General features: G+C 41.0%; 3 protein-coding genes across 3 annotated transcripts; 2 read left to right on the top strand and 1 right to left on the bottom strand.

Annotated features, from left to right (window-relative positions):
* The first annotated feature begins 6775 nt into the window (after positions 1-6775).
* On the top strand, positions 6776-8846 carry LOC121781602 (dynamin-related protein 4C-like). The gene has a single exon (XM_042179328.1). It carries the CDS (start codon positions 6795-6797, stop codon positions 8844-8846), a length of 2052 nt encoding a protein of 683 aa, XP_042035262.1. The 5' UTR covers positions 6776-6794.
* A 3456-nt stretch (positions 8847-12302) lies between these two features.
* Positions 12303-14602, top strand: LOC121781601 (protein FAR1-RELATED SEQUENCE 11-like). Its single transcript, XM_042179326.1, has 4 exons — positions 12303-12754; positions 13186-13381; positions 13678-14011; positions 14262-14602. Exons 1-4 carry the CDS (start codon positions 12303-12305, stop codon positions 14600-14602), a joined length of 1323 nt encoding a protein of 440 aa, XP_042035260.1.
* Positions 14603-24055: 9453 nt separating this feature from the next.
* On the bottom strand, positions 24056-26291 carry LOC121782524 (dynamin-related protein 4C-like). Its single transcript, XM_042180397.1, has one exon. The coding sequence runs from the start codon at positions 26208-26210 to the stop codon at positions 24231-24233; it is 1980 nt and encodes a 659-aa protein (XP_042036331.1). The 5' UTR covers positions 26211-26291; the 3' UTR covers positions 24056-24230.
* Between the last annotated feature and the right edge of the window lie 41040 nt (positions 26292-67331).

Genomic DNA, 67331 nt, shown 5'->3' with positions numbered 1-67331 from the left:
GAAATTGTCTGTGTGTAGTGTTATTTATAAATGAATGTGGGAAAAAAAGAAAAAAAAATCCAAAAAAAGCGGTAAAAAAACGGTCGGATAAAGGTCAATTTTTATTATTATTCAGATTTAAAAAAAATTAAAAATAGCCAAAATCGGCGCCCACTCTCATAGCCGGCGAGTGGGCGTCACGCCTCAACCGCTGTTCGCCACGTGGCCGACGCACGTGGCGAGACAGCCCGCGTCCCACCCCTTCCCCCGAGCTAAGCAACGAGACGGAGCACCTGTAGCGGCGTTTCGCTGCGGGCTCGTCTCGCCGGGACGAGACCGAGCCTGCAGCGAGACGCCGTTGCGGATGCTCTAATATATGTCGTAATGTATCATTATTCAAATCTACGTATTCTTCTTCATCTCCCTTAACTCCACCCCTCTCTATGTAAAACATATAAAACACAATTTTAAATTCGGATTTGTAAAATATTAAGAATTGAATAGGATGGAAAAACCTCCATTGAAGGAGGACGGAGATTTTACAGAAATCCTAGATGTAAGAGGAAAGAGAAAAGAGTATCTTTAATGACTACATTTTTATTAATTGGTGACTACAAAATACAATGAGGTCATCTGCATCCCTGTTTCTTATCCGTCTATTAACTGTCTCATCTCTTCACTATTCATGGGCCTCATTGTACTTTTCACCCCATCTCTTAACTAAGAGACAACACCTGCATCTCTCCATCTCTTGATCTTCTCTTAACCATCTCACCCCTTCACTATTCATTCAATTTCATTTTTTATTTTTATTTCCAACAAATTCAATTAATAAAAACACACTTCATTAAATAAAATAAAATTACAACTTAAAATTTTAAAAAAACAAAAAAAACACATAATTAAAATCCTAAAAAAAATTAAACATACATAATTTAAAATCGCCCGGTTACGATGGATGTAAATCCGAGATCACCTTTGAGGCGCCGCGGCTTCCTCCTCCTCACTACGTCGATATTCTTCTAGCGATTCTTCCATTATTCGACGCATTTGCTCAAATGGATCCATGAATGGATTAATTTGGGAGAAGAATAATGTTTTGAAATGAAGAATGTAGAGTGTTTAAGCGAGAATAGAGAGTTTTTTATGGTGGATTAATTTGTGGGAATGATTTGATATTTATAGAAGTGATTGGGGGCTTAAAAAATACAAAAAAAAATAAAAAAATTTGTAAAAAACGGCTAGTATAATTTTAGGATTTTTTTATTTTTTGAATTTTTCCTGAATTTTTAAAAAAATGGAAAAAAATATTTTCAACGGAAATAAACAACGCCCACTCGCATTTTTTTTTATTTTTTTATTTTTTCCTGAATTTTTAAAATAACAAAAAAAACATTTTCAAAGGAAATAAACGACGCCCACTCGCTTTTTTTTTATTTTTCGAATTTTTCCTGAATTTAAAAAAAAAAACATTTTCAACGGAAATAAACGACACCCACTCGCGGGCCGGCGAGTGGGCGTCACGGACGAACCAGAGCTCGCCACATGGCCAACGTGCGTGGCGAGCTGTCTCGCGCTCTGCCTCTTCGCGGCGAGACAAGGGACGGGCTGGGGGTGAGATGGGAGCCCGCATCACTGTCTCAATGCGGGTGCTCTGAAATGCTTTATATAGGCAGAAAACTAAATGCCTAAACAAACTAATTAATCCTAAACAATACATTTTGATTTTCCAATTCTAAATAGGATTTCTTCACACGGCATAGATATGGGAAGGGGCTTGGCAAACGCTGGCTTCGTCGCTGAGGCTAGGCATGCATATGGGTCGGAAATCGCCGGTTTCGGTTCATGAACCGGTGGTTCACGGTTCATCATCTCTATGAACCGGAACCGGCCCGCCAAGGGTCCCGGCGGTTCCGGTTCCGGCTCAAAAAACCGCCGGTTCACGAGGCGATTCAAAACCGCCGGTTTTTGGCCTGAATCACCGGTACCGGGCCGGTTCGTAATTTTGTTTTTGCATTTTTATTTGTTGCAATAAAAACACGATGAAAGTTGCAATTTTATTGAGATTACAAGTTACAACAATTACAAATCACAAAAAACTTGAAGTCTTGAAGTCTTAAACAAAAATTTAAATAGAACGAGATTACTGGTCTACAACGAAGCTAATTACAAATTACAAAAAAGACTAAAAGTTCTGAACAATAAATTTATAAGTATATATACTTTTATTCGGTGAAGGAGATCTTTCTAAAACCAATTAAACGCTTGTTCGAAGTCCAACTATTATCCACAAAGTGAACCGTAATTCCCATGTATGAATGCCGGTTAAAACAATAACGTGATAATTCAACTCTTTTCTCTATACATCTAAGAAAATGTTCACTTTGTGTCCCAAGTTTAGTAAATAACGTGATAATTCAACTCTTTTCTCCATACATTGTCAAACGATAGATCGTTGAACGGTCCTTCGACCTACTCTTTTGATAGCTACTTTCAAACCACTTTTCATAGTAACCTCAAATTTTTTTTTCTTCATAAACATTAAAAGGAAAATGCTTCATTGCAGCCCATCTAGTCATAACGTCAGCAAAAATTTTTTGATCATATTTAAAATGAGGCGTACCTGACGAACCTGGGCCACCGGGTTGGAAGTTTTAGTTGGGTTTGGGTAGAGGTAGTGTCACATTCTACCGGATGTTTTGTCACCAAATGACGACGGAGGGTGCCATATCCCCCACCACTCGCAAATTTGTAGACTTTATCACAATACTTACAGTATGCATGAAACGTCGATGCCTCTTCTTGAGAGTGCAGATCATGAGGACTTGAAATCACCACCGGGACCTTCTTGTAGTGTTTAACAAAAATATCAGATTTCAAAGCTTTTGTAGTGTTAGTGGGTGGAGGGGGAGGAGGCATGTCCTCATTTCCGCCGGTGCTAGACGGAATACGAAAATGAGATCTATCATCATTGTTGTCCGAGTTCGACGATATAGACACGTCGTACCCGTCATCTTATTGGGAACCACTGCCCCCGCCCCCACTTTGATACATTTGAGCGAGTAACATGTCGGTCCTATGATCTTCTTCTATCTATAAATATTATATAAGTTGAAGTTTATTTAGGAACACAAAAAAATTTAAAAACTCAATCTTATGAAATTATGAATTGTAAAAATAATTTTATTTTTTAGAACTTACTTGCATGCGTTCAGCTGCCACTCGGGAAACCTCTTCCATAACTTCTCGATGACTAGGTTGCCTTGATTTTGAGGGACGACTACTTTGATCCTGGGCAATTCCTTTGCCCCGATCACCACGTCCCGGTCCACCACGAGAAGAAGACATAGTACAAAATGAAAGTAGTATGGAATATGGAGTATTGAATAAATAATAAATTACGAACACAACAACAAATATAGTAGTAAGTAGTAACTAGTAAACAACTTGAGCAATTAGAGAGAATGGAGAGAGAATAGAGAAATTAAGATTGAGAGAAGGAAATCATTTTTAACACAAGAATGGGGTAAGTAAAAATGATGGGGAAGTAGGGTATTTATTGGAGTAAAATTGGAAAGAAAAAAAATTCAAATTTCAAATTCGGCCGGTTTACTGCCTGAACTGGGGTTCAGTCCATGGTTTCTAACGGAAACCGGTGGTTCCTGATCGGTTTTCAGGCCTATACACTGTCACCTATGCTCTACCACCTGAAAAAGCACCTGAACCGTCGGAAACCGGCAGTTTACGTCAGAAACCGCCGATTTTCGTCAGAAACCTCCGGTTTTTCTGCACACCTAGCCTGAAACCCTACACCATAGCCAGAATCCCACCGTTGAAACCGTTGAACCGCCGGTTACGGTTCGCGATATTCCCGAACCTGAACCGGCCCGCTTGAACCGCCGAACCGCAAGCCGGTTCGAACATTCGGTGCCAGTTCCGGTTTATGAACCGGCGGTTCCGAACCGCCGGTTAATCAGCGATCCGGTTCGGTTTGTGCATGTCTAGCTGAGGCCTTCGAAATTGCGAAGCGAAGCACCCACAATGGGGCGCCCGGTTCATGAACGACATGATTGAAGAAGTGTGGACCCGTAACCGCCGTCGCTGAGTTTGCGTATTTTTTTAATTCGTATTGTAATGTATTAATTTTTATAAATGAAATGAAGTTTTTTTCTCAATTTTTGTAATTATTTAAATATTCAAATAAAAGAAAATGCATATGCCGCCTTAGGGCGCCCCATTACAAGTGAGAGGGTAGGAGGATAAAAATGATGATGTGGCGGTACATAGGGCGCGCGTAAGGACGCACATTGCTAAGAGCATCTGTAACCCTTGGGGCCGGGCCGCAAATTGCGAGTCCCGGCCCGTCCCATGCATTACACGGAAGGGCGGCACGGCTCAGGCCCGTCCCGGTGACGCGTGACCGGCCTGGGGAGCGTCCCGAGTCCCGGCCCGGGACGGGGTTGCACGGAGATGGGCCGCAAGTCCCGCGTCCCGGCCCAGCGTTGCACGGTGACGGGCCGGGCCGCAACCAAATTTTTTTTTTTTTATATTTTAAATTCGAAATTTTTATATTTTAAATTCGAAATTTTTGTCAACTACGTTGTCACCGAGCCGCCCGTGCAGGGCCTTCCTCACGACATCCGCAATGTCATGGCTCGTTCAGCTGCGATGCGCCAAGAGGAACAACACACTCGCCTCCAAGCCGATCTAATCGAAGAAATTTGGACTCGCAACAACGTTTTCCAGCATTGACGTTATGTTTTCATGTATTTTATTTTCAGTTTGAAAATTTATATGTTGTAATTTTGCAGTATTCGATGAAATTAAATTTTCCGTGTTATAAATTTACAGCGTTTTTTATTTTACTTTCAAAATAGGTTGGAGTTGTGAATAGTGTCATTTATTAGTTGCGGCCCGGGACGCAACCTGCAGGGTTACAGCAGTTGGGGCCTGGGCCGCAACTGTAGAGGAATGATGACATAGAGGGGACTTGGGGCCGGAAATGGGGACGGGGTTACTGATGCCCTAATGCTCTTAGATGTGATGTGATGTGATGTAATTGTACTAATTTTCAAAATTAGTTTGGACAAATAAAATGACTTCCTGCCTTCCGATGCATGAGTCAGAAAATCAGGTGACTCTTCATGGGAATGGATCCCCTGCTTTAACACAGCAGGGGCTGCTGTGGAACTAAACGCAACTAATTACACTCAAAACGCAGCCTCCCTTCTATTTAAAAGCATGAATATTGATAAAACTGCTGCAACTTACAGCACAATGGTGCTTTGTAATTTTCATAATATAATATATATATATTTATTGTATTGAATATAATAATATTATCATTATTTGTATTTTTGAATTGAAAAGGTGCTGCTGTGTGGGCCACAAATAGTGTATCATTAATTCATTATGTTTTTTATGTTACGATTTTTTTTAATAAATGGAGTAGTATAGTTATTTTATCAATATTCATGCTTTTAAATAGAAGGGAGGCTACGTTTTCAGTGTAATTAGCTGCGTTTAGTTCCACAGCAGCCCCTGCTGTATTTTTAACACAGCAGGGGATCCATTCCCGACTCTTCATCTCACCTAATGATCATACTAGCCTATATCTATACGACTATACATATTCTAATATTGAGATACTCCTACTTCATAATTACTCCCTCCGTCCCATTAAATATGCAATATTTGCTTTTCGGCACATGATTTTATGCAGTGTTGTTTTGTGAGTTAATGAAGAGAGAGTAAAGTAAGAGAGAAGAAAAAGTAGAGTGAATATTGTTTCCATTTTTAGAAACGTTTAATTTTTAATGAGACAGACTAAAAAGAAAAATGTTTAATTTCTAATGGGACAGAGGGAGTATCTATTTGCATGGTGAATTAATTAGTTTGTAAGTTTACAAGTAATGTGAAGTTATTCACTTAAATACAGTATTTTATTATGTATATTCGTTCTTACGTGTTGAAGTGAGGACAATCATATAAAAATAGAATAAATATTTATTTTACGTTTTATACCTTGTTTTGATTTTATTGATTGTTTGATTGCTTGGACTTGTTGAATCATGAATCAATAACCTTGCTCATTCACTTATATTATGGGTCCCATTTTTAAAATATTGGTACGAGCATCTCCAACCATTTAAAATATACTAAAATCTATTTTAGTGTAAATGTCATATCAAATATATTCCTTTTGTCCTCAAAGAATATGTACTTTGGGGTCGGCACAAGTTTTAATATAAAATTGGTGAAGTAAGGAGATGTAGAGAGAGAAAGTAAATAAATTATTATTAGATGAGAATGGATCCCACCTTATTAGAGAGAAAAATTTTCCCAAAATTAGAAAATGCATATTTTTATGGGAATGACTAAAAAGAAAAGAATGCATATTGTTGAGGGACAGAGGGAGTATGATTTTACTAACACTATTCAAACTAAACCCAAACCTAAAAGAATATTCTCAAATTTAAAATTTTATTTTATTTTAACATAAACCTAAAAATGTAGTAATATAGGAGTATTTTTTACTTAAAAACTAAAAATAAAATTAGTTTTAAAGTACGACTAGACTTAATTACGTAACCCATTATAGATTTTAGTTTCTCCACTACCTAAATACTCCTCCACTATCTAAATAACCGCTTCCCACTTTTCCCATTAGCATGTAATTACCACCCCACTAATCTGCCTCACTCAATCACAAACAAACCCTATTAAATGAAGAGTTTCCTACTCTCAATCATATCATACTTACATAACATCGGCGACCATATACACACAATACACTTGCCTTTCTCATAAAAAAAATGGTACGCAAAGGTCCTTTCAAAGCGAGTTTGATGGAAACAAAGTCTCGTACCTCCACAGCCGAATTTCATCAGAGCCTGTCTCTGGTGAGCGTCTCTCGAGATGTTGTCGGATCATCATCACCCACTGCCGCCCCTCTGGTGTCGTCCTACAACGACAAGATCCGGCCACTCCTCGACGCCGTGGACCGCCTCCGCAACCTGAAAATCATGCAGGAGGGCATCCAGCTCCCCACCATCGTCGTCGTCGGCGACCAGTCCTCCGGCAAGTCCAGCGTCCTCGAGTCCCTCGCCGGCATCCGCCTCCCCCGAGGCGACGGCATCTGCACCCGCGTCCCCCTAATCATGAGCTTGAAAAATCACACAAGCCCCGAGCCTCAGCTCTTCCTAGAATTCAACGGCAAAACCGTTGAAACAGATGAAGAAAATATCGTCAATGAGATAAACTTTGCAACTGAAGAGATTGCCGGAAAAGGGAAGGGCATCTCCAACACCCCATTGACGCTCGTAGTCAAGAAGAAAGGCGTCCCCGATCTCACCATGATCGATCTCCCCGGGATAACTAGGGTCCCGGTGAAAGGCCAGCCGGAGGATATCTCTGAACAGATCTCCAACATCATCATGAATTACATAACGCCGGATGAGAGTATCATTTTAAATGTGCTATCAGCCGGCGTCGATTTCCCGACGTGCGAATCGATCAAGATGTCGCAGAGCGTGGACAAGACGGGGCAGAGGACCCTCGCCGTCGTGACAAAAGCTGATAAAAATCCGGAGGGGCTGCTGGAGAAGATCGTGGCAGACGACGTCAACATCGGCCTTGGATACGTCTGCGTCATCAACCGCGTCGGCGACGAGTCCTACGAAGAAGCCCGGGATAAAGAGGAGAGGATGTTTCAAACAAATCCCATGCTTGCCAGAATTGACAAGTCAATTGTTGGAATTCCGGCTTTGGCTGCACGGCTGACATCGATTCAGGCCAACATTATCGTCAAATGCTTGCCTGACATAGTGCGCAAAATCAACGAGAAGCTCTCTGGCAATGTGGAGGAACTGAACAAAATGCCTAAGCACATGAGCTCAGTAGGTGAGGCGATGACGGCGTTCATGAACACTCTAGGTTGTGCGAGGGAATCCCTGAGGAAGGTTCTGTTGCGGGGAGAGTTTGATGAGTATCCTGCTGATGATGATATGCACGCTACCGCTCGATTAGCGGAGATGATGAATAAGTTCTCGGAGGAGCTCCGGTCTGCGAAAACCGACGACGGGAGTGAGAATTTTCTGGTTGATGAAATGAAAGTGTTGGAGGAAAGCCGGTCAGTGGGGTTGCCGAATTTCATCCCTAAATCGGCTTTCCGAAGTTTGTTGGCGAAGAAGGTGAAGGGGGTGTCGGGTACGCCGTTTGATTGTGCGGAGAGTATGTGGAGTTATATACAGAATGTAGTTGTCGTAGTTCTGGTGCAGCACTATGACAACTACAAGCAGCTGATATGCTGCACGAGGCGGGCCGTGCAGAATCTGATATGGAGGAAGAAGCAGTATTCGGAGGAGTACATATGCGATCTGGTGGAGATGGAGAAGCTATCGGATTACACATGCAATGATGAGTACACGGCCTTGTGGAACAAGCTGATGGAGGAGCAGGCCAGGTTTATGGAGAGGATTCGCGACAAGTGTAAGGAGGCGAAGGTGAGCAGGTTCGGGGATGTTAATGTTGAGCATCTCTGGAATGAGAATGAGGAGGTGGTTCAGGCAGCGTATGATCTGAAGATGAGGATGGTGTCGTACTGGGAGGTGGTGACGCGGAGAATGGTTGATAATGTGGTGTTGCACTTGCTGTTTAGTATACAGAAGCTTGTGAATAAGGAGATGGAGAAGGAGATAATCGATGAGGTGATGGGGCCGCAAGGGAATGGGCTCAAAAGGATGTTGGAGGAGGCGCCGTCACTGTCGGAGAAGAGGAGCAAGTTGCATAGCAGCATTGCCTTGCTCAAGCAGAGTAAGGATATTGTGGCAACCATGATGGATAACATTTCTGCCCAACTTCACTAGCTCTGCTTATTTAGCCTCGTTTCAGCTCTAGGTATGGCTTTATATATGGAGTATGTTTTTTCAGATGTTTGAATCATTTACATTATTAAATACATGGTTTTAGCTAAATTAAAATAGTACACAAATACTCCGTCAAATTGAAAACAATCAGCACAATATATATATATATATATATATATATATAATAGTGGAGCGTTATTCTCCTTTTCACATCTTAGATCCTTTTTCCTTCTTAATATTACGCGTTAGATCTAAGGCATCAACGGATCAGATTGATTCTATAAAATTGGTTCCGTGTTGCATTATAGAAGGTGGTTGTATGCATTACAGGGTTATTATTGACATTTGACGGAAAAGTAATTGCCACATTTTGGTATCTGCGAATAATGCACCACATGGTCACGAGTAATGCATATAATTGACTATATAATGCACAATATGTGAACTGCAATGCATACGAATAAGACGTACCATGTTATGATGTTTGGACACACGTTTCTTGTTTCCCCTAAGGGTTTAATAAGCTTAGGGGCTAGGGTATAGTACGTAGACACGTATGTAATCTTCACATGGTAACGAGTAATGGATATAATTGACTTTATAATGCACAATTTGTGAACTGCAATGCATACGAACAAGATGTGCTGTGTTATGATGTTTGACACACGTTTCTTGTTTCCCCTAAGGGTTTAATAAGCTTAGGGGCTAGGGTATAGTACGTACGCATTAATAACAAATTTTAAAACGATACGAATAATTCACCAAATTGTCACGAGTAATGGATGTTATTAACTATATAATGCACAATATGTGAACTGCAATGCATACGAATAAGATGTACCATGTTATGATGTTTGACACACGTTTCTTGTTTCCCCTAAGGGTTTAATAAGCTTAGGGGCTAGGGTATAGTACGTAGACATTACTAACAAATTGTTGTTATTGGAATATACGTATGTGCATTATTTGGTTTAGGTAGTGCATTATGTAGCGGTTAATTGTCATTATCTCAGTATATTATGCATTATTAGAGGTATTGTGTATATGGGTAATCAACGGATTGAAGATTACATACGTGCATTTAGTAATGTCTACGTACTATACCCTAGCCCCTAAGCTTATTAAACCCTTAGGGGAAACAAGAAACGTGTGTCAAACATCATAACATGGTACATCTTATTCGTATGCATTGCAGTTCACATATTGTGCATTATATAGTTAATAACATCCATTACTCGTGACAATTTGGTGAATTATTCGTATCGTTTTATAATTTGTTAATAATGCGTACGTACTATACCCTAGCCCCTAAGCTTATTAAAGCCTTAGGGGAAACAAGAAACGTGTGTCAAACATCATAACACAGCACATCTTGTTCGTATGCATTGCAGTTCACAAATTGTGCATTATATAGTCAATTATATCCATTACTCGTTACCATGTGAAGATTACATACATGTCTACGTACTATACCCTAGCCCCTAAGCTTATTAAACCCTTAGGAAAAATAAAAAACGTGTGTCAAACATCATAACACAACACATCTTGTTCGTATGCATTGCAGTTCACATATTGTGCATTATATGTGCAATTATATGCATTACTCGTGACCATGTGGTGCATTATTCGTAGCGGTTTCCAGCCATTATTAGATTACTATTGTACCCTCATAATGCACAAAATAGGACAAATAATGCAACACGGGATTAATTACCCAATGTTGATCTTGACCGTCCATTTCTCTAATCTAATGGCTGATATTAAGAAGGAAAAAGGAGGAAATATAGGAAAAGGAAATGAATACATCCCTATATATATATATATAGTAGTGATCAATGTATAACTAATCTTAAGTGTATAACTAGAGAACAAATCTCAGCCACACATCTTAATGGAACAAATATTATTTATTTTAATTATAGAAAATATGCTGAGGGTAATTTTGGAAATTGCCTTCTTAATTTAAATCTGGATCAAAACATGCAAATCTGCGATCAAATTACTCCATAATCTGCGATCTTTTCTTTCCTTCCAAACCTGCGATCCGATTTTTTCCAAATTTCGTTCCAAATCTTATTACTTCATTCAAATCGCGATTGAATTCAATTCGACGCGATTCAATTCGTTATTCAATCCATTCATCGCGATTCAAATCAATCATCATGATTCAAATCAATGGATTCAATTATGAGGTCGGACGAAGATTATTTCGATTCCGATTCATCATCTTCGGGCGAGGAAGCTGAGACTTCTAAAGGTAATCATTATTCGTTCAATTCTATAACAATTACTTCACTCTTGTTCAATTCTATAACAATTCCTACTATTTATTAATATACAATATTTTCGTGTATTGTGATTATGAAAACCGTAGTTTTTGTGATTAGATTTATAGTTGTTTCACTGATGTTAAGTGATTATGAAAATCGTATGATCTTTGTATTATGTTTACATGGTTAGATTTACAGTTGTTTTGCAAATAAGAGTGAAGTGAAATCAGAATAAGAGTGATGTGTTTTGTGAACAAGAGTGATGTGTTTTATGAACAAGAGTGATGTGTTTTGTGAACATGAGTGATGTGTTTTGTGAACAAGAGTGATGCCCTCAGAATAAGAGTGATGTGTTTACATCACTCTTATTCTGATTTTACTTCACTCTTGTTCACAAAACACTTCACTCTTGTTCAGAAAACACTTCACTCTTGTTCACAAAACACATCACTCTTATTCTGATTTTACTTCACTCTTGTTCACAAAACACATCACTCTTATTCTGATTTTACTTCACTCTTGTTCAGAAAACACTTCACTCTTGTTCACAAAACACATCACTCTTATTCTGATTTTACTTCACTCTTGTTCACAAAATACTTCACTCTTGTTCAGAAAACACTTCACTCTTGTTCACAAAACACATCACTCTTATTCTGATTTTACTTCACTCTTATTTGCAAAACACATCACTCTTATTCTGATTTTACTTCACTCTTGTTCACAAAACACTTCACTCTTGTTCACAAAACACATCACTCTTATTCTGAACAAGAGTGATGTGTTTTGTAAACAAGAGTGAAGTAAAATCAGAATAAGAGTGATGTGTATTGTGAACAAGAGTGAAGTCTTTTTCTGAAAAAGAGTGCAGTAATCTCATTATTAGAGTGCTGTGTTTTTTACAGTGGTTTGCGTACCAAAATGCCCAGATGAATTGAAACCAAAAATTGGACAAATTTTCATGACCCTTGATCGTGCATTGGACTTCTACAACAATTATGCTCGATATGTTGGATTTGACACCTGTAAAAAGGGATCGAAAAAGGAAAAAGATGTCACTACTTGGATTTACGTGGTGTGTAGCCGAGAAGGTACAAAGTAAAGAAACAGTGAACAATCTGAGGTGAAACGAAAGCGTTCTTCTATTAAGTGCTATTGTAATGCTAAAGTGTCTTGGAAGTATATTATGGGTCTTGGTTATGTTATACAAAGTTTCGTTGAAGAACATAATCACGAGATGGTTGAGGAACACCATAAGCGTTTTATGAATTTGAACAGTAATTTGGATTTAGTCCATCAGAAATTCATCCTCGATTGTGCTAATGCAAATATTGGTCCAACTTTAAGTTTTAGCTTACTTAAAGAAGTGCTTGGTGGATTAGATTATGTAGGGTGTACTGTTTTAGAAGTGCGCAACTATAGACATGACCTTAGAGCATATGTGGAAGGAGCTGATGCACAAATGTTATTGAATGAGTTGCGAAGGAAGAAGGAGTTGTGTAGTGCATTTACATATGAGTATGAGGTCAACTCAAAGGATAGGATGACACGATTGTTTTGGTGTGATCCTACTGCCAGAAGAAACTACCATTTGTATGGAGATATTGTTTCGTTTGATACGACATACTCAACAAACAGGTATGTGCACAGTAATTACTCTTTTGTTAAATTGTTTTCTGAAATCATAACATGAGTGATGTGTTTCTGAAAAAGAGTGAAGTGTTTTGTGAACAAGAGTGAAGTGTTTTCTTAACAAGAGTAATGTGTTTTGTGAAAAAGAGTGATGTATATTTCTGCATGCTTATATTGATGTGTTTTCTGAAATCATAACAAGAGTGAAGTGTTTTGTGAAAAAGAGTTAAGTATTGTCTGAACAAGAGTGACGTGTTTTGTGAAAAAGAGTGATGTATTTTTCTGCATGCTTATATTGATGTGTTTTCTGAAATCATAACAAGAGTGAAATTGTATTGTGAAAAAGAGTGAAGTATTGTCTGAACAAAAGTGACGTATTTTGTGAAAAAGAGTGATGTGTTTTCTGCATGCTTATAGTGAATTGTTTTTCATTTCAGATACTGTATGATATTTGCTCCTTTTACGGGCAAGGATAATCATGGTCGCCCTGTAACATTTGCTGCTGGCCTTTTGTCCAAGGAAAATGCCAACTCCTTTTCATGGTTATTTAACCAATTTGTAAAGTGTATGGGTGTGGCTCCCAAACTCATTGTAACCGACCAAGACTTAGGAATGAAAGTTGCTGTTGAGGAGGTCCTTGTCAATACAAGACACCGGTGGTGTATGTGGCACGTTATGAATAAAGTTGCCCAAAGAACATGCTTGGTAGTGAACAATTAAAGAAGGAATTGAATGCATGTGTATGGTCAGAGTTGATAGAACCTGATGCATTTGAGGAAACTTGGCATGCTATAATGGAAAGATATGGGCTGACCAATAATGTCTGGTTTTCATCAATGTTTGCATCCAGAAAATTTTGGGTTCCAGCCTTTTTCCGTGATTTTCCGATGAGTTCGTTGATAAAGACAACTTCTATATCTGAATCACAGAATAACTTCTTCAAAAGGTACTCAAAGTCTCGGGCTAACCTTATGCAATTTTATATGAACTATAATCATGCTCTGGAGACTCAAAGAAGTAATAGTGCAAAGCTTGAATACTATGATTCAACAAAAGTACCTATTTTGCAAACAGGATTGGAAATCGAGAAACATGCATCGACGATATATAGTGGTAGTGCTTATACTGAAATTCAAGAAGAGATAGTATATGCATGTTTCTCTTTGTCTTGTGCAACTCTAGGAGTGTCTACCAATACAGATATTGAAGTATATGACATAAAGGACAAGGATTCAAACTCATGGACAGTAACTTACTCCATTGGTGATGACACCTATTTGTGTGGATGCAAAAAATTTGAAAGACTTGGTCTATTGTGCAGCCATATATTTTGTGTGTTGAAACATAATTTTGTTAAGTTGATACCCGAGAAGTTGCATGGAGGAAGATGGTTGAAGTCACAGTTTGTGAAGCCTATTCCATGGAGGTTTTTGTGATGATCAAGAAATACACCTTGCTGTGGACAAGAAGAAGATTGCATTTAAAAACTTGTATGGATTATTCATTGAAACAGCACAAAGCATTGAAGGGAACATTGATCAAATCAATGCATTCGCTGCAATTATTGAAGAAGGTAGGAAGCAGCTTCTTGGCGAAGATGTTGTTCTGTCTTCCACACAGAAGAGAGCAATGATTGAGAACTTCTATGGCTCACATGTCCCGAACAATATTGAAGTTCATCCTCCTGAGGTTGTTAGTACAAAGGGAAGTGGAAGCAGGAAGAAATCGAAGAGGGAGTCAGCAATAAAGTTAGCAATGAAACCAGGACGAAAGTGTGGAAACTGTCATGAGATTGGACACCATGATTCTAGGAACTGCAAAAAGGTTAATGAGAAGTCAAATCAGTGGCAATGAGGATTTGTATAGAAATAGTTCACATTTTAGTATTTTTAGAGTACTAATGATTCATTTTATTACACTTTTGAGTGAATTTTATCTCAATGCGAATTTTTAGAGTACTAATGCTCAAGTGCCAGTAAGTTCATCACTCTTGTTCACAGAACGCATCACTGTTATTCTGATTTTACTTCACTCTTGTTCACAAAACACATCACTCTTACTTTGATTTTACTTCACTCTTGTTCACAAAACACATCACTCTTACTCTGAATTTACTTCACTCTTGTTCACAAAACACATCACTCTTACTTTGATTTTACTTCACTCTTGTTCATTGAACACCTCACTCTTACTCTGATTTTACTTCACTCTTGTTCACAAACGCATCACTCTTACTGTCATTTTACTTTAGTCTTGTTCACAAACGCATCACTCTTACTGTCATTTTACTTCACTCTTGTTCACAGAACGCATCACTGTTATTCTGATTTTACTTCACTCTTGTTCACAAAACACATCACTCTTACTCTGATTTTACTTCACTCTTGTTCACAAAACACATCACTCTTACTTTGATTTTACTTCACTCTTGTTCATTGAACACCTCACTCTTACTCTGATTTTACTTCACTCTTGTTCACAAACGCATCACTCTTACTGTCATTTTACTTTAGTCTTGTTCACAAACGCATCACTCTTACTGTCATTTTACTTCACTCTTGTTCACAAAACACATCACTCCTACTCTGATTTTACTTCACTTGTGTTCACAAAACACATCACTCTTATTCTGATTTTGTTTCACTCTTGTTCACAAAACACATCACTCTTATTCTGATTTTACTTCACTCTTCTTCACGAAACACTTCACTCTTATTCTGATTTTACTTCACTCTTCTTCACGAAACACATCATTTAGTGGTTTACAAAACACAACAGTGAATTAAATAGTAAACAAGATATTAATGTAAAATAAGTACTTGTTAATTCACTGATGAAGTTTTCTACAATAGTTCATGAACGCTTGAAGTTTACAATCATTTTTTCCACATCTATGTTATTGGTTTTCCCATATTTTTCATAATGCTTTGATGTTACTGACAACATATTCAGTGACTGATGGTTTTTTTCCGACAATAATAATGCGCTGCAATACTTTGCTCTCAGTCTTTGGAGTATTCCTTTGCTTCTTGTAGTTAATCCACACTTTCAATCTTGTTCGCGCTCACCATGATAACATTCCAAATGTCGCATAAAAAAAACTCCGCAATCTTCTACATTTGATGTTGTTCTCCAAGGCATTTTGAGGTATGCCACCATATTTTACTGTTATGTCCACATCGTCAGCATTCTTTGAATTGTCAATCAGCACTATACTGTAAGTACTAAATCTGAAGCATATGGTATAGTAATGTTCCGCAGCACAAATTGGAAAGAACACCTACATAGATAATAATAATAATTTCAGAATAAAAACAACTAGAGAATATAATAAAGAATCAATTGTGTTCAGTATTTACCAAATCTACGTCGGCCCATTTGAAATACGGAATTTGTTCAACCTCAGATTGTAAATTGTCACAGAATCTATCAATTATGGTCATGAGGTCGACCCCATCAGGCCGGTGAACAACTGTATACAGCTGAAAAATCAGACAAGTTAAATCTGGATTGAAATAATTCACTTTGTTTTACTTCACCCTTGTTCACAAAACACATCACTCTTACTCTGAATTTACTTCACTCTTGTTCACAAAACACATCACTCTTACTTTGATTTTACTTCACTCTTGTTCACAAAACACATCACTCTTACTCTGAATTTACTTCACTCTTGTTCACAAAACACATCACTCTTACTTTGATTTTACTTCACTCTTGTTCACAAAACACTTCACTCGTAAATCTAACCATGTAAACATAATACAAAGGCCATACGGTTTTCATAATCACTTAAAATCAGTGAAACAACTATAAATCTTACCACAGAAACTGCGGTTTTCATAATCAAAATACTGTTCAAAATTTATTCTATTCTTACCGTTGGGTATGTTGTGAAAAAGAGGCGCCTCGATGAAGATAAGGACCTGTATTCTTCCATGTTATTTAAATAAGAAGCCCATGCACTTATCACACCCACTTCTATTAGCGTATGTGGCAACAGTGAACAAAATTTTCTTTTTGTTACCATTATAACATCATCATCATACACTATAGTGTCCCTGTTCAAACATGTGTGTGTGTTAGCACATCTTTTGTATGTTTTTTTTCTAAATCAGAACTATAATATAAATCTTACTCATTTAATTCATTTGTTGTCATAATCCACAAAAAGACTTGTGACTCTTTCAAGGTAAACTTGGTTTTAGCCTTAACCACTCTTTCATGGAATGGAGATTTCAATGCAGCTGATATTATCTTCTCAGCTTTTGAACGTATCTCCATTTGTTCAATCCTAGCAGTTACCTGTCAGGGCAAGAATGATATGAAAACATCACTATATAAGACATATAGTTCACTTGATGTTTGCTAAAAGTGTTGGTGAATGGATGAGATATATCATTGTTTAACACTTACAATGTCTGGATTGTAAACTACTATTTCGGTTGAAGGATTTTTGCCAGATACATTTAACTCTGATTGAACACAATCATCATCAGCATATATCTCCATGCATGCTTCTATTGCAGATGCAATTTGGGCATCCACAATGTCGTCCAATTTTCATAATAAGAAATGAAAACACATCACTATCAACACGATTTTTACTTCACACTTGTTTACAAAACACATCACTCTTATTGAGATTTCACTTCACTCTTGTTCACAAAACACTTCACTCTTGTTCACAAAACACATCACTTTTGTTCAGAAATCACTTCACTCTTGTTCATAACACACATCATTCTTACTTCGATTTTACTTCACTCTTGTTCACAAAACAAATCAATATTATTCTTATTTCACTTCACTCTTGTTAACAAATCACATCACTCTTATTCAGAAAACACTTCACTCTTGTTCACAAAACACATCACTCTTTTCAGAAAACACTTCACTCTTGTTCACAAAACACATCACTCTTATTCTGAATTCACTTCACTCTTGTTAACAAACACATCACTATACACATGCAACACAGAAACCTCACTTAACAATGGAACACATCACTCGAAGCACTTTTTTATACCTTCATCTGTGTGTTTTGTGATGTTGCTTTAGCTACATCTTCATAAAATTCATTTGTCTCCTGCAAATAGTGAAATGCGATATAGCATAAGAATAAAAAGTCAAAAAAGTAAATAAATATTATGCATTAGTACAGAACATAATACAAATTGTTTTTAGTTCACTCTGAATCAAATGTCAAGTGTTAAAGTACAACAGACCACAATCAAATTGTTTAAAATATCCATGGTTTCTGTTCCAAATCTTGAACTTACTGGTTTCTTTCCCAAGTTAATATCAGGCAAAATTGTTGTGCCTTCATTCACTAATTTGCATTTTTCATCATGGATTTCCATCAGTTTTTCCATAAGCTGAATCCATTCTGGATCATCTTCTTGATCCTCTTCCATAGCTTGTGTCATGTTTTCAATTGGCTTAGACACAGCTTGGTCCCCTTGATCAACCTCCACACCAACCATCTTTAGTGCATTTATAGCTGCAACTTTGAAGCAATTGATGTCATTGGTATTTGCTGGAGCAACCTTTATATACCTCATCATTTTACTAATTGCATCTACAGCCTCCCTAATTGAACTTTTAATTTCATCAGACGAAGGAACTTGATCAGTTGAAGGGGGGGCTTCATCAGTTGAAGGGGGGGCTTCAACAGGTAAAGTTGCTTCATCAGTTGAAGGGACATAGGTCGTGACAGTTATTGAATCCTTGTTGGCATATAAAGATTCAATGGAGACAGGATCAATGATACTTTCTATGCTTCCTCTTCCAATGGTGCCTCCATTATCAAATTCCATCTGTCCTCTCTCCTTAAGAATGAATTCTGTCCAGTTACGGACAGTTGGGAATCTTCTAACAACCAGTCTTGTTCTGTAGACAACCCTATCTACATAGCATGCCTGCAAAAACAGATCAATAATAAAATGCATTACAAGGACTTCACTCTTATTCTGATTTTACTTCACTCTTGTTTACAAAACACTTCACTCTTATTCTCATTTTACTTCACTCTTGTTCACAAAACACTTCACTCTTATTCTCATTTTACTTCACTCTTGTTCACAAAACACTTCACTCTTATTCACATTTTACTTCACTCGCAAAACACATCATTCTTATTCTGATTTTACTTCACTCTTGTTTACAAAACACTTCACTCTTATTCTCATTTTACTTAACTCTTGTTCACAAAACACTTCACTCTTATTCTCATTTTACTTCACTCTTGTTCACAAAACACATCACTCTTGTTCACAAAACACTTCATTCTTGTTCTGATTTTACTTCACTATTGTTCACAAAACACTTCACTCTTATTCACATTTTACTTCACTCGCAAAACACATCACTCTTATTCTGATTTCACTCATGTATAAAAAACACATCACTCTAACCATGCATTTACTACTTAACCGTGAAAAACATCACTCTAAATATGATTTTACTTCACTCTAAGCATGTTTTTACTTCACTATAAAGGAATTATTAAAATAGAAAACTCACCAAGAGGAAAGTGATTGGTCCAGTGAATGGGGTGGATTTGTTCTTGAGTTTCCAGCTATCATATGCTGTGATTAGCGTATCCAACACGTAGCTGCACCAATTGTACTGCCTCACATTTGAAATGTTGCCAATATCGTCCAAGATACGGCCAAGACATTTTTCGTTGGCAGTTGGTGAGATCAGAACATTGTCCAACAGAATAAGAAATATTTTCTTAAACCACTCTCCACCTTCTAGATCACTATCAAGCTGCTCTTGCAAATCAGCTGGGGTTATTGCTTTGTTCTTCTTAGCATTGACAATGGTCTTCATCACATCATTCATTTCATGCTTCTTTTCTCTTTTAATCATCAACCCTCCTCTTGGCAGTCCCAACGTAGCATACACATCCTCCTCAGTGATGTGTAATGGTTGATCATCAACAAGTTTTATTCTAGAGCAGTTGTCATGATTAAAATTTTCAAGTAGTGAAAATGCCGTGTCAGCAGGAATACATCGTATCTTCAAATGCACAAGCTGTCCGAAACCCATCTCTTCTAGAGCAGCTTTTTGTTTGGAGTTCATTTTCTCAATGGCATCAACCAGAACTTTCACCCTTATCTTAATGACCAATTTAGGTCTTCTGATTTTACAAGTAATAGATTTGTCACTCTTTGCTTTAGCCTGTTTCTTTCTGGCAGGCATTTCTGGTTTGTCGATGCATTGTGACCTCCCACGCTTTGAGGCTGAATACATACAAGATTTTTGATCAAATTCATGAATACACACTTAATATAGCTCAAAATTATACATTAATAACTATGCCCAATACATAAATAATTACATAACTCACTCTCTGGTTTCTGCATATCATTTTTCTTTTTTGACCTTATTTCGGTAGAAGTTGTTGTTCGAAGAACATCCTGTTGATTTATTGTGCTTATTTCAGTTGTACGTGCAGCACTTTGTAGCAGTCTATCTTCACGCATCTTAGACCTTTTTTCGGCTGCAGCAACCTCATGGATATGAGGAAAAAAATCAATATAGCAAAAAATCAGACACATCACACTTGTTCACAAAACACATCACTCTTATTCTGATTTCACTTCACTTTTGTTCATAAAACACTTCACTCTTGTTCACAAAACACTTAACTCTTTTTCCGAAAACGCATCATTCTTGTTTACAAAAGGCATCACTCTTGTTCAGAAAAGACTACACTCCTGTTCAGGAAAAACTTCATTATTGTTCAGAAAACACATCACTCTTGTTCACAAAAACACATCATTCTTGTTCACAAAAACACATCACTCTTGTTCAGAAAACACTTCACTCTTGTTCAGAAAACACTTCACTCTTGTTCACAAAAACACATCACTATTATTCTGATTTCAGTTCGCTCTTGTTCACAAAACACATCACTCTTGTTCAGAAAACACTTCACTCTTGTTCAGAAAACACTTCACTCTTTTTTGCAGAACAACTATAAATCTAACCATGTAAACGTAATACAAAGGCCATATGGTTTTCATAATCACTAAACATCAGTGAAACAACTATAAATCTTACTACAGAAACTACGGTTTTCATAATCACTTAACATCAGTGAAACAACTATAAATCTAAACACAGAAACTACGGTTTTCATATTCACAACAAACGAAGATATTGTATATTAAAATTAATAAATAGTAGGAATGACTCACGGTTCGAGCCTGAGTGAAGTGAAATGGAACTTCCGGTTGTTTTTTTCTTTGTTCGTTCGAAAGCTACAAAGAATACAAATCTAAATCAGATCTAAAATAAAACCTAGAAATGATTGTTAATCAGTAGGAAACTTACTTTTCGAAAAATCCTTTTGATTTGTATCCATTTGTTTGACAAAGTAGATGATGCTGACGAGTTGAATGCGGTTTAATCGGCGACGGCGACGGCGACGGCTTGAATGCGGTTGAGTCGGCGATTTTCGACGGATTGAACAGAGGAGAACGAGAGAGACGAATTGAATCGGCGCGAATATCTGAATGACTAACACAATTTTGGATTTAATTTGATGGTGTAATGACAATAATACCCCTGACTTGTTATTATGGAGTAAATTTTTGATTGAGGGAGCTAATATATCATCAAATTCGAAAATTACTATTAGCCATTGATTTTTTTGATCTTGTGGCTATTATTTGTTCTCTAGTTATTTGATTAAGGGGTGTTTGCCATAGATCATGACCCTATATATATATATTTATTTATATATATATATATATATATATATATATATATATATATATATATATATATATATATATATAGTTGTGATCAATGTCGAACCAATTTTAAAGACCGAACTAGAGACCAAATCTGGGCCATTAGATCTAGTTTTTTTGATGAGATGTGCAGCTGTGTAAATTTTTCTGTCTTCATTAGCAGCTCATTTTACTTCATTGTATAGGTTTATTACTTCATTCCATACGTAATACCTTGAAACTACAACATGTTTTTATTTTCTTCCAGTAGGTTTTGAAATGATTCAACATATGTTTCATTTGAATTCATTGACCTGAGTTTTTACTTTATTTACATTAAAAAATGCAACTTATTCAAGTGCATTTATTACTTCATTCAGAAACGTTATTACTTCATTGGATAAGGTTTTTATTTCATTCCAGTAGGACTTCAAATGCTTCTACACATACTTCATTCCAATAATTTATTACATAATTCCATGTGTTTATTACACCATATTAGCGTTGTGGCGGTGGTGATAGATATTGTAGAGAGAAAGAACGTCACGCGACGGCGAAACCGTATTTACGTACAGGAATGAAGTAATAATCCTACTGGAATGAAGTAAAAACCTACTGGAATGAAGTTAAATCTTCGTAACATGTTTGTATGACTTATTTACCTTCGGATGAATTAAAATAGGCTCGTGATGAAGGCGAAAATAATTGATAAATTTGTGCCTCGCATCCATAAAAAAACTAGATATAAAAATCCTAATTTAGTATGGTTCGGTGGTTCAGTCTTTAAGAATGGATTTGTGAATAATGAGACTCATATATATATATATATATATATATATATATATATATTCTGAATCCGAATATGTGCGGTTTTGAATGTATGTGAGAGCTCTAATTTTTTCAAGGAGAATGAATATTCGGCCAATGCATCACTTAATTTTCTTTTCTATGCTAAATACCTTATTAAAAAAAGTAGTAGCACAAATCATAGTACAAAATTGTGAGAATATTGTATTAACACTTTCTTTAACTAAAACTATATAATCGAAGAAAAATATAACTAAAATTTGCTATCATACAATATACTAGTACTTTTAGTGATAATTTCAAAAGATGTTATTTGGAGTTAATTTCATAAATAATTACTCCATCCGTCCCACAAGAATATGTACTCTTTCATTTTTATTCCGTCATACAAAAATATGAACTTTCCAATTTTGAAAAGTCTTTTCACTGAGTGGGACTCATTATCGACTAACAATACTTTAATTACTCTTTTTTCTACTCATTTCTTACTTTTCCAATTTTGCATTAAAACTAATGTCGAACCCAAAGTGCATATTCTTTGGAGACGGAGGGAGTATCATATTTGTAACAAATTAGTTATTAATCATGTTTCAAAACTACTACTCCTACTAAACTTATATTTTGTGTATCATTAAAGATTTTGACTTATTTTTATGCTTAATTTTATTCCATGTGGCACCTAATGTTGGACATGTATTAAGATTACTCGATAAATTAATTGACATAATATTTTTTTATGACAAGGAATTAGCTCAATTCGAAAAACTTCTATTCTATTGCAATACTAGAAAAAACTTATATGTATCTTGAATGAGGTAATTTGTGTGACAATCATAGGAAGTTTGGGAAATAGACATACTGTATAAAGAAAACGAGAGAATTACGGGAATGGATCCCATACTGTGCCAAAAAACACAGCACAACATGCTGTGCATAATACGCAATATTTTGTGAACAAAACGCAGCCATCTCTTTCTCTCTCTTCTTTCAATATTTTATTCTTTATTTTATACAGTCTCTTTCTTTCACTACTTTTAGTATTTTCATTCATTCTTTCTATGTTTATATATAAAATACTAAAAACTATTGTATACGGATTTTAAATGACACCAACTCTTCAAATCATCAGACGTATAAAATAATTAACGGTTGCATATTTTGAGCTACTTACTCTATTTCATGGTAACTGTAATTAATACTCTCAGATTTTACAACATTTTTCAGTATTATATACTCTCTCTGTCCCACAAAAATGTCACACTTATGGGACCAAACAAAATTTTAGGAGTTTTTGTTTTGTGCGTTAAAGGGAAAGAGAAAATATAATATTTATATTATTTTAAGAGGTAACTTTTTATAAAAATGGAAATGTAACATCTTTAGTGGGACAAACTAAAAAGGAAATTGAGACATATTTTGTAGGACGGAGAAAGTACTCCTTAGAATATGTAAAAACAAAGAATGCAAATATCGCAAAAAGAGAGAAAAAGATGGCTGCGTATTTTACACAAAATCTTGCGTATTTTAATTTTATAATAATTTTTAGCATTTTCTAATATAAAAACAAAGAATGAAAGAAATATGAAAGAATGAAAATATTGAAAGACGTGAGAGAAAGAGATGGCTGCGTTTTGTTCACAAAATCTTGCATATTATGCACAGCATCTTGCTCTATGTTTTATTGGCACAGAAGGGGATCTATCCCCGAGAATTACTAGGTACTCTAATAGATTAGCACAAAAGAGCAGTGGCATTATACCAAGTTACCCACTGACATACCAAACACTCCAAATATATCACACTGAAAACACACTAACATACCAAACTACTAACACATTCCTAAATAAAGCTCACACTGAGCATAATTAGGGGAAAATACTAGGATACCATAATACGATCACAATTCATTACATCCGAATTAAATAAACCTAGTCAAGATCGATAATGTCCTTGGCCTGCTTAAGTAATGTGATGCTGCTGTGCAGCTTCTTCCTCTTCTCCGAAACTGCTGGCAGCTCCTCCAGCATCTTCTCCAGCCCATTCCCCTGAGGCCCCATCACCTCGTTTATTATCTCCTTCTGCATCTCCTTGTTCAACAGCTTCTGAATGCTGCAGAGCAAGTGCAGCACCAAGTTATCCACCATCCTCCCTGTCACCACGTCCCAATACGCCGCCATCTTCATCTTCAGATCATACGCGGTCTGCACCATATCCGAGTTCACGCACCACAGATGACCTATTTTAACTTCTCCGTATCTGCTCAAGGTAAAGGCCGCCGGTGAAGTTCTAGCGCGAACCCTTGCCATGAAATTACCCTGCTCCGACATTAGCTTGTTCCAGTAAGTGCTGAATTCAGGATTGCACGTGTAGTCTGTGAGCTTCTCCATCTCCAGTAAGTCGCTTATCCACTCTACCGAGTTCTGCTTCTTCCTCGCTATCAGATTCTTTGCGGCTCGCCTCGCGCAGGGGATGATCTGCGGGTAGTAGTCGCAGTGCTGCAGCAGGACGGAGATCACCACTGTCTCTATGCAATTCCATATCTTCTCCGCACACTCAAACGGCGCCGTTGAAATCTCCTTCATCTTCTTCCCCAGCAGACTGCGGATCGCAGATTTGGGGATGAAATTGGGAAGCCCCCCCAATCGCCTGTTCTCCAAAGCCATAATTTCATCCCCCAAAAAATCCTCCTTAGATTCGGATTTCGCAGACCTAAGCTCTTCGGAAAATTTGTTGAGCATTTCCGCCAGTTTAGCAGTAGGATTCACACCAGCATAGAGATAATCATCAAACTCACCGTGCAACAAGTTCTTATTCAATGAATCCCTAGCAGAGCCAAGGATGTTCATGAACTCAGTCATGGCATCACTAATTGAGCTCAAATTCTTAGGCATTTTATTCAGCTCCTCCACATTCGCAGAGAGCTTCTCGTTGATTTTGCGCACGATCTCCGGCAGGCATTTGGCGATAATGCTGGCCTGAATCGCCGCCAGCTTCTCCGCCAGAGCAGGAATCCCAACAATGGACTTATCAATCCTCGAAAGCAGGGGATCCGACGCGAACAGCTTCGCCTCTCTAGCCCGAGCCTCTTCATATGTCTCGTCGCCGATGCGGTTGATGACGCAGACGTATCCGAGGCCGATGTTGACGTCGTCCGCCACGATCTTCTCCAGCAGCCCCTCCGGCGACTTATCAGCCTTTGTCACGACGGCGAGAGTCCTCTCCCCTGTTTTGTCGACGCTCTGCGACATCTTGATCGATTCGCAAGTCGGGAAATCGACGCCGGCTGAGAGCACATTCAGAATTATGCTCTCATCCGGCGTGATGTATTTCATGATTATGTCTCGGATCTGTTCTGAGATATCCTCCGGCTGGCCTTTGACCGGGACCCTAGTTATGCCGGGGAGATCGATCATGGTGAGATCGGGGACGCCATTCTTCTTGACGACGAGAGTCAAGGGGGTGTTGGAGACGCCCTTCCCTTTTCCGGCGACCTCTTGAGTGGTGTAGATGATCTCGTCCACAACATTTTCCTCATCTGTTTCAACGGTTGTGCCGTTGAATTCTAGGAAGAGCTGAGGCTCGGGGCTTGTGTGATTTTTCAAGCTCATGATTAGGGGGACGCGGGTGCAGATGCCGTCGCCGCGGGGGAGGCGGATGCCGGCGAGGGACTCGAGGACGCTGGACTTGCCGGAGGACTGGTCGCCGACGACGACGTTGGTGGGGAGCTGGATGCCTTCCTGCATGATCTTGAGGTGGCGGAGAGTGTCGACTGTGTCGAGGAGAGGACGGATCTTTTGGTTGTAGGGGGAAACGATGGGAGCGTCGTGGGGGATCATCAATGGAGGTGATTCATCTTCTTGTTTGTAAGCTTGATGGAAGTGGAATTTGGAAATCTTGAGGAGGTTCATCTTGGGCACGGACTCTACTGTAGAAGATGATATTTCGTCTATAGGATCAATAGCAATGCGGATTGCTGCTAGAGAGATAGAGAGATTGATAGATAGAGGAGTTTGATAGGGAGGCAGGTGGTGATTTTATAAAGCGACGAGAGTAAGAGCATCCACAACCGTGCTCTTGCCAGCGGCACGGTTGTGTGCCCGACCCCACTTTTTCTGCCTGCTCTCTGGCAAAAGCACAACACCCACAGCTGTGCTCTTCCGCAAGGACGAGCACAATTAATTTAAAATTCAATTACACAAAAACATTTCCATAATACTAAAATTCATTAAAAAACCACAATAAATATTACAAATTACAAATAAAATAAAAAAGACATAATTAAAATCCTAAAAATTAAAAATTACATAATTAAAATCATAAAAATTAAAAATTACATGATTAAAAAACTAAAAATTAAAAATTACATAATTAAACTCCTAAAAATTAAAAATTACATGATTATTGGCTAATATTACCCGAGGAAGACTACGCATCCGGCGGCACCAACCCCAATTATTTTTTGAGACCCAATATCATGTCCTCGTGCGTTTGAAGTTGCGTGGGGGTCATAGTTGACCTATCGGCCATATTGAGTTTGGCCAAAAGGGCCCACAACTAGTTGTTCGGGGGTGGAGGTGGAACATAGGGTGCGGGTTCGAGGGCGGGGGCAGATGGAGTCGCGGCGCGACGGCGTTCGGTCGCCGCCTTCTTCCTTCCTTGCGGTCGGCGTCGGGAACCGCTTGGTCCGGCGTCGGGGCTACCCAAGTTAGCTTAGGCGAGTTGGCTAGCCACTTCTTCGCCGGCGTCGGATAGGGATGCCGACCGTGACCGTTTGGAGGAGCCGCTAGAGGAGGATGTTACGCCTCCCAGATACTTCGGGTGCGTCCTCGTTTCCTGCCAAACATTTAGGTACTTGAACGACTTACCGTTCATGGATTGGTAGGTGCTCAGCGCCACAGTGATGATGTCGACCTCGCTCCGGCCGCTCCCGGCATTCCGCGACTCCTGGAGGAAATAGCCATTGAACTTGCCAATTTCATCGTTGGCTCGGCCGATGCAGTTGCGCACCATACTCTCGTTGCGCTCGATCGTTCCCGGCGGCCGGTTTGCATTGTACCGCCGAGAGACGCGCCACCAAAAGTGATCGCCGGATTGGTTCGTGCCAACCGCCGCATCTTTGGAGATTTCCAAGTATGCCTTGAACAATCTTTCCATCTCCGCCGGTGAGTACGGTGTGCGGACACCGGCGCGAGATGGAGGAGTCGGAGTTTGGGAAGGGACGGGAGGCCTAGGCTCCGGTGTCCACCCGTATCGCCCATCGGAGGCACCTTGCTCGTCAACCGGGTATGGCCGGTAGCCACTCGAAACGCCCGAATCTTGGGTGAGAGGAGGGGCCGAATAGTCCGTTTCCGGACTAGGAAACGGTTGTGAACCGAACCATTTGGGGTTCCAACCGTGGGAGCCCGTAGGGTTATCGTCTTGGCCGGACATAGTGATGTAGTAGGGTATGAGAGAATGAAGATGAAAATGGATATGAGAGATTGAAGATGAAAATGGATATGAGAGAATGAAGATGAGAATTGTGTAGTTTGATGTGAATTTTTGGGAGTGAAATTGGGGGTATTTATAGATGAAAGTGTGTATTTTTGGGGTACAAAAATGAAAAAAAAATTAAAAAGTGGCAAAAAACGGTTATAAACAGATATATTTTTTTTTGGGAAGTGAAATTTTTTTTATCGGTTTTTTTATTAAAAACCGATTTTTTAATTAAAAAAATAAAAAATTTAAACACAACGGCTATGCCGTTGACGAATCCCAGCGCGCCACGTCAGCTGCTCGCTGGCACGGCGCGAGCGCAGCGGCGTCGGGTAGCGTCCGTGCCAGCGGCGCGGACGGCCGTGGCGACGTACCACCGTTGTGGATGCTCTAAGGCCATCCGCATCCATGTCTATTAACCGTCTCAATACCGTCTCATCTCTTCATTATTCATGGGTCCCACTGTACTTTTCATCTCATCTCTTAACTAAGAGACAGCACCTGCATCCCTCCATCTCTTAATCATCTGATCCCTTCACTATTCATTCAATTTCATTTTTTATTTTTATTTCCAACAAATTTAATTAATAAAAACACACTTCATTAAATACAATAAAATTACAACTTAAAATTCTAAAAAAAATAAAAAACACATAATTAAAATCCTAAAAAAAAAATTAAAAAATACATAATTTAAAATCTTCCGCTCACTCTCTCTAAATTCAAAATCTCAAAACTCAAAGAAGCAGAAGAAGGAGTTCTCTAATGACGATCATGTGCGTCTATCGGTTGTCAAATTTGCCCAAATGTGCTCCATTAGATCCTCCTGGAGTTGGGTGTGGGCTGTAGAATCACGTGTCCTTACCCGAACACACAACCGCTCTTGCAAAGACGGATGCACTCCACTGCGAGGCGGACTACTTGCGGTAGAGCTTCCCGGGGTTTCAGGGTCGAACCAATTTCCCACCTTAGGTCCTTCGTCGGCGACAATCATGTTGTGTAAGTTATGCACGTACACATGGTGTTGACCATATTCTCCATAAACCACGTATGAGCCGAGGCTTTGATATTGTTGAATCGAGCTTGGAGAACCCCGAACGTTCTCTGCATATCCTTGCGAGCAACCTCTTGCTTCTGTGCAAAAAAGAGTTTGTTTTTCGTTCATCGACATGTTGAATGTCTTCACGATGGTTGGCCACTTCGGATAGATGTCGTCGGCAAGATAGTACACCATTTTATACTGGCGGTTGTTAGCGATGAAGTTGATGGCTGGCGCTTTACCATTCAAAACTTCACTGAAGAGGTCGGATTGGTTGAGCACGTTGACGTCTTTGTTCGATCTGGGGACCCCAAAATACGCATGCCAAATACATAGCCGGTAGTCGGCAACGGCCTCGAGTATAACGGTGGGGTGTGTGCTTTTGTGGCCGCTCGTGTATGACCCCCTCCACGCCACAGGGCAATTCTTCCATTGCCAATGCATGCAATCGACGCTGCCAAGCATCCAGGGGAATCCGTGCACCTGTTCGTGAAGTTGGAGCAGAAACTGACAATCTGCGGTGCTTGGCTTCCGGAGAAATTCGTCGGTGAAGGCTGCCCGGACGCCTTTGCAGAAGTTCATCAAACACAGTCTCCTAGTGCTTTCCCCAATGTGCAGGTATTCGTCGAACAAATCCGCCGTTTATTTAGTAGCAAGCTGACGGATTGCTGCAGTACATTTATGGAACGTCGTGTGACTAGGACGGCCAATAGCGTCGAACCCTTCTTGGAAGTACTCTTCCCGGGCTACCAATGTATTTGCGATATGCAGAAATAGCCATTTCCGCATGCGGAAACGGCGACGGAAGTATGTCTCTCCCCATACTGGGTTCTCATAGAAGTAATCGCGTACCAACCTTGCGGCGGTTTCCTCCCGGTCACGATGGATGTAAATCCGGGATCGCCTTTGAGGCGCCGCTGCTACCTCCTCCTCCCTACGTCGATCTTCTTCTAGCGACTTTTCCATTATTCGACGCATTTGCTCAAATGGATCCATGAATTGGGAGAAGAATAATGTTTTGAGATGAAGTATGTAGAGTGAGTAAGAATAAAGAGTTTTTTATGGTGGATTAATTTGTGGGAATGATTTGATATTTATAAAAGTGATTGTGGACTTAAAAAAATTGAAAAAAATTAAAAATTTGAAAAAAGGCTATAAACGACTATAAACAGCTAGTATATTTTGGGATTTTTTTAAATTTTTGAATTTTTCCTGAATTTAAAAAAAAAACAAAAAAAAACATTTTCAACGGATATAAACGACGCCACTCACGGGCCGGCGAGTGGGCGTCACGGACCAACGGGAGCTCGCCAGCTTCCTCTTCCGGGCGAGCTTCGGGACGAGATGGGGATGAGACGGGAGCTTGCATCGATGTCTCGATGCGGTCTCGTCTCGGAGAGACGATATCGAGCCCGCATTGAGACGCGATGCGGATGCTCTAACGTGGTGAATTCTTTTACATGCACTCTACTTTTACTACGTACTTTATTGCATGAATAAATAACTGTAGTTTTACTTAAGCCCCCACAAATAGATTGTACTGATTCACTCTATTTACTGCTTTAATACTCCCAAGTCCCAAAGTCCTCAAAGGAGTTGAGTGTACTCCCTCTATTCAATAATAGTTGTGTCATTTTATCATTTTGATATGTTCTATATAATAATGAAGTAATTTCTCTTTTTAGTAAAAATCCAACCTCTTTCTTCTTAATTACTTTTATCTCTTTTACTTTATTCTCTTCATCTCTATATATCTTTTTCGTTTCATATTTTATTATTCATTTACTTAACTAATTTAATACCATTTTTCTTAAATCATGTGCTGAAAACAAACGCTTCTCCATCTCTTACTTTATCCTCTACCATACTTTACTCTGTCTTCATATTTCTTAGAGCCACTCCAAGGGAAGATGTAAATGGATAAGTAAACTCTTAAAACTACCATATTTATCTTTTTTTTAATGAAAAATCATTCTCCAAGGGGAAAAGTATTTGAGAAGGTATTATAACTTTTCCAATTTTGGAGAGGTATCTTTACCCATCCATCAATGGAGATGTAAAATCTTATAATTACCATATTTGTCTTCTTTTTATGAAAAAATCTTTCTCCAATAGAGAATGTATTTGAGAACTTATTATACCTTTATGTTTGAAATGCATTTTGTACTATTATTTTATTTTAGAAAATAATTTACCTTTCTATATCTTTTCACTTTGGATTGTATTAATTTTTGAAAAGGTATATTTCACTTTTTGAGAAGGTAAATACTTCATATGTTCTATAGTAGTGGATGCATTTCTTTTCGGCACGGAGATTATGAAAAAAAAATGTGTAATGCTATAAATAAAAAGATAGTACTAACAAAATATGAGAGAGGAAATTGTTGAGAGAGGAAAGTAAGAGAGAAAGAAAAGTAAGTGAGAAAAAATGTGTTGACTTATATACTAAAAAGAGAAATGACTCCACTACTATGGAACGTACCAAAATGACAAAATGACTCTACTACTATGGAACGGAGAGAATAGATGATATATGGAAGGACTTGGAAAGAGGTCGAAAACACGAATAAAATGCAGATCAAGTTATATGGAATGATAACAGAACCGATTGGATCAGTTATCAAATGTCGTTGCTACTTAATCAATGCAATCTAGCTCTCGCCCTTTCCGCCTTGCCAAAGTAATTTATAACTCCCAATTTTGCACAACTTTAACCGTAAAGCGGCAAGTTCGGGGTCGATCCCACAGAGAAGTTGGTGTGTCGAGTGTGTGAGTAGTGAACAGGGGGTGTTGGCTGCTGCCACGCTTTAACTTGGGAGTTTTTAACTACTGTTTTTAATCTAGACAGAATTAAACTAGCTAGCTTGATCAATGAAAATTTAACTACTGGATCAACTGAATTGCAGGCAATAACAGAAAAGTAAATGCGCGGATTAAAAGCGAAAATAACTTTGATTAAACTAAAAGCTGAGTACAACGTGAAATTTAAACTAAGCTAACACTTTGGAAGCTAAGAAAGCGGTAAAAACTGAGAAGAATCTCAGCGGGAAACTTAAGATAACGCTAACAGAAATGAGTATTCTGCAGCGCTCCCTTTTGGTCGCCCTTTAAACTAAGCTATCTAACTGAACTAAACTAAGCTAGAGAGTTAAACTACGCTAGATAACTAAGCTAAGCTAAACTAGACGGAAAGTAAAGTCTCGGATGCCTTCTTTTGGTGGCACACCCTCTATTTATAAGCTCGATCCGGCCGCCAGCTGGATAACGATCTTGACAAGGATTATTCGCTCATTCTGAGAGTGAGCGACTAATTGATTGCTACGTGTTGTTCTTCTAGAATGACGACGCTTTTTGGTAACAGATTCGTGACTCAACTCCGTCCTTGCGTCTCATAAGCTAGCACATGTCCCCTTCTAGAACATCGTCCTTGATAACAGAATGGTGTGCCATATCCAGCTCATTTCCTCACGTGTTCTTCTTCTAGAAGCCAGCGGTCCCCATCTAACTGCTTGATCGCTCCCCCTTGATCAACTCCCCCGATTTTTGGCCTTTTATCACCTTTTGTACTTGCTTGATCAGTTCGGCCTTGCTGTCTTGGTCAAGTGGTATTTCTGCACATTTAACACTTATTTTGTGCGATAAACCGATCAAGTAGCATGTATTTCACCCTTAAACCGATTCATGAAATGAGCCTTATCAAACTGCTCACACTTAAAACATACTTATCCTCAAGTATAAAGAAAAATAAAAGAAAAAGATAAGGCAAATTTCAGGCATGGTTTACTTATTTCACTAGTAAAGGAAAATGAAAAGAAAATCAAAACCTTAAGATAAAAACACGTATTCACATGTATGCATTAGACCGAATAATTTTCCAACAATCATACCCGAGGTCGAGGTCAATCCATTTGTCAGTAGCTTGTGTTCCTTCTCTTTCCCCTTTGCTTGATCAAGGTGTCAGCTTGTCAAGATTGCTCAATTTAAAAACCACTGTTGGATTCACTCAGTCACTCCTTTCTCACCAGAGATGTTAGGACTGTTCACTCGGTGTTGCCACAAATTTAATACTTTGAATCGGACTGCACAAGATAGTTCCTTAAGGTCTTTGTTTTGGGTTGTAACGGGGCTCAAGGGTAGTAACGTATTAGGTTAGGGTTCTAGGGGTTCTAAGTTCAAATATAAAATTTTTAAAGAAAAATTACATGAGCCGAAAGGCCAAAGATTTGACTAAACTCGCTGGATCAAAATTGGGATATTTATTTCTTGGTGCTCCTTCTCGGGCAGATTTCGACAGTTAGCCTTATAACCTTCGGCTTATTATTATTTTTACTTTTAATTTTCTGGGTCAGGTTACAACTATTTCCTGCCCTTTTTTTTTCAGACCTTTTCATCCTTTTCATATGATCAACCTGATTGTCTAACTTGATCAACCCGACTACCCTTTATTTCGACCATTCTATTGCTATCTCATTTTGTTTCCTTTGACAACTTCATCTCTTCGACCCTCTTTTCTCAAATGATATGAAACTCGTATTTGGTCTTAAGGCTTCAAAGAATGGGTAAGGGTGTTTGGGATCAAAGTGGTTAACTAAGGGGTGCCTTGATTAATGAGGCGGGGTTGTGGAGCGAAGGAAGAAAACGTCTCAAAAGGCTAAGTCCTAGTGCATTTAGTCCTTACTACTTGCGCAATTTTCATCTCAATATTAAAAGTCAGCCTCTCGTAAATTTTTCTTTTGTAAAAATAGTATAAAGTGTTCTAATTTTGGCTTATAACTCACGTATAGAGAGTTGGCACAGTTGGTTTAGAAATTGAGCGTTTCCATCATACTTGCGTCATTCAAATTGATCAAGTTTTTGCAATCAAGTTTTTTATGTGAGCATACTGAATCCTTTTTCTAACTCTCCCAAAAAGTAATCAAGTCTTCCATTTATCCAATTTCATGCATATTGCCTATTTTATTACTATCTGGAATTTGTTATTTTTTTTTGAAAAATTTTAGCATGTATGATTTTACTGTAACTAACCCGTCCCCCCTCCCCACTGCATATGAACTCGTCCTCGAGGGACTGGATGCAGTGGAAAGAAGGGTTAGACACAGGCGGCGGCACAACAACAATCAAGGGAACTTCTCACACTTAGACCAGACACTGGGCTAAGTGTGAGGCAGTGCCAGCAATCAAAACATGCTAATAACCACACAAAAATAAAACAGATATAGGCAAAACAGAGAACAACTTCCATAAATTTCTCACACTTAGTTCAGACACAGGACTAAGTGTGAGAACGGAGTCAAAAACACAATTTACACAAAGAAACAAGGTTAAGGGTGATACTACTGCCTTCTAGATTGTTGAATCAGGGGAATGTTGCGCACCTTCCTTATCGCCTCCATTACACAGATCTTCCTTATTGCTTCTAAGGCTTCGTGTTTATCGGAGCTCCTCCTCCTTGGTATTTCATTATTTTTATTCTTTTTTTCCTTCTGGGGGGGGGGGGAAGAAAGCATGCTGGCAGCGTTAGTAAGCCACATACCTTGGTTGGTATGGTGGCCCATACTAGGGGGAGGAAGGATATTTTCTTCCCCCTTCCTCTGCTCTCACCTGGTTGCTCTCCACAGTCTTGCTTGCTTCAATAACTGCTCTGATCCTTTGGTTTTCTTCTCATCCGCTTGCTGCCTTGAACCCTCAGCTTCGGGAAGCAGCTGGTTCATTGTCTGGTGGCGCGTCCTTCTCGGGATGGAGTCTTCCTCTATAGTCGATGAAAGGTTAAATTCTGCCTGCTTTCGTCGTAGAAGGAGGTCACTGGGACGAGGTAGCCCTTCTGTTGGTGGTGGCGGAGCAGGGTCCTTAGACCGAGAAATTCTTAGGCGAGCTTTTAGGGCGGTGTAAATTTCCACGGGGTCAGCGCCGGCGGGAAAACTTCTGAGTAAGGAGTCCACACGCCTTATGTCAGCCGGCTCCATATATTGGAGTGGGCCGATGAATCTAGTAGGCGATAATGGGGTTCTGGTGGTTGGTGGACTCGGTGGTGAAAATGATCTCTGATTATTACTGTTGAGACCGGCTCCTAAAGAAAACGAGGAGGTATTGGAGGTCTCGAGTTGATTGCCCTGCATTTCTTTCTGATTATGTTTGCTGGTGACTTGAATTTGGAGAGAATTAGATGAGGATAGCACAAGGGTTCTGAAGGTAGTTGATAGAAAGTGAGATCCGGACTGTTGGTCCACTACCCGATCACATGAATACCCGATCACTCCTTCTACATGTTTACTGGCGTGAGTTAGGCATTGGTAGTGAAATGTCGTCCACTACAAACGCCTACATTCCGTTCCTTTCAGGTAACTTGCTTTCCTCCAGACTGTTGGTCCTTCCTGCGAACTTTGCCCTTTTAGGCGCAAGTTGCTCCCATCTTCTCTGTTTGCTTTGATCAATCCTCCTTTCCTGGCAGATCCGCTGTCCTTCAGACTTCGACTTGATCAGATGCATGTGCCTTTCAGGGAACTTGTCTGGAATGGCTTCCCTATTTTCTTTTTTGCAGAATTTGGCGTAGGTGACTCGCCTCTATGTTTTCACATCTTTTCCTATCAACTGCTTCCCACTCAAACTCCTGTAGAAGGAGTAACCATCTGATCAAATGCGGGTTTGATCTCCTCTTCGACGATAGGTATTTGATGGCCGCATGGTTTGTATACACCATCACTTTGGAACCACGTAGGTGTTGTCTGAACTTCTCAAATGCGAAGACTACTGATAGCATCTCCTTTTCGGTCACATCATAGTTCCTTTGCGCCTGACCCAATGTTTTTGATGCATAGAGGACAACATAACTTTTCCCCTGGATTTTCTGACTTAGTATTGCTTCCACATCACAGTTACTAGTCTCACACATCACCTCAAAGGAGTGATTCCAGTCAGGGCCGCGTATTATAGAATAACTCATCTATCGATCTTTCAGAAATGGGAACGCGGCCTTGCAGACATCAGAAAATTTAAACTTTACGTCATCCTGGGGAAGCTTCGTCAGGATCTGGGCTCTCCCGGCGAAATCCTTGATGAGTCCTCCACGGGCCCCAGCGTGCTTTAACAAGGCTCTGATCTCCTTCTGGTTAATAGGGTACTGAAGTTTTGCCACATGTGTGTGCCTTGCCATGACTGTTCGAGGGTCCGACCAGTTTAGACTTCGCTTCTTGGGCATCAGCTGGGGTTGGTGTTGGAAGAGTAGTTCTTCCTGTTTCTGCAATCGTGGTTTGACTGTTTTGTGATATGTCTGGCTGTACAGGTCCTTGAAAGCCATCGGTGATGCTGGTACGGAAAGTAGTTGCCTTGTAAACGAGGATTCCTTCTTCAGCATTCCTTTTAATGGAGCGGCTTGGTCAGGTGGTCTTGGTTGAGTAATCTCTCTTGCCTCGGCTGGTTGTGACGGCTGGCAAAATTCCATAATTGCCCTTCTAATGGCTTGATCATCCATTGCTCCAGTCACTGTCGTATTAAACCATTCTGCTGCCTCTTTCTTCAGCTGTTCACCTTCAGTGGAACCAGAGGATGGCTCTTCGAAGGATTCCTTTTTCGAATACTCCTGTTTCCGAGGGCTGATAGCGTTTATTGTTTGTATGCTCTCTCTGTCCCGTGGCTTTCTTGCAGCTTCATTAATGCCAACCGTAAGTCGCTCTCCTTTAAACTTCAGATTAATTGTCCCATGGCGGACGTCAATGACTGTGTTGGCGGTGGATAGGAAAGGTCTCCCCAAACGGATTCCAATAGACTCCTCTGCTCCTGGTTACATCATTTTTATAACAAAGAAGTCGGCGGGATACATGAATCTGTTTACCTTGACGATTTCATCTTCCAGAACTCCCTCGGGGTAAATGCAAGACCCGTCTGCTAGCTGTATTTCCATATTGGTTTTGACGAGCTTAGCATTATCCAGCTTCTTGTATATATAATATGGCATAATATTGATGGAAGCCCCTAGGTCGCACATTGCGTGCTCCATTTGAACGTTTCTGATGGAAATTGGGAGCGTAAATACCCCTGGGTCAGTTCTCTTGGAGGGAAGATCACCAGGTTGGATTACACCGGTCACTTCCTCTGCTTCGACCCTCCTCCTCTTTTCAGCACCCTGTTCACAGATATTTGACTCTTCTTTCGCTGTGACTTGATCAAGGGCTCTGGATTCAAGGCTTTTATTAAGACTTGTCCTGGATGCTGAAAAACTTGCAGTTGAGCTCTGATAAACTCCTTCTGATTTCAGAGAGACTGTATTGACAATCTCTCGACCTGCTGGTGGTTGCACTGCAGCCGGAATCTTTCCTTCATTACCTCTCAGCTAGCCCAGTGACATGGCGACCTGAGATAACTGCTTCGTAAGCATTTCTAATGTAGCTCTCTGTTCTTTCTGAGTCTCTTGTATTTCTCGCATCACATCTTGGGGTTGATGCGGAATCATCGCATCTCCTGGGCCTTCATTTTGCTGCCTGTTATACCTCTGATTAAATCGGCCTCCTCCATGGCCTTGCTGGTAGTAGCCAGGCGATCCATACTGTTCCGGTTGATTCTGGGGGAAATGATTTTGTTGGTTTCCTTGGAAGTACTGTTGGTTCCCTTGGGATTGCTGGTTTCCCCTGCGGTACAGCGGGACATAACTCACCATTTGATTACTTGGTTGCGTACCCTGGTTGCTATACTGAGGGGCTTGGTGCTGGTCCCCCATTCTCCTTCCTGTTGTCGGCTTGACCAGTTAAGTTGTCCTCCACTTGCCCAGTTCCCTTGAGGTCCACTTGACCAACCTACCTGACCTCCTTGCATTCTATTCCCTCCAGTGTTTGGTCTATCCAAGATTCGAGCTGGCCAGTTGGACTGCCCGTCAGAGGGCTGTACCTGTTGTGGTTGGCTTTGATTCTGATCAGTCCATCTGAAGTTGGGGTGGTCCCTCCACTGAGCATCTCTCTGTTTCCTCTGGATCCAGTTGCCATTTGTGTTCCAGTGGCGTACAACGTTTACTTGCTCCACCTCAGGGGGAAACTCGCAGTAATAGTAGTGATGCTCTTCTGGCGGTGGCGGCTGGGCCACATACTGTGTCTCCTTCGGTGCAGGCGGTGGCCGCGGTCTCGTTTTTTCTACTGCTTCCAGCAGTTTCTTCTCCATCTGCTCTAATCGAGCCTCCAGCTTTTCATCGTTGCGCGCCTCAGCTGCGTGCACTGCTCCTCTTCTGTACTGCCCTCGAGATGTTTCGTACGACCGCTTAGCCTCAATCAACCTCTCCAAAATATTCTTAGTTTGGCTAAAAAGGGTATTTGAGAAATCCCCTTGTGCTGCGAGGTTGAGGTCGTTCTTGCTGTCCACCGTGAGTCCGCCATAGAAGATCGAGTAGATCTCCTTCTTTCCCAGCTTGTGGTTAGGGCATGCTTGAAGCAACCCTTGGAACCTATCCCAGTACTGGCCGAGGGGCTCGTCATACTCCTGTCTGGCTTCTGTAATTTCCCTTTTTAGGGCACTTGTTTTTTATATCGGAAAGAAACGATCGAGGAATATCATGCGGAACTCAGCCCACGTCCTGATGGATCCTTCCGGCAGCCTTGACAGCCAGACACCCGCATCGCCCTTCAAAACGAAGGGAATAGCCTTAAGCCTGTAATCTTCGGACGTGGATCCAGCTGGCACGGGCTGAATATCACAGTATCTACAGAATTCTTCTAGAAAAGCATACGGACATTCCTTCGAAAGGCCATAGAAGTGGGACAAAACGGCCAGTACTCCTGATTTGATTGCGATGGTCCGCATTCCAGGAGTAGCGGCGATGGCATGTGTGGGCTCTCTCTCATCATGAGCGTGTAGAGAGCCGATTCCCGAGTCGCCAGCGACAACGGCCATCTCTGCTTCCGTTCATTCTGGTAGTGGTGGTTGTGTTTTCTGCTCGGTGGCTGCTGCTGCTTCTAATTCGGCTCTGCGACGAGTGATGACAACGCCGACTTCCTGGACTCTCCACTGAGTGTTAGTTCTTCTGTATATCAAGGGATGATTCCAGTAATCGCCTTGGTGGTACCTTCTCATCAACAGCAGGAAAAACAAAAAATGAGAAACAAAATTATATACACCTACGCACTACGCACAAACATAAAGTAACACCATGCTTCCCCGGCAACAGCGCCATTTTGGAAGGACTTGGAAGAGGCCGAAAACACGAATAGAATGCGGATCAAGTTATATGGAATGATAACCGAACCGATTGGATCAGTTAGCAAATGTCGTTGCCACTTAATCAATGCAATCTAGCTCTCGCTCTTTCCGCCTTGCCAAAGTAATTTATAACTCCCAATTTTGCTCAACTTTAACAATAAAGCGGCAAGTTCGGGGTCAATCCCACATAGAAGTTGGTGTGTCGAGTGTGTGAGTACTGAACAGGGGGGGTTGGCTGCTGCCACGCTTTAACTTGAGAGTTTTTAACTACTGTTTTTAATCTAGACATAATTAAACTAGCTAGCTTGATCAATGGAAATTTAACTACTGGATCAAGTGAATTGCAGACAATAACAGAAAAGTAAATGCGCGGATTAAAAGCGAAAATAACTTTGATTAAACTAAAAGCTAAGTACAACGTGAAATTTAAACTAAGCTAACACTTTGGAAGCTAAGAAAGCGGTAAAAACTGAGAAGAATCTCAGCGGGAAACTTAAGATAACGCTAACAGAAATGAGTATTCTGCAGCGCTCCCTTTCGGTCGCCCTTTAAACTAAGCTATCTAACTGAACTAAACTAAGCTAGAGAGCTGAACTACGCTAGATAACTAAGCTAAGCTAAACTAGACGGAAAGTAAAGTCTCGGATGCCTTCTTGTGGTGGCACACCCTCTATTTATAAGCTCGATCCGGCCGCCAGCTGGATAACGATCTTGACAGGGAATATTCGCTCATTCTGAGAGCGAGCGACTCATTGATTGCTACGTGCTGTTCTTCTAGAATGACGACGCTTTTTGGTAACAGATTCGTGACTCAGCTCCGTCCTTGCGTCTCATAAGCTAGCACGTGTCCCCTTCTAGAACATCGTCCTTAATAACAGAATGGTGTGCCATATCCAGCTCATTTCCTCACGTGTTCTTCTTCTAGAAGCCAGCGGTCCCCACCTAACTGCTTGATCGCTCCCCCTTGATCAACTCCCCCGATTCTTGGCCTTTTATCGCCTTTTGTACTTGCTTGATCAGTTCGGCCTTGCTGCCTTGGTCAAGTGGTATTTCTGCACATTTAACACTTGTTTTGCGCGATAAACCGATCAAGTAGCATGTATTTCACCCATAAACCGATGCATGAAATGAGCCTTATCAATATACCTCTTTTATTTACCTTTTCTCCTTGGAGATCTCTTATTTTATTCCATCTTTTACTTTACTCTCTCAATTTTAACCTACACATAAATTTCTAAATTGTGCCAAAAAAAATGACCAACTACCTTAAAACTGAAAGAGTATTAAGAAATTTAAAAAAATTATACTCTTTCCGTCCTATAATATTGTATGTCATACTTATAGCACAAACTTTTTTGAGATGCTATGTTTTATGTTGAGTATAGATAGATAAAATATATTTTTCTATCAACTTTAAAAGAAAAAGTAAATGTGATTTGTTTTGGGATAAACTAAAAAAAACTTGACATTTATCGTAGGACACAAAGAGTGAGAAAGAGTAGAATTAAAAGAACAATAAAATATGCGAAATTGGATATTTTATTTTTTTTCTTATTTTATCATTTTTCTCTTAATTTTTCTTGTCTTATCAATTTTTCTCTTCTTCTATCTTACTTTACCAATTGTGTATTAAATTCGTACCATTTCAAATATTCCTATTTTTAAAATACGAAGATAAAATAACCAGAGCATGAGACAGATTGCTATCATTATAAATGCTCTTTAACATATCAATTTCTTTAAAAAAAATTGCCAAAAGAAATACTTTCTGCGTAGATCAACTATCTTAAGACCATCCGCAACGCGTCTCGTTGCCGTCTCTATCTCGTCTCAGCGAGATGAGACGGCATCGAGACGTCGTTGCTGCCATCCATCTCTGTCTCGTCTCGGCGGGCGTCTCATCCCGGAGGGACGGTTGGCGCGACAGCTCGCCACGCACCAACGCCACTAGACATGCACAAACCGAACCGGCCTGGCGGTTAACAGCCAGTTCGGGCCCGCCGGTTCATGAACTGGAACCGGAACCGGCGGTTTGAACCGGCAGGCGGTTTCGCGGTTCAGGCGGGCCGATTCAGGGTCAGGGATACCTTGAACCGTGAACCGACGGTTAAATCGAATTTTTAAAGAAAAAATTTATTTATAAAAATTGATTTTTATATTTAAAAACAATTTTTACAAATAAATGAATACAAGAAATTCATAATAGCCCATATATATCTGATGGGCTTACGAATTTATGAAACCATTCTTGGTTGTTTCTCTTTTATAGAGACATCCTTGAATGTTTTATGTTTCACTTTCGATGTGGGACAAAATCATTCTTTGTTATTTCTCTTTTATAGAGACAACCTTTAATGTATTATGTTTCACTTTCGATGTGGGACAAAATCATTCTTGGTTGTTTCTCTTTTATAGAGACATCCTTAAATGTTTTATATTTCACTTTCGATGTGGGATAAAATATGTTGAAGTATTTTATTTTATAACTACATGTTTAGAGCATTCATTCATCTTTTTCCAATGTGGGATACAAAACTTTCTTGTATCTTCTACTTTTCTTCGTGTTTTGTATAATATATATAAACAAAGTTATTATTCAAATATATTCTTGATTGATAAAAATAAAGAATTATTGAGAAATATGATTTGTATATAGAAAATATTTATTTGTATAATAATTATTGTTAGGTTTGTACAATTTGTATAAGAATTATTCTTTTAATGTGTATAATATTATTTATTAGTTAACATATACATAAATTTATAAACATAAGCAAATCATTAATGATAAATAAGTAATGAATAATAGTTTATGTAATAATATTTGTTATTAATTTATAATAATAGATGATAGAGTATTAATATAGATGAAAAATGATGAACGATCTATCATATACTTATAAATAATGACTTTTATCCCACATTGAATGAAAGAGTAACTCATCCAAGAATGTGTAACTATAAAAAAGAATAATCCAATACACTCTCTTTCAATTTAAATGCTCAAGTCCAATATTAAGTATTGATATTTTAAAAATCAAAAGGTTTAACTTTAAGTAGTGTTTATTAATTTTTATAAATAGAATGTATTCATTATAAGAATTGTTCTTTTAATGTGTATAATATTATTTATTAGTTAACATATACATAAATTTATAAACATAAGCAAATCATTAATGATAAATAACTAATGAATAATAGTTTATGTAATAATATTTGTTTTTAATTTATAATAATAGAAGATAGAGTATTAATATAGACGAAGAATGATGGACGATCTATCATATACTTATAAATAATGACTTTTATCCCACATTGAAAGAAAGAGTAACACATCCAAAAATGTGTAACTATAAAAAAGAATAATCCAATACACTCTCTTCCAATTTAAACGCTCAAGTCCAATATTAAGTATTGATATTTTAAAAATAAAAAGGTTTAACTTTAAGTAGTGTTTATTAATTTTTATAAATAAAATGTATTCATTATAAGTTGTAATTTTTAGTCTTATTCAAATTTATTAACAATAAAATTGTAATTTTCACCTTATTGTTTGAAATTTGTTTAAGCACATTTTATACATAATAAAGACTAAAAAGACAAAAAATACTCCGTATTTAAAGTTGGATTTGATTTTTAAAATGCCAATACTTGGATGAGAGTATATTGGATTTGATTTAATTTGGAAGATAGTATATTGGATTATTCTATTTTATAGTTACACATTCTTGGATGTGTTACTCTTTCTTTCAATATGGGATAAAAGTCATTATTTGTAAGTTTATAATAGATCGTCCATCATTCTTCGTCTATATTAATACTCTATCTTCTATTATTATAAATTAACAACAAATATTATCACATAAACTATTATTCATTAGTTCTTTATCATTAATGATTTGCTTATGTTTATAAATTTATGTATATGTTAACTAATAAATAATATTATACACATTGAAAGAATAATTCTTATACAAATTGTATAAACCTAACAGTAATTATTATACAAATAAATATTTTCTATATACAAATCATATTTCTCAATAATTCTTTATTTTTATCAATCAAGAATATATTTGAATAATAATTTTGTTTATATATATCATACAAAACATGAAGAAAAGTAGAAGACAAAAGAAAGTTTTGTATCCCACATTGGAAAAAGATGAATGAATGCTCTAAACATGAAGTTATAAAAGAAAATACTTCAACATATTTTGTCCCGCATCGAAAATGAAACATAAAACATTCAAGGATGGCTCTATAAAAGAGAAACAACCAAGAATGATTTTGTCCCACATCGAAAGTGAAACATAAAACATTCTAGGATGTCTCTATAAAAGAAAAACAACCAAGAATGGTTTCATAAATTCGTAAGCCCATCAAATATATATGGGCAATTATGAATTTCTTGTATTCATTTATTTGTAAAAATTGTTTTTAAATATAAAAATCAATTTTTATAAATAAATTTTTTTTTTTAAATTTCGGTTGAACCGCCGGTTCATGAACCGGAACCGGAGGTTCAGCCCAAAAACCGGCAGTTTTGAACCGCCTCGTGAACCGGCGGTTTTTTGGAACCGTCGGGACCCTTGGCGGGCCGGTTCCGGTTTATGCATATGATGAACCGTGAACCTCCGGTTCATGAACCGAACCGGAACCGACGGTTCAGAACCGTTGCGCATGCCTAAGCGCCACCCGGCGCGCGCTGGAGCTAGGCGTGACACCCACTCGCCGGCCCGCGAGTGGGCGTCGTCACGCTGATGCAATAAATCATTTTTAAAAATCCAATTTTAATAAAAAAAAAATTTTAAACGATAATGTTACCGTTAATTACCGTTGAATGGTAATTTTGTATTTATTTCTATAAATACTCCTCTTTCATCCTCATTATACACACCAACACACATATCTATTCTTCTCAAATCATCTCTTTTTCCTCTCCAAATTTTATCTCAAAATGTCCGGCGACGGAAACTCTGACGGCGACGGCGGCTACGACTTGAACACGTTTGGCGATTGGGGGGCATGTACAATGTCTTGGGTGCTACCGGTTCCGGTTCGTCGACGCCGGGCACCCAAGGCTCGTCGACACCGGCGGCGTACCAACCACCCCATTTTGATGTGAATGCATACGCTCGTCCCTCCGCCCAGAGGTATTCACATGGATTATCCCAAATTAGGGAGGATTTTCCGGATGAACCCAATCCGGAAGGGGGACGAGGAGGTGGAAGCTCCAGGGCTCGGGCCTTCGACGCCGTGGAGGAAGAGGAGGAGGCGGCCGAGGAGGAAGAGGATGTAGGCCGTCATCCATACAGCCGCAAGGATACGATGGCTCTGTTCAATGCTTGGGTAAGCGTCTCGTTCAATCCCATCGTCGGAAACCAATAAACCCGAAAGTGCTTTTGGGAAAAGGTCACCGACGCCTACAACGAGACCAAGCCAAAGGGGTCCCGCCGCCGCAACATGAAGATGCTCCGAAGTCACTTTGACCGAGTCGACAGAGATGTCAAAAAATTCTGCGGCATCTACAAGAATGAAGCGGCTCATTACAAAAGCGGTGCCACTGGAGCCAACATTATGAGAGCGGCTTTGCGAGTCTTTTTCGACGACAACAACAAAGAATTCAAACATGTCGATGTTTGGGAGGCCGTCAAAGACGTTGAAAGGTGGACCGGTGGTGTCCAGTCCAGCACGGGCTCGACCTCGAAACACACGAAGCACACAACGAATGACCAATACTCGTCTAGTGAGGGCGGGTCAGACAACGCTGCACAAGAGTTTGCCTCACAGGAGGTTGAGGGCATGACCACCGATGAAGGGGGGTCCTCCCGTGGGCGTCGTCGGCCGCAAGGGACCAAGGCGGCGAAGGCGGCTAGAGGGAGGAGGGGCCGAGGCGAATCAAGCCAGGCGTGCTCCCAAGGGCCTCCGTCATCCCTAATGTCCATGTACTTCCCGCCACGATGGGGGACACTTCCTGCATGACGCCTGCCCAATATCAAGCCCATCATGCCTGCATTGTGTATCTGGCGGGACAACTTGGTATTCCGCCTCCATTCGGTGCACCGCCACCGCCTTCGTGGGATGATTCGCCGGCGGAGTAGTTTTTAAGTGTGTAATTTTTAATTTCTAGGATTTTAAATTATGTTTTTTTATTTTTTTTAAAGATTTTAATTATGTGTTTTTTATTTTTTTAGGATTTAAATTGTAATTTTATTTTATTTAATGAATTGTGTTTTTATTAATTGAATTTGTTGGAAATAAAAATAAAAAATGAAATTGAATGAATAGTTAAGGGATGAGATGATTAAGAGACGGTTAAGAGTTGGAGGATTGTAGATGTTGTCTCTTAGTTAAGAGATGAGATGAAAAGTACAGTGGGGCCATGAATAGTGAAAAGATGAAACGGTTAAGAGACAGATAAGAGAAAGCGTTGTGGATTGCCTAATACTGAGCTACATATACTAGTACTTTCCAACATCTAATCCGTAGACTACCCAGCCTTATTTTATCCAGAACATTACAGTGTTAAATCCATCACTTTTCTTTCATAAAGCTGTCTTATTCTTTGTAGTATTACTAGTACTTATTTTTCAAATTCTACCATGCAATAATTTATTACTTCTTCCATTCTTGGTTAATTAAAACGTTTTTTTGGTACTGAGTTTAAGTGTAATGTATTAAATGGACGTAATAAAGTAAAATAAATAAATAAAAAATAAAGTAAGAAAGGGAGTTATTTTTTTACCAAAAATAGAAATGATTTAATTAACTTCGAACTCCCTAAAATAATAAAATAACTCTATTAATATGGAACTGAGGGAGTACTATATAAACTCTTTTTTTATAACATTATTCTAATTTTGAACAATTTCCATTCGTCATTAAAATTAACGCTATATTCCTAGAAAATCATGTGTTAAGCATGTTTGATGAATTAGTTTAAATTGGGTATTGGGTACCCAAAACTGTTAAACTTCTCGGCCAATTGCTATACCAATTAGGCACTTGCTTAATCCACCCTTCCTCTTCTATATACTTTGTTCCATAATAGTAAAGTCATTTTGTTATTTTAGTATGTTGCATAATAATAGAGTTATTTCTTTTTTTTTAGTAAAAATCAACATATTTCTTTTCACTTACTTTTCGCTCTCTCCTACTTTGTTGTCTCTATTTTTCCTCTCTCCTATTTTTTTATATTTTTATTTAATACATTACATATTTTATTCTTAATCTATGTGTCGAAAAGAAATGCATGCACTATTATGGATCGGAGAGAGTAGTAATCTCACCAAGGGTATGGATCCCTTGTGCTCCACTGCAGGAGTGTTGTGCTCTAACAGTTCCAATAATTTATTTATTAAATAAAATATACTCCTTTCGTCCCTTAAATATTATCACAGTTTGAAAAAATGTAAGCATCCACATCCGTGCTCTTTGGCAAGAGCACAGATGTGGGCCCGAAGCCACTTTATTAATTTTTCACTCCCTGCTCTTCCCCAAGAGCACAACACCCACATCCATGCTCTTCCTCAAGGACATGCTCAAGGGATCCACCATTCCATTATTTAATTTAAATACTTCAATTACTAAAAACATTTCCACAATATTAAAATGCATTAAAAATATCTGATACCATTACTAAAAAATAAAAAATTACATAATTAAAATAAAAAAAATAAAAAATTACATAAATAAAATCCTAAAAATTAAAAATTACATAATTAAATTCATAAAATTAAAAAACCCACTACTTGTGGCCGAATTTCGCCCAAATGTGTTTGATTAGGTCTTCTTATAGCTCCGTGTGGGTTCTGGTATCGCGCATTGTGTGTCTTGTTTCGATCCTCTCGCCCACCGTCGTATGCACACCTCGGCGTGGGGGAGATCCTGCGGTTGAGCTTCCGTTAGCCGCCCTCGGTCCTTCGTCAGCTATAATCATGTTGTGCAAGATAATACACGTGTACATGATGTCGGCGATATTCTTAACGTACCACAGCCGAGACGGGGCCTTCACAAGGGCTTGAAGGATCCTAAAAGCTCTTTCGACGTCTTTCGACGTCTTGCGGATTGCTGAACGTCTTCACGAAATGTAACACCCGTACCTTAAGTTTGAAATTAATTTTATGTAACGGAATAATTGATAAAATTATTTCGAAATGCTATGCTTCTCGGTAAATGTGATATGAGAAAAATTGTGGGTTATGTGTGTGGTGTGAAAAGGAATGTGTTTATGTTTTTTTTTAATTGTGAACGATGGGAGGCACGTTTAAGGTCTCGTTGAAAGGTCAATGATGAAATTGCTATTCTTTAGCAAGGCGAATGAATTAAGTGGAAAGGTATGTATGTTTTATGGATAATGACGCGCGTAATTTGAGGAACGGTTGAATGAATTTTATATTTGGAACAACACCAAATATAAGTTATGTACGATTTCTCGTACTTTAATTTTTGGTTATGAAGAACGAGATAACAAAATTTAATAAAGGCCCGTGAATTTTATTTAACGAAGGAAAATGCAAAAAATATAAAAATGTATGAAATTACTTTGGACTTTCCAAAATAAATTTGAAGTCCAATTAAAAATAAAATAACTTGAGTTCTAATCACTCTTTAAATACATCAAGTGGTAGTTTTTAACTTGGGCTTGTAATTTATTTATTGGTTTTAGCCCAATTGAAATTTAATTTATGGAAGCCCAAGTTTGGTTTTAAACTAGCTAAGCCCAAAAAGAGCCCCCCCCCCCCTCGACGGTTTTCCATCCCCTCCCACATGACCGATCGGTTTTATTCCTCTTTGATCCACCTCTCCACTTTCCCCATCAATATCTACACCCCAAAGCCACCCCCCCACTTACTCTTGTAACCTTTCACTTAGCAAAAAAAAAAGAGAAGAGAGAAGGAGTCGGGGAGAGAGAAAGAAGGGAGGAGAGAGAGAGGGAAGAAAGAGAGGAAGAAGATAGAGGGAATTGGGCCATGTACTTTTGTTGTTGGGCCTTGGATTTTTTTTTAGTTGTTTGGCTCTTCCTTTAATTGATGGGGGCTCACTATGTAATTTTGGAGGAATAAGGTGGCTAAGAAATTTAATCTCGGGTCGGTGATTGAGAGTTTAATCGGGGGAAAATATTTAATTAAATTCCGTAAGTTCTTTTGACGAGTGAATACTTTACCTAGGTATGAAATAATACTTTTTCAACGGTAAATAATTACGGAAATTAAAGTATGCGCGTAAATAATTTTTTTTAAAAATTATTTTCGACGTTATGGAAAATACGAGGAGCCAACGGAGGAAAGAACGAGTGTAAGCGGCCGACCGGCGTCGCACGCGACGCCTTGGGCGGCCGCCGAATAACCGAAAGTGCACGAAAATCGAGAAAGAGAATTAAAAGATTTTAATTAGAGTGCATGCATTCTAATTATCGTCGTTACAGAGGTTTGATGTGAACTTTATGTGTTTTCCAAAAAGGTGGTTCGCACGCACGCTGAAAGTCGGAACGAGGAATTTTTACGGAAAACTTAAGCATTTGAGGTGGGCTTTATTCTTTAACGTTTATTTTAAATCAATATGTTTACGGTGTTATAAGGATGTTTCTATAAGTATGTCATGCCGTGTTTATGTTTTGAAACTGCCTATCTGATTGTCTACTAGAATAAAACTCTACTAGACTTTGATGGTTAACGAATTCAGGTCTAACTAGGGTCTACGCCCTACTTAGACTAGTGCACTGATGGGGATCGTGAGCCGTCCCCTAGGTCGGCCGGCCCAGTGATCGAGATTGTGGCCACAGTCTCGTTTCACATGATGGTTCAGATATGGTATATGATGGAGGATGATGTTAGTCCGCGCGGACACTATTTCATGGAAATAGTTTTTCTTGTGCTTCTCGGTTCTTTTAAAGTGAAACCCGGGATCCACACGATGATGGCTTGACATATCTTAACGATGAATGTTTTCGGGCGTGAGTTCATTGGGTGCATCAAGTACTCAGCCCCTGCATATGTTTTCCCTATGTGCAGGTTGAGCGAGGTCGGGAGGCGGAGGATGTTGAGTGGTGATTCAAGAACTGGTCCGGTTACTATTATGTCTTCATACGTAGTAGTAGCTAAACTCTCAAATTGCTTCCGCTATTCAATGTCCCAAGAGACTCCGTTATTTTCTTTATTGTCGAACTCTGTTATCTTTCATGTTGTAGACTTCGGGATTGAAACGTTGGTTAACTTAAAATGGAATTTCGTCTTTGACTGTTAAGTGGTATTGCCTTGAATTGTTTGATTGTTTCCCCCTTCATCCCCGCTCCTTATTTCTCCCCACTAGTCACGATTTCCCGTGCTTCCTATCCTTAGGAAGTGCGGTCGTGACAGAGTGGTATCAGAGCCGTTTTTCCTTCTGCTCTGGACCGAGAGTCGTTTATTCAATCTAGTCTAGACTCGTTTCGCTAGACTAAAAGAATATCCGTTTAAAGCTCAACACTCCGTCTCACCGCGCTCAACATGAAAGAAGGCAAAAGTTTGACACGAAGCATATTAGAAGTAAAAGAATGAGTGGGGCGCAGAAAGGCGTGAATTCCAAGTAATGATGAGATGACGAGACGAGGAAAACCTTGTGAAGCGTGATTAGCGTTAGATCGAAGGATTGACGAAATTGTAAAAGTACCACGTCTTTAAAAGTACGAAGCATCTATCCTTAGATGACAACAAAAAAAAAGAAGAAAAAGAAAAAAAAAAGAATTGTTATGACTTTTCCTTATGGAAATCGACAGGTATATGCACGGTAGCACGTATGACGTTCTCTACGCGTTTTTATCTCTTTCTACCTCGTTTATTCTTTTTCTAAGATTGGTTACTAAGGGAACTTACTTTTATGTAGATGGCGATCACGATCCACGCACCGCTAAGGGGAAGGTACGTCAAGAATGGATCGCGGGCGGTGGAAATGTATCGCGGGTTCGAGAGGGACGCGAGGGCCCCTTTGATATCTTATGTCGTCGATTACTTGACCTTATGGCGGGATGCTCATGGCTGTGGAGTGAGGCACTATGAGGGAATCAAGAGATTGATTGATGGACTACCGGCATCTTGGAATAGGTGGGCCGACGAGGCTTCACGGTCATACATCTGGCATAAGCTTCCCGACTACAGCATGCAGGGAGACATGCATGGTTTTGTGAAGGTTCTCTTGGAAACACTGGTCGATGCTCGTGGTGGACCGCCACCCTATGCTCCTCCTAGGAAGGAGGCGTCTTCATCGAGCCGCAGCCCCTACAGCGGGGGTCGGTACGAGAGTGAGACGCCGCAACCAAACTGCCCCAAGAGAAGGAGACTTGGGATGCGCACCTCCGCACCTCCCGCGACGGAAGTCCTTGTGGTTGATGAGCATATCGACGTCGCTACTGATGTGCGGGAGAGTGATGAGGAAGAGGAAGAAGATCCCCTTGAAGACGAGGAGGATCCCATGGAGGATGAGGAAGACCCTGAAGAAGAGCCTCTTGCGAGAGAGGTTGAAGTTGATAGCGAGGAAGGGGCGAATTACGAGAGAGCTCCCGAGGAGTAGTGTCTTCTTTTGATGTTTGTTAGTTTCGAATGTTTTGTTTTGACGAACTAGGTAGTAGTTTCTTTTGACGTTTGTTTTTCCCTCCCTGTTTCAAAGACCTTGTGGAAACACGTACTTGTTGGTTTTGAGATAATTAAGTTTCCGTTGTTTTATCGTTGTGTTCGTTCTACCATGTTGTGTATGGAAAGTTGTGTTATCGCTTTGGAAAGGTTGTGTGGAGTGGTGATGGTAAAGTTGGATTTTATACTAATGCATGTGTTGAACAGAATGCCTCCCCGACGTGCCGCAGTTCACCACGAGAATGGGGCAAGCAACGAGACCCAAAGCAGTGTGGGTCCTGAAGGACAACCACCACCACCACCTCCACCACCGCTACAACCGGAACGGAACATCGAGAAAGAGTTCCGAAAGGAACGTCCTCCCGTGTTCGATGGAATGGGAGATCCAACCAAGGCCGAGACCTGGATTCGGGCCATAGAACGCATCTTTAAGTTCTTGAGCTGCACTGACCAGGAGCGCCTATCGTGCGTGACTTATCAGCTCACCGGGTCCGCAGAATTCTGGTGGGAGACTAAGCAGCGGACAATGACGCAGGAACAGTTAGACACCCTGACGTGGGAAGACTTTAAGGAGGAACTGTATGACAAATACATTCCAAGGAGTTACCGTAAGGCAAAGGAGGCCGAGTTCTACAATTTAAAGCAGGGGCGGATGACTGTGACAGAATATGATCGTGCCCTATGTGACATGTCTCGCTATGCACCCGAGCAAGTAAACACCGACGAGAAGATGGCGGAGAAGTTTTGTGCCGGTCTGAGGCACGAAATCAGGATGGCGTTGGCATGCCGTGTGATAAGGCTAATTTCATTCATCGGTCTAGGGGTTCATTTCATGAAATTGCTGGGTCTAACGCATTGAATTAAGTCAGGTATGTGAAGTTTTTCGCCAGATCCAGGAAAAGAAGAGGACGCTTGTATGGTCCTAGGAAACTGGCGAAAGGGTGAACAATTGGAAGAAAATTGCTAGACGGAGGAAGCCTCGGAGTTGAAGGGTAGAATAGGGATTTCTACGACAACTCTAGAAGGCTATGTCCGCATCTATAAAAGGGAGAAGCATGCAGGCTGGAGGGACCTTCTCGGTGGAGGCCTCACTAACAGCTCCTTGCTCGATTCACCTTTCCACACACTTGACTCTGAATTCGCGAGAGATTCCAGTTGGCACTTGGCTGGTGGTTCACGTTTAGCTTTCCGACAATGGTTCGAGGGTTGTAACACCGTCCTAGTTCAAGGGCGAAGAAACAATTTACATTTCCGTTGCTATTTACACTGATTCCGCCGAGCTTCGCTGTTCGAAGCTCGGTTTTCTTTTGACAACCAATATTTCCGGTTTATTCCAGATTTTACTTTCGCTTATGTCTATTGTGTTCATTTCTGGTTTGCTGGTTGAGTTCGATTGATTTCGAGTTAGGATTGTCGGAGTTAGTTATTTTTGCAGTTGGTTCTGATTTATTGCCGATACTTGTTGTTTGGATCTGAAGAATGGTTCTGCTTTTTGGATGAATCGGAGGTTGGGTTTTGCTGGAGTTTGTGATTTGTTTGCAGATTGTTCATGATTGATTGAGATTGGAGTAGATCTGTGAAAATCAGAGTTATGGCGTTGGTTTTGCTGTTTGTTGGGTTCGGATGGCTTGGATCCGGAGTGGATTAAGCGTCCGACGTAATCTGAGAAGGAGTACTTGATTTCCATGCCTAGTTTACGTATTTACATTTCATTTCGCCTAGTTTACGTAGATCTGTCGTATCTTCGAGTTATTGTAAGTTTTCGTCGACCAAATCTGTTTATTATGTTTGAATCTGGGCATTTCCTCTGTTTTCTCCATTTGCGAATCTGAATTAGATAGAAAAGTGCACGAAGATTGTTAGCTGCAGCTTTACCGTACGTTGTCAGGCTTGGCTTTCATGGTCCCCACTTTTTATTTCCTTTGTCTAGTGGTTATCGGTAGTTATGTACTCGGTCTAGGAATTGTTTAAACTTTTCTGCCTGTTACTTGGTTTAAGAGCCCTTAGTTCTTCGGTCTGGTATTTACGTTTTGTGCTTAGGTCTAGTAGTAATTAAAATCTCAACCCCTTTTGCGTGGCAGCAGCCATTTTGTCCAAATTCTCTCAATACTAGCCTACGAATCCATCTCTGTGGGATCGACTCCACTTCCCTATACTAATCCATAGTATTCGGGTTGAGGAAATTTAATTGTTGAAGGAGAGTCGTGAGTGCCCAACGCCCGGAGCGCCATTCGATCCCTCGAGTTACTGGACCCTGTGATTCAGTTAATTCGGAGAAGCGTGGTGTCTCGACCTAGCAAATGCTTAGATCGAATTTTGCAAGCGCATAACTCATAAGACGAGACTACTCACACACCTCTTACCCTTCAAATGGCGCCGTTGCCGGGGATGGATGGCGTGCTTAGTGCTAGTGTTCAGAGTCTGTGGTGTAAATAGTTTTGATTTGTTTTCTTTCTCTTTTTGTTTTGCAGTTTATGAGCAGAGGCTCAAGGTCTACCTACTGGAGCAACTCATCTGGGTGGACACACGGCCAGTTTGGTTGGCGGGTTAAGGATACAGTCTCTACTGTAACCACCAGATCAGGGTTCACCACGGGAGGCCCGTTTCCGAGTGGATTTACTAGCGATGAATCTTGGACGTCGTCAGGACGCGAAGATCCAGAATCACCACCCGAATCAGAAACAGTGTCAGAAACAGGGGAAGCAGAGGAATTAGTCATGGCGCAGGTGGTAGACCCAGATCCAGAAATCGGCTCTCTCACTGCCCATTTAGATGGAGAACCAGCTCAAGCTATAGTAATGAATCCACGCCAGAGGACTATCGAGATCAAGACAAACGTACTCGGCATCTTGCCGACGTTCTCTGGGCGTAGATATGAGTGTCCGTATGAGTTCTTAAATGAATTCAGTAAGTTATGTGGTATTCAGAAGAGGCCGAATGATGCAACAGAAGAGGATTATCGCTTACGAGCGATTCCGTTTACCTTGAAGGGGGAAGCTAATACGTGGCTATTGAGGTTGCCTCCGGATTCTATCCGCACGTGGAGGGACTTCAAGTTAGAATTCTTAGATTATTTCTTCCCATCCAACAAGACGAATGCACTTAAGAAAGAAATACTAGAGTGTAAGCAAGATTACGATGAATCGTTGAGTCAGTACTGGTCGAGATTTAAGGGGTTGTTGGATGCATGCCCGAATCACCGGATGATAGAGGCAGAGACCTACTCTCTGTTTTACGAAGGAGCCACTCCCGAGTCAAAGGACTTAATGAACTCCTCGAGTGGGGGAAATTTCACAAGAAAAAGGGGAAGTGAGGCAAGAGAGATCCTAGGGAAGTTGATTGACGCTAAGAAGGCGTACGATAACCCTAGGAATGCAGTGAAGAGAGGATCGGTGCATGCTGGGAGAGAACAAGAAGATAACAAAGTCGAAGCGAGGATTGATAGGCTCGAGAAGGCTCTTTTGAACGCGATTGAAAAGACGATTCCCCTGGCTTCACAAGGGAAGGAGAAATCTCCTGGTCCAGGAGATAATCAAATGCAACAATATTACGGGACCCAGGAAGGAGATTATCAGGCCCAGGTCAATGCAATGGGAAGTTGGAATCCCGATGGGAGCTGGAATCCATGGAGACAGAGAGATGCGCCTTGGAGAAACCATCCGAATTTCAGATGGACTGACAACGAACAGAATCAGCCGGCACCACAACAAAGTCAGCAGTTTGCACCTCAGCCCGAAAGACAAGGTAACTGGTCAGGAAGGAATCAAGAGGGGCAGGGCAACTGGATTAATCGGAACCAAGGAGACCACTCGAGCTGGGGAAACAGGAATCAGAATTATCAAGGGAACCCTTATGTACCACCGCACCAAAGGAATTTCCAAAACAATTACCAGGGCCAAGGAAATCAATACAATAACTCTTCAGGCGGTCAAGGAAACGCTCGTCAGAATCAAGCAAGTGGACCGACTCTGAGTATAGGGACGGGACCCAGTCAACCACCAAAGTTAACAAAGAATATCGATGATATGGTGCAAGACCTCGTCAGTTCTCAGCAACATATGCAAAACAACCTGCAATCGAACAATGACGTAGTGCACAAGCTGCAAGATGCTCAACAGGAGCAGAAAGCAGCCATGGATATGTTGGCTAAGCAATTGTCCCAAATAGCCACTTCTTTGAGTGACATGCGGGGAAACGAAGGAAAAATTCCGGCCTCAGTAAGGCCACCTGATAGAGCTAATATAAGTCAGATTACCTTGAGGTCCGGGAAAGGATATGAGGGACCGGTGGTGAGAACAAAGGAGGGGGCAGATCCTAAGGAAGGCAAGAAGAAAGAGGATATAACTCCTAGACCCAGATACTTGGAGGGAGGAAGTACCTTGGTCAAGGATGACCTTGAGGAGAAAGATTTGGAGAAACAATTGCCTAGACCGACCGAACCATTCTTCCTCGATCCAGAGCCGGAGTTGGAAGATGAGGCAGTGGGAAAAGAAACTGGAGAGTTATCAGCTGAAAGTTCTACCGGAGCAGGGAAGCGACTGAAACCCTTTCCGAGTCGGGGGGAAGCCAAGAAACAGAAGGAAGAACCGGTAGACTTCATGGACATTTTTGGGAAGTTGGAAATCAATCTGCCATTTTTACAGGCCCTGAAGATGCCAGTCTTTAGCAAGTTCATCAAGGAATTTATAGCTGGGAAGGCTAGGCCCAGTGGGAAAATTTTGATAGGCGAGAATGTCTCCGCAGTAATTCAGAAAAGGAAGATGCCTTCAAAATGCAATGACCCAGGTATGTTCACCTTACCCATTTCTATTGGTAATGTGAAAATCGAGCATGCTATGTGTGATTTAGGTGCGTCGATAAACGTGTTACCACTTTCCATATACAAGAAGTTAGTTGGGGTAGGCATGGTGGATACGAAAGTTGTGATTCAATTGGCGGATAGGTCATGCATCTGTCCTGAAGGGGTGCTTGAGAATGTGATAGTCAGGGTACATGACTTCTTGTACCCTGCTGATTTCCATGTGATTAAGATGAGTGATAATGAGTCTGCTGAGTCGGGCGGAGTACTTTTAGGGAGACCCTTCCTACGAACCGCTAAGACTATCATTGATGTTTTTGATGGAACAATTTGCCTTGATTACAATGGGGAGAAATATACATTCAGCATTGATGAGGCAATGAAGAAACCTCTTGACGTTGAAAATTTGCATGCTATAGATGTTATTAACCCTTTGGTCCAGGAATATCTTGAGACGGAATTAATGTAGGAACAGATTGAGAACTCCGAGATGAGTCTTGACATTAATAGAGAGGTAGCCAGTTGGTGTCAAGCAATGAACACAAGTGAGTTATCTGATGAGGAGTTAGCTGAAGCAATTCTGGAATTCTGTGCAAATCCGGAGCTAGCCAGGTCAAGGAATACACCTTATGTGGCGAGTGTGGAAGGTTCTGCTGGGTCAAGGAAGGGAATGACTGCGGAAGTAACAGAGAAAAATCCCTTGCCCCAGGAAAAAGACGTTCCCAAGGAAGAGCTGAAAACACTTCCACCAGGCCTAAAGTATGCTTATCTAGAGGAGAACGAAACTTTCCCTGTTATTATCAACAGCAGCTTGACCGAGGGACAAGAAGAGGAACTGCTGAAGGTAATCCGAAGAAACAAGAAGGCTATTGGGTGGACACTCTCTGACCTGGTAGGAATTAGTCCAGATTTGTGCATGCATCACATCCGCTTGGAGGAAGGAGCAAAAGCCTGCAGAGACCCTCAACGCAAATTGAATCCTAACATGAGGGAGGAAGTGCTGAAGGAAGTATTGAAACTACTCTCCCTAAGAATCATTTATTCCATACCAGACAGTGAATGGGTGAGTCCAGTCCATATGGTACCCAAGAAGTCAGGAATACAGGTGGTCAAGAACGACAAGAATGAATTGGTGCCCACCAGACTAGTCACTGGGTGGAGGATGCGCATCGATTATAGGAAGTTAAATGAAGCGACCAAGAAAGATCATTTCCCTCTACCCTTCATTGACCAGATGCTGGAGAGGCTAGCGGGCAAGCAATACTTCTGTTTCCTAGACGGGTATATTGGGTATTTTCAAATCTATGTGAATCCCGAGGACCAGGAGAAGACAACTTTCACGTGTCCTTTCGGCACGTATGCTTACAGGAGGATGCCGTTTGGCCTGTGCAATGCGCCAGGCACTTTTCAGCGGTGTATGATGAGTATCTTCTTGGATCTTTTGGAGGACTGCATCGAGATTTTTATGGACGACTTCACTGTGTACGGGAATTCATTTGACTCATGTTTGGCTAGTCTGGATAAAGTATTGAGAAGATGCCAGGAAAAACATTTGGTTTTGAACTTTGAGAAATGTCACTTTATGGTCCCTAAGGGAATTGTCCTAGGGCACGTAGTCTCGGAAAAAGGTATACAGGTAGACCAGGCAAAGATTGAGGTGATATCAAAACTGCCTTACCCGACGAACCAGAAGGAGGTAAGAGGATTCCTAGGGCACGCAGGATTTTATAGAAGATTCATTAAGGATTTTGCGAAGATTGCTCAGCCACTCACTCATTTGCTGCACAATGATGTTGAGTTTGTTTTCAATGAGGAGTGCATAAAGGCTTTTCAACTACTGAAAGATAGACTAGTATCGGCTCCCATTATCCGAGCGCCCGATTGGAGTTTGCCATTTGAAATAATGTGCGACGCGAGTGACTATGCAGTAGGGGCGGTGCTAGGTCAAAGAGTTGACGGAAAAAGTTACGTAATTTTCTATGCGTCAAAAACGCTCAACCAGGCCCAGAAAAACTATGACACCACGGAGAAGAAAATGTTGGCAGTCGTGTACTCTTTTGAAAAATTCTGACCATATTTGCTTGGGTCGAGGGTGATAGTCTTCACTGATCACGCTGCGATAAAGTACTTGCTGGCGAAGAAAGAATCCAAGCCGAGATTAATCCGTTGGGTGTTGCTTTTGCAAGAATTCGATTGGGAAGTTAGAGATAAAAAGGGAACTGAAAATAAAGTAGCCGATCATCTAAGCAGGATATTTCAAGGGGAGACCGAGGAAGCAATACCGGACGCATTCCCTGAGGAACATTTGTACTACGTGAAAAAATTTCCTCGACCTACCAGCTGGGAGGAGGTTATGGAGTTAACAGGTCCAGGGGATGACGAAAAAGGGAAAAGCCATCAAAACGCTGAGCCATGGTTCGCAGATCTGGCGAATTACTTAGTCACTGGAGAAGTGCCCAGTTCGCAAGTAATCTCCCGGGCCCAGAAGATGAAATTGAAGAGCGATGCCAAGTACTATTTCTGGGATGACCCGTATTTGTGGCGAATGGGAGCCGACCAAGTAATCCGGAGGTGTATCCCGGAGTGGGAACAGAGGGATGTGCTGAATCATTGCCATGCCCTAGCTTGTGGAGGTCACTTTGGACCTAGGAAGACAACAAAGAAGGTGTTAGATAGTGGTTTTTACTGGCCTACGTTGCATAAGGATGCGTTCGAGTTTTGTCAGAATTGTGAGAGGTGTCAACAGACCGGGGGAATATCCAGGAGGGATGAGATGCCGCAAGTCCCAGTGATTGTGTGTGAGATCTTCGATGTTTGGGGGATGGACTTCATGGGTCCATTTCCGTCTTCATACGGGAACACCTACATACTTGTGGCAGTGGATTATGTGTCAAAATGGATAAAGGCAAAAGCAACCACCTCGTGTGAAGCTAAGGAGGTAGCAAGGTTTCTTAGAGCTAACATTTTCAACAGGTACGGAGTGCCCAGAGCTATAATATCTGACAATGGGACACACTTCCGCAACCGGACTATTGAAGCTCTGATGAGGAAATATGGCGTCCATCACAGACTGTCTACACCTTATCATCCTCAATCCAACGGCCAGGCGGAAATATCCAACAGAGAAATAAAGGCGATACTAGAAAAGACGGTTAATCCGTCCAAGAAAGACTGGAGTAAGAGGCTTGGAGACGCACTATGGGCTTACCGGACGGCATACAAGACGCCTATTGGGATGTCACCATATAAGCTTGTGTTCGGCAAAATGTGTCACTTGCCCGTGGGAGTAGAACACCGAGCATATTGGGCGGTCAAGGAAATAAACATGAGACCCGAATCCTGCGAGGAAGAGAGGAAATTGCAGCTGCAGGAGTTGGAGGAGCTAAGGCTGGAGTCATATGAATCGGCGATGTGGTACAAAGAGAAAACAAGACTCTGGCATGACAAGAACCTCCGGGTCAAGGAATTGCAAGTCGGGCAGAAGGTTCTCCTATTCCAATCCCGGCTCAAGCTAATGCCTGGTAAGTTAAAGTCCAAATGGATTGGGCCATACACTGTTGTGAGTTTGAGTGCAAATGGAGCTGTAGAAATCCAGGGAAGTTCTTCAAACTCTACTCCTTTTCTTGTTAACGGTCATAGGGTAAAGGTATTTAGGGATAGCTCGGAGATGTGTGTAGTGGACGAAATGCCACTACGCGCACTCCACGATATCGCCTAATAGATCTGGGAAGTGAGTGTTCTTAGAGATTTCCTAGGTCCAGCATCCAAGAAGTTTTAGCATGACCTGACCTAGGGAATCTTGAGAACACTTGAACATAAATTGTAAATATTCAATCGCTTTCTTTAAATCAAGAAAAACCCAAACAAATCAGAAAAAAAAATAATCTTCCAAAAATATTTTCGAAATACCAGACTCCTTAAGGAATTTTTTTTTACCGTCATACCCTAGACCCGGGGAGTCTGGCGTTTCAATTTTTAGTTTAATGTTTTTCTTTAAGTGTGATTTTGCAGAAGGAATTCACAAGGGCAAGGAGTTGTGGAGTAAAAATTTTGGAAGGAGTTGGCACAGGTTCGGATTTCAAAAGGAACTTTATGGGGAGGCGTACGGTCGCAAGCGTCATCACCTGCAACCGCCTGCCAAAAACGTCCTCTCTCATGCCTACACTATAATCGGTTTAGCCTTCTTATTTTCATTACCTATTCTCTCTCCAATATTCACAAACACAAAAAATCCCCAATTTCCTTTTCCCTTTTTCTCTCTCTCTAACCCTAATCTGCAAATTCCGCCCAAATTCTTTACAAAAAATTTCCACAGAACATCCATGGAAAACAAACAAGGAACCGGAAGCACCTCAGGGTCCGCCGACTCTGGGGCGGCGGCGTTTATGGCCGAGCTATTCTAGAAATTTGGGGGTGCGGAGAAGGCGATGGAGGCATTCGACATGTTTGCAACCGCAATGGGTAAATCCGTACAGGCTGCTCCGTCTTCTAGTGTACCACAACCGGAGGCCGTCTCAGAACCCGTCGCCGAACCTGAAACCGTTCAAGAGGCCACGACCACTAGCCCGGAACCAACCACCGCAGGGAATCGTGAAGGCGACTCAGATTTGGTCACAGGGTTGGAACTGTTGGCTATGTGCGAACAAAGGGTAGACTCTGCAACTGAGGGGGAAACCCCTGTTTCGATTAGTGTTTCTGAGGGGGTGAGGCCCGTACTTGCTAGTGAGGATTATGTTGAGAGAGATGTTCTGGAACCATCTGGGGAAGTTAAAGATTTTGTTGCTGATGTTAGTATTTCTGAGGGGGAAACCCCTGTTTTGGAAAAATCTGTGGAGGGAGAAACCCCTGTTTTGGAAAAAGCTGTGGGGGGAGAGGCCCCTATAGTTGGTGAAGATGGGGGCGACGAGGCCCTAATTTCTGAACAAAATGTGGAGGGGGATACCCCTGAGAAACCGGTGGGTACTGAGGCCCACGTCGGGGAAGGATTTGAGGGGGTAGAGACCCCTGTTTACATCTCGGGGGCAACCCCATTGTTGTCCAAGGAGGGAGAAGCCCTCGATTCTGAAAATAGCCAGGAACCCGCTGACGCCGGGGTGAAGTTGATTGTGGATCTGACCGAGATCCCGGAGGATACCGACTCGCCGGTCAACCCCAGAGATGCTAGGAGGCGGGCTCGCCGGAGCCTCATTGATGAGATTGATGAAACCGTGGAGCCGACGGAGGAAGAATCGCTGGGTCCAGAGACCGCAGCATCTGAACAGGTGAACTCTCCCAGACCTGACAGGTGGGAGAGTGATGAGGAGAAGCGTCGCCAAGCGGCTGAGAAGAAAAGGAAGGGGAAACAAATTGCTCCTTCCTCGACCAAAAAGGCGAGAGGGAACTCTACTAAATCCACACTTCCGCCGGCAGCTAAGGTACCATATGCCGCAGAAACCGAGAGCCCTTCTGAGTCCAACGACTCGGAAGAAGAACAGGAAGAGGAATTCAACTTTGAGCCGACCGAAGTGTGGATAACAAACAGCTTGCTAGATAAAATGAGGACGTTTGACGACCCAAAGCGCACGGCCATTTATAAGGAGAAGAGTACTGAGGGGAAGGTCGCTAAGTCAGGAAAGATGTATAGCTCATCGGAGCTCAAAACGATTGCTTGCAACGATGAATTCCGGACTTATATCGACGCAATAGGCTTCGATTGGTTGCTCAAGCACAGTACTACCGAGGTCCCGATTGACCTGGCCCGAGAATTCTTTTCCACCTTCCGATTCAAGTCCACTACCGATTTGGATGTCGAATCCATTAATTTCAGACTTTTCAGTGAGGAACATACGATGAGCATCCGGGAATGGACCTTGCGGATGGGTTTGCAGACGCGAACGGAGGACGATGAAGGCCTGTGGAACGAGAGGATGATTGGTCCACCGAAAATGACACCGGGATTCAAAGCGCAAAGCGCCTGGGAGTTCTTGACTCACCCGAGGGTGGGTCAGTTTAAAACAAGCTTTTCGAAGGCACACCACATCGAAACTAGGGTCCTGCGATTTGCCCAGACTTTTATTAGTTACAATTTAATGGGAACAGCCAACAACGCTCTGACTACCGCCGATCTATACTTCACATGGTGCATGGCTACGGGGGTAAGAGTTCACTTGGGCTATTGGATAGCCCAAGCCTGCCATCAAGTGACTGCAAATCCTTCCCGACACCTATACACGTGCCACCTGCTCGGAGCCTATCTGCAGAGGAATGTAATCATGAAGATCCATAAGGCATGCCGAGAGGTAAAGACATGTTCGCCCCCTGAGGTTTTTAACATGGATTATTTTTTCAATAAAGGGTTGCTGATCGCACGCGGAAGGGAAGTATGCTTTTATGAGGTAGGGCAGTCAGAGGCTCAGGTGAAACAGGACCCCGATGTGGTGGAAGTGAAGGATATTGCTGCCGTAGAAGCAGGAGCCAGGATAGAGGTAGAGGAAGTGCGAAAGGAGGTTGGTTGGATGAGGTCAGAAATGAAGATGGTTCGGGAGGAGATTGTGTCCCTGTGGGGAAAAAGTAAGAATAGTACTGAGAGTGTCAGGAAAGATGTCGCTGGAGTACGAACGGAACTGGAAGACATAAGGACGGAAGTTCGGAAGGTTAGGGAGGAAATGGTGGCCCTCAAGGGGCGCTTGTCTGATCTTGTGGCGACATCGACCAGATGTACTGAGAAGATGACGGAAGGAGTTGAGTTGATGATGGCGATGACAAAGTGGGTTAGAGCAAGGTTCCCAGAGACACCGAAGAAACTTCCGAAGCCTAGCTGCGATTCTACAACGCCAGGTCAAGGAAGTCTGACTGCGCAGAAGCCACCGCATGCCCCAAGGCCCCAGACTACTCCATCTCCCTCTCGGCCCGTGATATTGAGAACAACCGTACCCCGCCCGACAGAAGAACGACATGAGAAGCCGGAGTTGCTGGCCAGAAAGAAAGCTAAGGTGACCCACCTGACAGCGCCACCAAAGTCTGGCCCTCGCGGGGGCCAGACCCCGAATTGAACCCCCCACGGAGCCAAGTAACCCTTATTTTCTTTTTTTATTTTTTTTATTTTCCGTTTTGTTTGTGTTCTTATATGCCAGCATGCTCTGTAATTGTACATATGTGTTGCCTTTCTTACACTTAGCCCAACTTTTGGTCTAAGTGTGAGAAGGGGGTGTTTTATTTTTTTGCATGCCTTGGTTGTTTGTTGCGCCTTCTCCCACTTAGCCCGATGCTCGGTCTAAGTGTGAGAAGTTTTGCTCTGTATTTGTGTTTGTTTGCTTTATCAGTCTGCTGTTAGTACTTCCCTTTTCCCCCCTTCACTACGATGGCTTGGGGACAAGCTTGACTGAAGCGGGAGGGGGAGAGTAAGTATCGTTTTTGTGTCTTAGGATGTGTGCTTCGCATGAGCTAGCTAGATAATAAGGCGAGATCCCCTTAGTAAGAGTGATTGAAGAGAGAAAGCAGGTCAACTTTGACACTTTCTTCCTTAATAAGCCGAATGCGATCTGAATGAAGTTAGGACGATGGAAAATGCCTTAGATAACCTAGCTGTACAGCCCTACTATAAAGTGAGTTATAAGCCTAAACACTTTTAGAGCTAACATGAAAAAAATGGGCTATCACTTGATGCTTAGGGAGTAGAGTCTGACGGAAAAAAAAGGGTTTCTGGAGGTATAAGCTGGACGAAGTCCAGGAAAATGAGGTATAAGCTGGACGAAGTCCAGGAAATGGAGGTATAAGCTGGACGAAGTCCAGGGGAGAAATAAACTAAAAATTCGGAGGTATAAGCTGGACGAAGTCCGGGGGAAAGGGGTTATAATACAGGAAAATGAGGAAGAGGAAAAAAGGAAAAAAATATAATCCTCAAGGGCAGAAAAAAAAATCGTAGCCTGGCCCAGGGAAATTCATAGGAAAGGAGGAAGAATAGGGAGAAAACTCTCATAACCCGACGCATCAGTGGTATAACTCTAACTTTGGAGCGTTTTGATCCTAACATCCCTGGTGAGGAATGAGTGATCAAGCGAACCTAACAGATGGGAAATCAATAGGCTAAGGAAGGGGGAAGATTTGAAGACTGTAATCGATCAGATTGAACTTGAGCTTGTGGGGATAGTAGCTTAAAAATTCGAAACTAGTTCATGCTTGTTTGTTTTGTTGTGTTTCTGTTCTTTGTGTTCTTTTCTTTTCTTAGTCCGTAGTTGCTTAGGTCTAGGAGTTTGTTTTGTTTTCATTTTTTTTTTTAGGGTTTTACTTGGTAACCATGCATTGAAATTCGCCTTATTCCTATTTTCTTGTCTTTCATACTTGAGGACAAGCATGGTTTAAGTGTGAGCAGTTTGATAAGGCTAATTTCATGCATCGGTCTAGGGGTTCATTTCATGAAATTGCTGGGTCTAACGCATTGAATTAAGTCAGGTATGTGAAGTTTTTCGCCAGATCCAGGAAAAGAAGAGGACGCTTGTATGGTCCTAGGAAACTGGCGAAAGGGTGAACAATTGGAAGAAAATTGCTAGACGGAGGAAGCCTCGGAGTTGAAGGGTAGAATAGGGATTTCTACGAAAACTCTAGAAGGCTATGTCCGCATCTATAAAAGGGAGAAGCATGCAGGCTGGAGGGACCTTCTCGGTGGAGGCCTCACTAACAGCTCCTTGCTCGATTCACCTTTCCACACACTTGACTCTGAATTCGCGAGAGATTCCAGTTGGCACTTGGCTGGTGGTTCACGTTTAGCTTTCCGACAATGGTTCGAGGGTTGTAACACCGTCCTAGTTCAAGGGCGAAGAAACAATTTACATTTCCGTTGCTATTTACACTGATTCCGCCGAGCTTCGCTGTTCGAAGCTCGGTTTTCTTTTGACAACCAATATTTCCGGTTTTTCCAGATTTTACTTTCGCTTATGTCTATTGTGTTCATTTCTGGTTTGCTGGTTGAGTTCGATTGATTTCGAGTTAGGATTGTCGGAGTTAGTTATTTTTGCAGTTGGTTCTGATTTATTGCCGATACTTGTTGTTTGGATCTGAAGAATGGTTCTGCTTTTTGGATGAATCGGAGGTTGGGTTTTGCTGGAGTTTGTGATTTGTTTGCAGATTGTTCATGATTGATTGAGATTGGAGTAGATCTGTGAAAATCGGAGTTATGGCGTTGGTTTTGCTGTTTGTTGGGTTCGGATGGCTTGGATCCGGAGTGGATTAAGCGTCCGACGTAATCTGAGAAGGAGTACTTGATTTCCATGCCTAGTTTACGTATTTACATTTCATTTCGCCTAGTTTACGTAGATCTGTCGTATCTTCGAGTTATTGTAAGTTTTCGTCGACCAAATCTGTTTATTATGTTTGAATCTGGGCATTTCCTCTGTTTTCTCCATTTGCGAATCTGAATTAGATAGAAAAGTGCACGAAGATTGTTAGCTGCAGCTTTACCGTACGTTGTCAGGCTTGGCTTTCATGGTCCCCACTTTTTATTTCCTTTGTCTAGTGGTTATCGGTAGTTATGTACTCGGTCTAGGAATTGTTTAAACTTTTCTGCCTGTTACTTGGTTTAAGAGCCCTTAGTTCTTCGGTCTGGTATTTACGTTTTGTGCTTAGGTCTAGTAGTAATTAAAATCTCAACCCCTTTTGCGTGGCAGCAGCCATTTTGTCCAAATTCTCTCAATACTAGCCTACGAATCCATCTCTGTGGGATCGACTCCACTTCCCTATACTAATCCATAGTATTCGGGTTGAGGAAATTTAATTGTTGAAGGAGAGTCGTGAGTGCCCAACGACTGGAGCGCCATTCGATCCCTCGAGTTACTGGACCCTGTGATTCAGTTAATTCGGAGAAGCGTGGTGTCTCGACCTAGCAATTGCTTAGATCGAATTTTGCAAGCGCATAACTCATAAGACGAGACTACTCACACACCTCTTACCCCAAACTCTTCCCAGGGAAAAGGAAAACAAGCTGCTCCATTCCAAAGTGGAGATTTCCGTCAGAGAGCACCTCCTTGTGCCAAATGTCAGAAGAACCACATGGGAGAGTGCAGAGTCGGGACCAACGTGTGCTACAAGTGTGGTGGAGTCGGACACTTCGCCAAAGAGTGCCCGAGCAACAACAATACTGGAGGTGGGGGAACGCCGAACGGACCTCGAAGGAATCCTACACCACCTCCGCAGCAGCAGCAGCGTCGCCAGCCATACCCGACTCAAGCTAGGGCCTATGCCTTGGGACGCAGTCAAGCAAAAGCCCCACAGGGAGAGCCAAAACAAGATAATCTGGCAGGTATGGGAACATTACTTGACATGCCTGTTGCTGTTCTGTTTGATACGGGTGCGTCGCACTCTTTTATATCGCACTCATGCGTGAATGCTTTAAGACTGCCTGTTGATGAACTTGAACATAAGATGAATGTGAACTCACCGGTAGGAGGCCTTATAGAAATTTCACGATCTTGCTCGAACATAGAACTCATGGTGGGAGAACTTAGTTTAGTGGCGCACAACTTGCACGTTATGCCGATGGATAACATGGACATTATTCTGGGGATGGACTGGCTAGCTGAAAACTATGCCACTATCCGATGCCAAGAAAGGCAAATTTCGTTACAAACCCCGGGGAAGGAGCCCTCTACCTTCCACGGAATTTCGATGAATCAACGAACTTGTGTGATATCGGCACTTCAAGCAACCACGATGATTAGAAAGGGGCGTCCTGCCTATCTCGTTTATCTGCAAGGACATGACAAGAAAGAAAGGAAAGTTGAAGATGTGGCGGTAGTGAGTGAGTTTCCCGACGTATTTCCCGATGCGTTGCCAGGCCCTCCTCCTGACCGACAGTTAGAGTTTACTATCGATCTGGAACCAGGAGCCGCACCAGTGTCGAAAGCACCCTATAGGATGGCGCCGAAGAAGTTGGAAGAACTCAAAATCCAGCTACAAGAATTACTGGACATGGGTTTTATCCGACCGAGTGTGTCGCCGTGGGGAGCACCGGTGCTGTTTGTGAAGAAGAAAGACGGGACACTGAGAATGTGAATAGACTATCGGGAATTGAACAAGTTGACTCTCAAGAACAAGTATCCTCTGCCGAGAATAGACGACCTGTTCGATCAACTCAGGGGAGCAGGAGTATTTTCGAAGATGGATTTAAGGTCGGGATATCATCAATTGAGGGTACGAAGGGAGGACATACCCAAGACGGCTTTCCGAACGAGGTATGGGCATTATGAGTTTGTAGTTATGCCGTTTGGACTGACAAATGCACCGGCGGTATTTATGGACTTAATGAATCGAGTATTCCATCCATACTTGGACAAGTTCGTCCTGGTATTCATAGATGATGTGCTAGTTTACTCGAAGGATGAAAAGGAACATGAGGAGCATCTAAGGATCACGCTGGAAACACTTAGAACGGAGAAGTTGTACGCCAAGTTCAGTAAGTGTGAATTCTGGCTAAAGGAAGTAAACTTTCTGGGGCATATTGTGACGGCCGAAGGGATTCGAGTTGACCCCGCAAAGGTGGAGGCCGTACAACAGTGGAAGGCACCAAAGACCCCAAACGAGATTCGGAGTTTCCTTGGACTGGCAGGATACTACCGAAGATTTATTGAAGGATTTTCTAAAATTGCAAGGCCAATGACTCAACAATTGAAGAAGGGGACCAAGGTCAATTGGACACCGGAGTGTGAGGCTAGCTTCAAGTTGTTGACAGAGAAATTGACCACCGCACCTGTTCTAGCCGTGCCAGAACCGGGAATAGACTATGTGGTTTACACTGATGCATCGAAGATTGGACTGGGGTGTGTTCTGATGCAGAATGGTAAGGTGATTGCCTACGCATCGCGGCAGTTGAGACCACACGAGTTGAATTACCCTACTCATGACTTAGAACTAGCGGCTGTTGTGCACGCATTGAAGATTTGGAGGCACCATCTCTATGGAG

The sequence above is a fragment of the Salvia splendens genome, chromosome 20 (genome assembly GCF_004379255.2).
Source record: "Salvia splendens isolate huo1 chromosome 20, SspV2, whole genome shotgun sequence".
Taxonomy (NCBI): Eukaryota; Viridiplantae; Streptophyta; class Magnoliopsida; order Lamiales; family Lamiaceae; genus Salvia; species Salvia splendens.
Note: the sequence above shows the minus strand (reverse complement) of the source record. Positions and strands in the feature narration are given on the sequence as shown.

Coding starts and splice junctions, on each gene's coding strand:
- LOC121781601 (XM_042179326.1), top strand. CDS start 12,303: ATGGGTCTTGGTTATGTTATACAAAGTTTCGTTGAAGAACATAATCAC. Junction 13,382..13,677: donor TGAAAGTTGCTGTTGAGGAG/GTCCTTGTCAAT, acceptor TCTGAATCACAG/AATAACTTCTTCAAAAGGTA. Junction 14,012..14,261: donor GACAGTAACTTACTCCATTG/GTGATGACACCT, acceptor TCATTGAAACAG/CACAAAGCATTGAAGGGAAC.
- LOC121781602 (XM_042179328.1), top strand. CDS start 6,795: ATGGTACGCAAAGGTCCTTTCAAAGCGAGTTTGATGGAAACAAAGTCT.
- LOC121782524 (XM_042180397.1), bottom strand. CDS start 26,210: ATGAACCTCCTCAAGATTTCCAAATTCCACTTCCATCAAGCTTACAAA.